Source organism: Pinus tabuliformis, chromosome 7 (genome assembly GCF_031772625.1).
Source record: "Pinus tabuliformis cultivar Carrire ecotype Pingquan chromosome 7, CPIR1, whole genome shotgun sequence".
NCBI lineage: Eukaryota > Viridiplantae > Streptophyta > Pinopsida > Pinales > Pinaceae > Pinus > Pinus tabuliformis.
Window position 1 is genome coordinate 833618645 of NC_142293.1, and position 72089 is coordinate 833690733.

Consider the following 72089-nt stretch of genomic DNA (forward strand, 5'->3'; position numbering starts at 1 on the left):
CACCCTCATGAGATACAATATAACCTAGATATCCCACCTCATGTACTCCAAAGAAAAATTTGGAGGTTTTTGCATATATTTGTTTCTCCTCCAATAGTTTGAAAACCCTATCAACATGTTGAACATGATCCTTCCAATATTTGTTGTAGATTAATATATCATCAAAAAATACTAATACAAATTTTCTAAGGAAGGGTTTGAAAATGGAATTCATCAAACCTTGAAATGTGGAAGGTGCATTGGTAAGGCCGAAAGGCATGACCAAAAATTCATAATGACCCTCATGAGTTCTAAATGTTGTTTTCAGAATGTCTTCAGTCTTCATTCTATTTTGATGATATCCTAAACGAAGATCCAACTTGGTGAAGTAAATTTCTCCATGTAATTCATCCAACAATTAATTAATGACAGGAATGGGAAATCTATCTTTAACAGTGATCTTGTTGAGCTTCTTATAATCTGAACACATGAACCATGATCCATCCTTCTTGTGCACCAATACTACTAAAGAAGAGAAAGAACTTTGACTAGGTTTAATTATACTAGCCTCTAGCATTTCTGCAACCATATGTTCAATTTCACTCTTTTGGGTATAGGGATATCTGTAACGCCTGATGTTTGGAGCAAAAATTCATGGAATCAAATGAATAACATGATCATCATCATGAATAAGTGGAAGGTTTTTGGGAGTCTCAACTACCTTGAATGATTGTCCAATACTTTTTTGGATATTTGGAGAAATAGATGATTTTGATGTTTGAACCTCTAGTGAGAATAATTATGCAATTACGCCCCGTTGTTATTTATTTAGAATATTTTTCATGCCATTAAAGTTGGTTAGCTTTCATGGTTTCCCTATGATACCCCTTAATTAAACTTCCTTTCCTCCCCCCCCCCCAAAAAAAAAAAACAAAAAATCTTCAAAATTAAAAGTTATCATCCCCAAAGATTATAATCTTGAAAATTAAAAGTTATCTTTAATGTTTTTTTTAATGCCTTTGGATGTTTCCCAGATTGTGCGAGTCCAAAATGGTCAATCTCCCTAGATCGATCTAGCAGAGGTTGGCTTCTTTAGCAGCAACAAATGACATTAGGGTCTTGATTTGAATTTAAAGGTGGTTGCGTACTTGAACATTTGTTTTGCAGCAATTGGTGTAAAACAACTTCATCTCTACTATATTTAAAAAGATAAAAGAAAAAGCACAAGATGAGAATCGACCTATTTTTCAAATGCAAGAGGTAACTCAATCGATAAAGATAAAAGAAAAAGGACAAGATGAGAGTCAACCTATTTTTCAAATGCAAGAAGTAACTCAATCGATGATCATTGGATATACGATTCCAATGGGGCTGAAAGAGAAAATAATTTGTAAATTTTTCGATTTTTCATATGGTATTTATAGTATTTTTCTCTAATATGTGGTTTATTCAAAGACTAATAATTAAACTACTCTAGATCCATTTTAATTCTCAATCTATCAAAGAGCCAAGAAATATCAAATATTTTTTCATTGTAAAAGAGGTTTGTACCTTAATAGAGAGATTTGATCTCTCTCTGCACTGTAGATATGGAGTTAAGATGGATCTATGTTGATAGTATTATAATGTCGCAAAGAATGGAGATTATAAGTTCCAAATAATATTTTTTTTAAAGCTTCAAAAAAATGTTAGGTGGAGAAAGAGGTAATAAATAAAGAGAAGGTAAAAAAGAAAAAGAAGGTAAAAAAGAAAAAGAAAGAGAATATGTTTGTTGTTTGAAATGTTATTCCATATAAATTTGTTTAATTTATAATTGAAGTTATGAGGGTAAAAAAATTATCTTGGTTTAATGTCAAAATTTTGATTCCCTTGGTGACTTGTTGGTCCAACATGATAAGAAATTGGTAAAAAGAAAAGAGAAGAGAATGAAATCAAGACTTTGGTCGTGGTCATAGTAAAAGCCAAGGAGGAATAAAAAATAATCAAAGTCAACAATACTTAAGGGATCTCAAGAAAATTTTCAAAAAGGTGAAGAGACGTCTCAAGTCAAGTGAAAAAGATGTCTTTGCATTTGGCATGTGGTGGAAGAGTGTAGAACTCAAAATGAAAATTTGCCCAAGAATAAACAAAATTTCAAACAACATTTTAAATCTAATGCTTCAACTTTAACTCAATATGCAGAAAATCAAGAAGAGGATTATGAATATGTGTTAACAACAAATAAGAAATTTGACTTTGAAAATTTAGTTGCCACCAAAAAAATGATAAGAAAATACTTTATAGATGATTAGATACTTGATACAAGAGTTGTTCAACAAATGTGCTATAGAAAATATTGTTTTTGGACATATCAATATATGATGATCAATAGATGACACAACTCATACTCCGCAAGGAAAAGGATCAGTTCCCTCTTCCTTTCCATGAATTGGAAAAGTATTACTTTCAAATGTATTATATTTCCAACATTCAAGAAAAAATTATTGTTCTTGGTTCTCATCAGACAAGGAGGTCATCGGATTATCATGGAAGATAAATGGATCTGAACCAATTCAATTAAAAAATAGATAAAAAATAATAATGAAGGGCTAGGGAGATGGGAAAATTTTAAGGTTACAAGGAACAATGTTCCTTGCAAACATGATTTGTCTACATCCGTGGATTTATCTCCTATGTATTTAAGGTTATGGAATTGTAAATTTGGCGATTTTGAATTTTGACAACATTAGTAAACTTAAAACATATGAGCTGGCTAAAGGATTGTCCAATAAAAAAATGAATTATTGAGTGTGAAGCTTGTATTATGGGAAAAAAAAAGGGATGCTTTCCCCACAAGTACATGCTGAGAAAATAGATATTTCCAACTAATAAATAGTGACACTTGTGGTCCTATGCAATGGGCCTCTTGGTGGATTTATATTCATTCTTTTCATTGATGACTTTATAAAGATGACTTGTGTATATTTTATAAAGGAAAAAACAGAAGACTTTGACATATTCATTTTCAACACTTAGTTCGACACTCCACCAAACAGATGTGAAAAGTACCTTCCTTAATGGTGATTTGAAGTAAGAAGTTTATATGACTCAGCCCCTAGGATTTGAATTCAAGGTTAGGAAAATAAATTTTGTAAATTCATCAAATCTTTATATAGCTTGAAACATGCACCAAGAGCATGGTATGCCAAAATGGATGAATACTTCATGCATGTTAGTTTTCATCGTAGTGAGTTTGATCATGCTCTATATTTTAGGATGAAAGGTAAAAACTTTGTTATATTTATTCTTTATGTTGATGAATTTAATCATTATAGGAAACCATGAAGATCACATCAAGTAAGTGAAGCAGGAACTTCAAAAGGGATTCAAAATGACAGACTCAAGGCCAGTTTGTACTATCTTGGAGTAGAAGTTTCACAACAAGATAATCAAATATTCCTTTGTAAAACCAAGTATTTTATAGAATTGTTGAAGAAGTTTGGAAAGGACGATATAAGCCCTCTCTTACTCCTATGGATCAAAAATTAAAACTTAAAAATTTGAAGGGGGGATTGGTGAACAATACAAGCTATAGACAGTTAATTTGAATCTTCATTTACTTGACAAAAATCAATAAATATTTTTCATATGTTAATCTGAATTGGATTATTATATTGTGTTTCATCCCTTTCGATGCTTTTAGAGTGGAAAAAGTGGAGTAATAATCTCACAAAACCATTTTTACCAGCAAGGCCCAATTTAGAAAATTTGGGTTGAAACCTTCTACGAGAATTTTGAGGTATAAAACGACATTTTATGGGGTTAATTTTTTTTTGCTTTAGTATTGTACATTTTTTTCATATTCTACACACAAACACCTTTCCAATGGTGCAATAATCACCTCAATTGAAGTTTGTGTGCAAAATTTATGCTACTTGGAAGTTGACCTTCCTATTTTCACCACCGTAGTTTGAGAGGATGCCACATCAACCCCCATTACACAAGGAAAAATGTCTAGTCATGTGATCATGATGAACAAGGCTCTAGAAGAGTTCATATTGTAACTTTGGCTATGAGTTGAGGGGGTCAAACCTAACCATTAGTAGGCCATCGAGATTTGTTGTAACCGGGCCACTAGGATGAAAAGGAGTTCCATTCTTTTCGAGTGCATTTGTTCCATATATGAGAAAAGTGGTTGAGAAGGATAGGGGGCAAAAATAATAATAATAATAATTTGCATCATAGTATCCCACAGGCCACATGCCTTACTTCTTTGTACTCACAATTATTTTCTATTAAGAGAAAGAGAGTAGATCCAACAGGGTTTCCCAGGTTATATCTTGTGTCAGATTGTGGTTTATGAGTTTTTATTATAATATTTTATATTTTCTACATAAATTTTAATTTTCATGCATATACAATAAACAATAATCTACAATCCATAAATTTAAAGAGGAATAAACCATAATAGTGTATATTTTTGGATTTTTAAGTATAGTTTTATCAAATCTGTTGTGATGAACTATCTAGTGGAATATTCACAACTATTTACAAAGCATATTGGTATCAAAGCATGTTTCTTTAGGTATATTGTGGAGATTTGTGAGGAATCTAGATCGGTTAAGCCAAGAGTCATGAAACCCTAGTCATGGTTATTGAATCTATTAATAACCTACATGACTTTAAAGAGAGAATCCATACAGGTGATTCAAATTTAAAAGTTTGTGAAATAACCCATCGCAACAAATAGATTTCTACATAATGGAAATTGACTTCTCCAGAATGAAAACCGGGTTTCATGCACTTGTATCCAAACACCTATAGCTCAGCACACCAGCACGCAAGCAGAGGAAGCTCAGAACAACGCAGATCGATTTCTACAGAATTAAATTCGAGTTCTTCAGAATGAAAATTGGGTTTCATGCACATGTATCCAGACACCAGCACACAGGCAGCAAAGCTCAGAATACCAGCACATAGATCATCAATGCAAATCGAGACTAATCACAATCGGGTTTCTATATAAGCAATGATAACTCAAAACACTGGCACATAGATCAGCAGCATGGTTTCCAGAACTAATCGAGGTACCAGCGAAACATCATTCTAGAACATTTTTTGTGACTGTGTAAATCGAGTGGCATTTACATTATCCAACGAATCTTTGGAACAGAATGGTCTTGTTGATTGTGCAACCCAAAATTCCAACACATACACCCTCTCTCTTGAAAACATCAATTTGGATCACAACGATGCATCTATTCAAAACATCGGTCCCAACCATCGTACCCACGCCCACAAAAATTTGATTTCAAATAGACCTAAAAACCACCCACTAGCCTTCTCTCAAATGGTAGGATTCATTAACCCCACAGTCATCAACCTTTCAAACACAGTTTTGGACCCAGCTTCCCAATCCATTCTTCATAAAGGTCTAAATTTTTCCATCACTCCTAGTAAAATCCCCATTGATGAGATAATCAGTAACATAGAGGTAGTCTTAAAAGATGTTAATCTAATGAAAGCCAAAGAAATTAGACAAGACATTGCTAAAATTCTTAGAAATTCCAAACCTCCATCAAGCAACATAACGAAAGAAGAAAAAACAACCCTAAATAACCTAAAAAAGAACAAAGACATAATTATCTTAAAAGCAGATAAAGGCAATGCAACTGTAATTATGAACAGATCTGATTATGACAGGAAAATGGAAGATCACTTAAATAATAGTGGATGCTACAAAATCTTGGATAAAGACCCTAGTGCTAAAATTCTTAAGGATGTCACCAAGAAAATAAAAGATTCTTCTCTAGACACTATTACAAAGAAGAAAATCACCCCTACTAGCTCCATCACTCCTAGAATATACGGTGCTCCCAAGGTTCATAAAGAAGGCATCCCATTAAGACCCATAGTTAATACCATAGGCTCACCCACCTACCTCCTTGCTCAATTCCTTGCTAGAAAGTTACGTCCCTTAGCTGGTAACACTTCATCATATATTAAAGACTTTGCATCATTCGTTCAATGGACCAAAAACCTAGAAATGAAAGATGAAGATCTCATGGTAAGATTTGACGTTGTTTCCTTGTACACTATGATTCCATTGGATGAAGCCTTAGAGGTTATGCAATCAATCACTGATAATGAAACTGTAGACCTCCTTAAAACTTGCTTGCAATCATCTTATTTTAGCTTTAAAGGTAAAATTTATACCCAAACTCATGGTGTAGCAATGGGCTCACCTCTATCTCCTATAATTGCAAACATATACATGGAACATTTTGAACAAAAAGCCCTCAAATCCTTTCCTTATTCCCCAGAAGAATGGAAAATATTTGTTGATGATGTTTTCGCAAAATGGAGTCATGGTAAGGGCAAGCTTGAAGAATTTTTAACTCACATTAATAGTCTCTCAAATCACATTAAATTCACTATTGAAGTAGAAAAGGATAACCAATTACCCTTTCTTGACGTCCTCTTATCCAAAAAATATGGGAAGCTTAGCTCCAAAGTATACAGGAAGAAAACCCACACGGAAAGATACCTTCATGCGAACTCTCACCACCATCCCAAGCAAAAATATGGAATCATTAAAACCCTTACCACAAGAGCCTCTAGAATTTCTGACCCCGAGAACCTAAAACATGAACTAAAACACCTCCAACAAGTCTTTGAACATAATGGATATAATAAAAACATCATCAACAAAACCATCCATCAAACCCTAAAGAATAATAAGGTAAAGAAAACCTTTGACATTCCTAAAATCTCTTTACCTTACATAAAAGGAACAACTGATAAGATTTCAAGAATCCTAAGCAAACACAACATCAACATTTCTTTCACTCCCCCTAACTCTATTAGAAATATAGTAGACTCTGCTAAAGACCCTATAAACCCTAGACTTCAAAAAGGAGTATACATTGTCTCGTGCTCTTGTGGAAAATAATACATTGGTGAAACAGGGAGATCATTAAACATCAGGCTTAAGGAACATGCAGCTGACATATCTAGGAACAGAACATCTAAATCCGCTCTTGCAGAACATGCCTTCTCCTCCTCACACTACATTTGTATGGAGGAAGCTAAACTTGTCATCAAGGAAGAACATTACCTAAAACATAAAATTAAAGAGGCCATAGAAATTGAAAAAAGAAAGAACAATATAAACCGTGATGAAGGCCTTAGCATTAGTAATGCTTGGAAACCCTTAATAAACCACACCATTCATAATAACTAATCTAAGATGTTTTAACATTAACCTAAATTTTTTTATCATATTCCCTTAAGATTATTCATTCCAACTTAGAGGATTTAACATTATTAATTAAAGATAAAAGTTACTATTAAATAGTCTAAATACATAAAATAATTAAAATAAAACATAATAATTTTAACATAAGAATTCATATATAATTACATAGCAATGTGTAAAATTAATAAATTTAATAAATAATATAATAAAATAAATTTAAAAAATGTTCTTACTCATTTTCATATAATACAATAATTATCCCCTAATTAAATTAAATCCTCTCTAAAATAACCCTAAATACATTAAAACAAGAATATTCATTTACATTAATTCTTTTCACTTAATCTTAAATGCCTACTACTCAATGATTATAAAGTGAATTTAGGGTTCTATTATAATTTAAGATCATTATAAATCATTAATAAATCATTAACTTACACTGAAATATCATGCACATATATAATTAACATAAGACTTATTATAAATTAGCTCTCAATTGAATTATTTTTAATAACCCTAATTAATTGAGTAAGAATCATAATTATATATTCCACCAGCCGAATTCAGGATTTCCCTCGTCTATCATTTTATATATCCTTGTTTTTCCTTGCCCTACTCCACACCAATCTTCTCAAGAATCTAGGCGTCCCCTAAAGATGGACTCACATAAAGTCCAAAATTTTTGGTGTAAAACTCTAAACAAGTTATTCCACAAGCCTACATGATGCTATAGAGGATAGGTTTTCGTGGTTGGAAGCACAAGTTGCAGATATAAGCCATAATGTGAATCTCCTCATGTCGACCGATAGCGGCCACAACCACCACCCTATTAAAACATGCTCTGATAGCAAATTTGAATGGGTCCCCTAGAAGTTTGATCTTTCACTTCTCTGAATGATCTGTTTTTATCTCTGGGATTTTAACTCTATGCCGAGTCAAATCTTCAATTCTTAATGTTCAAGACCCCCCCTTGAATAAATCTTTGCTGCATGGTTCATTCTTGACCCAGCCTAGCCTTTCATTAATTTCCTTCATCATGACTTTTCAATCCCCGTAAACCTTCATGGTGCTCTATGCCCACGCATATAACCAAACCCCACTCTCTATTATGGTTGTATTTGGATTCAACCCACAAAACCTTCTATCGCATCTTTATTCCCATTATAACTCTTTATAATAGGAATGCTTCGCAAAACATGCATAACTTACCCTTTTTCACTTATCACAATCAACATTGACACACAACGTCTACCATGAGGCATCGGACCTGACGGCATTATTAACCATAATATATATATTTCGGGTCCAGAACCCATCGCATATCGCAATCGGCGGAGCCTAGAGCTTGTATATAAGGCACACCAAGATCTGTCGGACCCGCTAGAATCATTAAACATAATATATATATTTCGGGTCCGCTTTCCCCTATCGCAATCGCAATCGGCAGAGTCCATGGCATATACATAAAGCACGATGTGATGTGGCGGACCCGAAGATAACTTTCAACCCTTATGCATAATATTTCAAGTTTGGCCTTATGGTCGGCCGCGGGTTTTCCCGTGTATTCCCATGTATTGCGATAATATGTTGTGGTCGGGGTTTTCAAAGGGAAAGCTTATGTGGTAGATCCGAAGGGATTATGAACCGCATGACATATATATTTCGGGTTTGCTCTTCCCTATCGTTAATCGCAATGACAATTGGCGAAAGTGAAGCCCATGCGATATGCGAAGGGGCGATAAGCGGACCCAGCAATAATTATACGCCCGGGTGCATAATATTTCAAGTCCGGCCTTATGGCCCAGCCGCAGGTTTTCCCGTGTTTTCCCTGTGTTTTCAATAAAGTGTTCTGGTCTGGGTCTTCAAAAGAAAGTCTTATATGGTGGACCCGAGGGGATTATGAACCGCGGCACATATATATTTCGGGTCTGGCCAATCACAAGTCGCAATCGGCAAAGTTCAGCGTTTAAACATAAGGCGCGATGTGATTAAGTGGCCCTGACAATAATTATACACCCGGATATTTATTATTTGAAGTCTAGCCTTATGGGTTGGCCGCGGGTTTTCCCGTGTATTCCCATGTATTTCGATAAAATGTTGGGGCCGGAGTTTTCAAAGGAAAGTCTTATATGGTAGACCTGCCAGTATTATTAACCACGACACATATATTTCAGGTCCAGCCAATCGCAAGTCGCAATTGGCAGAGCCCAAAGCTTAAACACAAGGCGCGATGCGATCGGCGAACCCGACGATGGTTATAGATCTGGGGGTATATTATTTGAAGTTCGGCCTTATGGTCTGGCCACGGGTTTTCCCGTGTTTTCCTGTGTATTTCGATAAAATGTTGTGGTCGGGGTTTTCAAAGGAAAATCCTGTAAAGTGAATGGTCTGCTTGTGAAGCATGGTTAAAGCAATCCTTGAGTAAAAATGAATATTATGGGCAACGCAAATACGTGTCACAGCAGGTTCGGTGGTTTGATAATCATAGTTGCTTTGCGTTGTAAGATTAAATAGAAATTGTGGCTGAATGCAAGGTTTGTTTGTGAGCATGTTTGTCATATTTCTCATAATCATAACTAATATGAATTATTTCTGCAGGCGAGTTCAAGTGGACTCGATAGTAGATAAAGGCGATTTATATCAAGATGACACCTCTGCACCACTGGTGTCGATTTTGCAAAAGCATATTCTGCAGAAATGGATATGAACCACCATAGTGCATAATGAAGGCACACTCCACGTCAAGAGGAATCTCAACGCCGATACATCAAGATGTTATTACCTCCAAACACACTTTTGATCATGCCAGATGTGGGATAATAAGCGCGGTGTCTTCAGTTTCCTTCAGGAAATGATAGGGAGTAACGTCTGCTCAATATAGGTGCGAAGGGATGACACGCAGTCATCCTCTTTTAATCAACATCTATTCACTTCCCCGGGAAATGAAGCACTACAGCAAATATGCCCTCTACATGTCGGTCGTTTCACCGACCAACTCTATGTCTATATATTCTAATGTGTATGGAAAAGAGCAAGAGGAGGAAAAGTCGGGGAGGGAAGACCAAGGGTCATTTTCCTTCGGCATATGTATTACCTCTAGAGAGGAGATAAGAACTTTTTTTTGGCAGGACAGCTTTTGATTTATTATCAATAAAGAAGACTGTTTGGGTCAAGAAGGAGGCTTTTGTTTCTGATATATTTTTCTCTTCTTTCATGTGTTTATAATCAGAGTGTTGTTGCTGACATAAAGACAAATGTGTTTTGCGTTGTGCATATTGATAACATACAGTTCATGGTTATTCCTGGTTATTCGAATATATTTCAATAACATAGTTAACTCATGAAAAGTTGTTGATTCGTAACTTTGTTAAACATTAGTTGTAAGTGTTATTTGTATGGAAAGGAATGTGTATTCCTGTATAAGTAATTGGATTGCAATTAGGATTTAACACAACCTTGTTATTATATGAACCAGTAATTGATTCATTTGGACTTGGAATCTATATATGATGTTTAACCTCTTGTTGTTGTGCTCCTGTGGGATAGATTATGATAGTTAGGACTAGCTTAAGTAATGATAAGTAGTGTAGATAGGATTTGATACACCTAGGTTAGATGTTTCTTTTGTTGATTTAATTGAAGTCTTCCTCCAAGAAGCAATCTTTCAACACCTATAATAGTTTATGGGATCCTTTAAAACCCGTTGGAACTAGCCATCCCAAACGAAAGCATATTTAATTTGGATCTGTGATCGGGTTAGTTCCCCTTGTTGGCATAGCAAAAATTCGCCATGTCAACACGACCCTAAGCAATAAGCTTCAGATATTGAGAGAAGATGGGGGTTCTAACAGAAAGGACCAATCAGAGGGGAGATCAAGAGAATGGGAAGAAACGAAGAAAGAGACAAAGAAATGACCCGAAAGAGATTAACCCAGTTTGAGTGGCATAAACCATTCACAATCCCTATTCAAAATGGAAGCGAAAGTAAATATCAAGCAATACTAAGGTGAGATTGAAACTATAAAGCCAAATCATTGGTTACAACAATTATAATTTTGTTTTAGTGTCTATCATATAGAGGAAGAACAAAATATTTCATTTGTGCGACTAAAATTAGAGGGTCATGCAGGGGCAGAGTGTATAGGAGTACACCACAAAGTTCATAAATATGGACATAATGTTGGGTATAATCTCCCAAAAGAACCCAGATGTACTCCTCAAGTATATAGGGGGTCTACACAACCATTTGTGCCAAAAAATGATGTTGTTTAAGCCCATATTAATGGACTAGGCTTATGTATAGGCATAGTACATGGAGATCATAGGCTATAAGAAAGGGCAATTAAGTGGATCGAAGTAGAAGGAGCACTGGGACGCTTCTAAGGAGGGGAAGAAGAAGTGGAAAGGGGGGAAGATAAAAGATGGTAGCCACATCACACTAGTATAAGGATCCCATCAACTGATGTAAGATTGACGACATATAGAGGAGAAGTGTTGGAAGTTACATCTGGAACTTAACCCAAAGAAAAGAAAAAAAAGATAATAATAAGAAGAATCTCATAGCCACTAATTCGAGCAACTAGATTGAAAGAAACTCGAACATGGATGAGAATATCATATGTACATCAGTGTAGAATAAGGTGGATTTGAGTAGCCTTCAGCAATAGGAAGAGAAAGAAATGACCAAACTCTTCCACATAAATATAGAGGTTAAGAAGACAAACATTGATGCTTTGTTTGATTCAGGATCATAGGAAAATCTCATTGCAAAAGAGCTATTCAACAAATTGGGATTTGATGTTCATTGGGATGGATAAATAAGGATGTGGAGTTAAAGATAATAATAATAAAAAATAGTTCAAAATTAGATTTTCTATTAGTGTTGATTTTATTGATGAAGTAGAACTAGATGTATTCCCCCTTGATGTATATGGAGTGGAATTTGGAAGTTCCTACATGTACATGCCGGATGCAATATTCATCCTCACAAGGCTTGATTTGTCGGCTATAATCCTCCCTTTTGGAGGCTCAGATCACTGGCCTATTCAACTAGAAGCTTCCTTTATAGGCACTCCGAGAAACAGACTGTTCAGGTTTGAAAACATTTGGCTTACTCATCCTGACTTCATCAGCAATATTGAAAAATGGTGGATAGAAGATATGCACGTTCAGGGAACTAAAATGTTCCTTCTGCATCAGAGATTGAAACACATCAAACTCAGGCTGAAAGATTGGAATAAGAATGAGTTTGGCAATATCTTCGAAGCCAAAAAAGTAGTTGAACGGAAACTACAGGGAATTAACCAGGTCCACATCTCAGATGGCTTCACCGAGGAAAGTAAAATACAAGCTGACTCTCTTCAACAGGAATGGGAAGGCTTATGTAAGCAAGAGGAGATCTTCTAGAGACAGAAATCGAGGGTACAATGGATAAAAGAAGGAGAAAGAAATACAAGGTTTTTTCATAAGTCTACCATGGATCATAGGTCTCATAACAGGATTTCAAAACTCAAAGATACTCAAGGAAATCAGCTCAACACCCACAAAGAAATAGAATCTGCTCTGGTTCAACATTTCCAAAGAATAGCAGAGGAGCCTCTCATAGACAGATCACAATTCATCAATGACTTCACAAAGCACATTCCTAAGCTTGTGACAAGAGAAGACAATTATAATCTTAACAGACTAGTGACTGAAGAGGAGGTCAGCGAAGTCATCAAAGAGATGCAAAATGGGAAAGCTCCAGGTCCAGATGGTTTCAATGTCGACTTCTTCAAAGCATGTTGGGAAATAGTCAAGCAAGATATCCTTGATGTGGTGGAGGACTCGAGGAAAAACAAAATTGTTTTGAAGGTGCTCAATACCTCTTTCATATCTTTGATTCCAAAGCAGGAAAATGCTATGACACCAGATAGATTTAGACCCATAGCATTATGCAATGTGGTGTACAAAATTATTTCCAAAATAATTGCAAACAGGGTCAAGCCCCTTCTTCCAACTCTTGTTTCTGAAGAGCAAACTGGATATGTGGAAGGAAGAAAAATTCTAAATAACATCATTCAAGCTCACGAGGTGATTTACTCACTCAAGGGCAATAAGCACACAAATATGATCATACAACTTGACCTAGAAAAGGCTTATGATAAGCTAAGTTGGCATACATCAGGGAAGTTCTAATAACATTTGGCTTTGACCATAATTGGATAAGATGGATAATGGCCCTTGTTACCACCTCAAGTTTTTCAGTTCTCCTAAATGGCTCACCATCCAAAACCTTTAAGCCTTCGAGAGGACTCAGACAAGGATATCCGCTCTCACCCTTCCTCTTTATTCTCATGATGGAAGGTTTAGGCAATGCGATCAAATCTGCCAAAGCAGAAGGCAAAATCCAGGGTCTTAAACTCACCCTGAATGGGGATGCCTTGACTCATCAACAATTTGTGGACGACACCATGCTGCAAGGTACACCCACGGTCAAGGAAGCTCTTACCTTCAAGCAAATCCTGAACAACTTTGCTATGGCTGCGGGTACAGAGGTAAGCTTTTCCAAATCAAAGATTTTCTTTTTTAATACTTACATTGCTATTCAGAGAAACCTCACTAGAATTTTAGGTTTTCAAAGAGATCAGCTACCCTCCAAATATTTGAGAATACCTCTAACAGATAAACCTCTAAGCAAGGCAGTTTGGGAGCCTGTTAATAAACTCCAAGACAAAATCCAGAAATGGACAAACAGGTCTTTGAATTTAGCAAGACGGCTAGTGCTTACAAAAGTTGTCCTACAAACGGTCCCCATCTTCATGTTTTCAGCCCTTCCAGTGCCTAAAGGAGTTATGCAACACATCAAGAACATCCAAAGGGATCTTCTTTGGGGCAAAGGGGAAGAGAAAAAGAAATGGGCTTTGGTAGCTTGGGAAAATATCTGTGAACCTAAGACACATGGAGGTTTGGGACTTGATGACCCTGAAACCTTAAGCAAGGTTTTAGGGGAAAAACTATGGTGGAGATGGCTAAAGGAATCGATTACCCCTTGGGCCAAGGTATGGAAACAGAAATATGAAAATAATTGGCAAGAAAGGGAGCACATTCGAATGTCTGGGCTCATCAAAGGCTCCCACATTTGGAACAAAGCTTGGGAGAATAGAGCCATTGTTCAAAAACACAGTTTCTAGGAAATTAGAGATGGAAACCTAGCTCGGTTTTGGGAGGACAATTGACAACAGGAACCTAACCTGTTAAGAGAAGAATTTGCCAATCTCAAGAATGATACTGACAACAAAGGTTTACTCAGGGTAAAGGACTTCTGGGATCAGGATAGAAGCGATGGAAAATGGAGAATATGGAAGAACCTGGTATACAGTGATGACTCCCCTTTGAAGCCCCAGGCAGAAGCTCTAGCAGTTATCTTGGAACAGAGAAAGATTTTGACATCAACATCTTCAGACCAACTGAGATGGGGAAAAACAATGAAGGCAACTTTAACCTCAGAGAAGCCAAGAGAATAGCCCTAGGGCTTGACTTTCCAAACCCTGATAAGGTATGGAAGGACCTATGGCAAAACCAAAACTGGATGAAAATCAAATTGTTCATGTGGTTGGTACAACATAAAAAAATTCTGACTTGGGAAAACCTTCGGAAAAGAGGTGTAGTCAGTCCATCTAGATGCCAGCTATGTGAATTACAAGAAGAAACAATGGAACACCTACTCAACCTCTACCCATTCACCTCCACCTTATGGAATTGGGTGGCTTCAATCTTCAGACAAATGGACAGGGACATTTGCAGCATCACCAGCACTTTGAGGAATTGGAGGAGAAACTTCTCTAAAAATGAAATAATCAACAAAGCTTGGGCTATGGTTCCAAGCTTTCTAATCTGGAATGTCTGGAAAGAATGCAACAACAAGATCTTCAAGAACAAAATGGGTTCATCCCAGAGCATCATGGCTCAGATCATAAGACAGCTCAAAGAGACTGTAGGAACCTGTCTAAAGAAACCCCCTGAGAACCAACCTCAACACCAGGATGCGCAGATTCTTCTTCATTTGGGCCTACAGGGGCTTTTCCCCCAGGGCACAAACAAGAGTGTAAGTTATATAACAGCTGAAAAGGACTTTTGGCAACCTCCCCCTCTTGGTTTTATGAAATGCAATATAGATGGCGCCTCTAAAGGCAACCCTGGTATGGCTGGATATGGCAGAGTAATAAGAGATGAAAAGGGTTTCATAAAAGCCATCTTTCATAGTCATTTGGGGAAGGCCACTAATAATATGGCAGAGCTCATGGCCCTTGAGCAATGCCTAGAAATCTTGATGGAATCAAATTTACATAATACCATCATAGAAGTTGATTTTGAATTGATAATTAATTCGGTCAAGAAAATATGCAATGGCTCTGCACCAGAGAAAGTGTCGAAACACTGGAGGTTACTGCAGGTCTATCAACGTATTCAATCCCACCTGCGAACCATGAGAACCCTCAGTTTTGTTCATGTGCGCCGAACAGCCAACAGGTTAGCAGATATTTTAGCAAACGAAGGAGTACTCTGCTCCAAAAGCAATAAAAGATATGACTGGATGGGGACTCCCCAAGGATGATTGTGGGAAGATTGTCACAGACAGGCGACATTAGACAGGGAGTACTTTCAGAGCATGAGAAATAAGCAGAGTGAACACTGATAGAAACAAAAGAGTTTCGGTCTACACGGGGAAGTAGCATATGGTTAAGTGCAAACAGGATGTCAGGCGCCTACTAAAGTTTGCCTTTGGTTTTCGGGCAAGAAACTTCATAATCTTAGGGTTTTCAATCGGGATCTCTATAATCCTAGGGTTTTCGGGCGGGAAACTACATACAGGTTAAGTCTAGGTATGGACCCAAATTACATTGAATGTGGCCTATTAATTCTTTGGGCGTTGGCTTAGTTAATGTGTGGGCATGTTGACGGGATCGCAGTCATCCCATGGATTTCGGGCGTTAACTTGCAAGACCGTTAATTTTCCAAACGGACCCGAAATTCATTTAGGCGGTGACTTATTTTTGCTTCGGGTCCGTAAGGGCAGTTAAGGTTCAGGCTAGTTGCAAAGACCTTTTGGGATCTCTTGCATCTGGTGGATTTCGGGCGGATAAACTGCTCGTGGTTTATCTCTCCATCCGGACCCGAAATGGATTAGAGAGTTGGCACATTTTTCTTTTCAGGTCCATTTGATTGGATAAAGGTTTAGCATGTTGGCAACCCGATATCGCCTCTTGGCCGTTGGATCTTTGAAGGCTGATCACACGGTCTTCGGGATTTCATATTCTTCGGAGGTTTAGAGTGGTTACTTGGCATTGTTTTGTGGGCCTTCGGCACAATGGGACTTGTCAACAAAGGTTTTGTGTGGATCGATAGTGTGGATAGACGGTTTCTATTTCACCGTTTGTTCCGCTTGGCGCCTTATGGGCAGTTTGTCCCTTTGTTTTGTTGTTCGCTTGGATAAGCAATAGCGGGCCACAGCTCCTTTGTAGGATGTGCTACCCTTTGTATGTACTTATGTTCGTTAATTCATTATATTTAATTCAAACATTGTTTGAGTGTGCATACAAAATCTTAGTGCAAAGAAAGTTGAAATTTTTAATTTGTAAAAGCATCATATTGCTTTAAGAACATTATCGAGGCAAAACATTATTTCACATTATTTGGTATCAGTGACAAGTGCATTAATAACAGTCAACGGAAAACATTTTTACATTAATTGGTATCAGTGACAAGTGCAGTTCAAGTACCTAGGAGTATCCAATGTCAGCAAAGCCTGATGGATGATGATCCATAATCCGTACAATAAATGCCGTATAAAGTCAGAAGAGTAATTAAATAAATTTATTATAAAGTAAGAAATCAAATAAAGTAATATGGTTCAGAAGGGTCTAAATAAGACCGTGAAATGCTAATTCGTTGATAGAAACTTAGAGAGAAGCTATGTCAAATTGTTAACCAACATGCAACAAATTCTACAAGAAAACCACGCACTCGAATCCTTCTGAAGATGAAAATATGTAACGTATGGAAATAGTAATTGTTATATATCCAAAAATAGCTGGCATTATTTGATGTTCAGATCATTAACGAAGATTGTACAAAGGCCACATGTATTGGAGTCAAGATATTGTAGCATGTTCGAATGAATCAACAGTTAATTTTAAATATTAATTAAAGAAAAAGGCACTTGTAAAGGAGAAGCAGAAATATAAAGTTGTCTACGCTACACTGCAGGAAGTGGTGATGATCAAGTGATCAAGGTGGAAGAGGTGGATCCAACATCAGCCTGTACTGAAGCTTCAGCATCAGGGGTAGAGGTTTCGGTTTCCCATTCCTAAGTCCTGACTCATCAACATTAACGTTTTTCCTTCGTGTGATTGTCCTTGGCGTTTTGTAGTTTGTACATTGCACTCATGATTTCAGATATGTAGTTTGGAATTTATAACAAGATTATATTGATTGTCCTTGGTGTTTTGTAGTTTGTACATTGCACTCATGATTTCAGATATGTAGTTTGGAATTCATAACAAGATTATATTGATAGTTCGCATTGGAGAAACGAAACAATGGAGGTGAAAAAGAAAATATATACATATAGAGAGAGACTCTGAACTCACAGAGTCGTTAACCAACTCTCGTTACTTTGGGTTAATCAAGTGGTAAGATGAGCAATCACCCCTTGACAAAGCTATCCCACCATGGGGGACCTAGATCATGGTTCATTAATGCAAATGAGGGAAATCAAAATTCTAAGCAAAAGTACAATTTTAATTTACATCTTTTTCATTTACTTGATATCCCCGTGGATTGCCCTTGCATAATTCTTCTTTCAACACTAAATACAGAGGAGCTCTTTTATATTTCCAGCGGAAACCCGGGAAGGAAAACAGAGAACTAAATTTCAAAGAAACTTGGGAATGGCTTGAGTTCCTTGCTGAGCTTCTTATGCTGAAAGCTTCGATCTCTCCTCTTGAGAAAAGGATCAAAGGAGACATCTTTTTTTTACCGTTTCAATAAAAGAGAAATGGATGGTTACATGAGTTTGCTTTAAATCAACTTTTTGTTGGGTGTTGGGTGTTGGGTGTTGGGTGTACTTTATCTAGGAGATTGATGGGTGACTTCCACAGAGAAAAAAATTCTGCAGTCAAAAGATTGATTGAAGACCCAAAGATTACAAGAGTCGACTCATCTTTTGTTTTCTTACAGCTCGCAATATTGTTGACCTTTATTTTGAAAATTATAACTGGATACTGAACAGTGGATAAGTGCTTCTAACAGATGCATATATTTGATGCTTACAACAGACTAATTCCAACTCAAACAACGAAGAATATGGTAGCACTTGTTAAAATATAGAAAAAAAAAATGACCCCATACAAAAGGCTACGGTGGCATTTGTTACAAGATGGATTTAACTCAAGATCCCAAATGACTTTAATAAGACAAACTACAATGCCGTGATTTAGAGAACAAAACATAAAATGTGAAAGGAAACACGATATCAAAAAAAAAGAACTCCACCCAACGTTGTAGATGGTCCAGACATCCGCTCCTGTTGTAGCAGAACCTACACAGAAGCTTTTCAGGAGAGTTCTCAAATATCCTACCCAGTAGCAAAAGAATAATCCTCAACCAAAACTCATCTTTGTTCATTATTTTGGACTGTCTATTTTTTAATAATTTGATATTCCATATTTCTTCATACAATTACTATATTTTTGTAGGTAAATGCCAACACAGACACAAGCATTATGACTGCATTTTGAATAAATAATCAAGCCATGGGAAGCAATATGTTTAAATAATAAATAGTAAAAGCAAAATGCACGCTAAGCAGAATGACTTTGACAATCTTATTAGAAGGTTTCTGTTTCAATGGTGTTCCCTTAGAGGTTTATGATCTCACCTTTCGGTTAAAACTTCATAATATGTACCATAAAACAAATAAATTGTATACATCCCAGTTCGTAACAATGCAAGGAACTGTGCCAAACATGCAATCAAGGACTCACTTGACTTCATGTTATCACCTCTAGCGTGTTGTAACAGTTAACATTCCATGTCTCTCCATAACACGCCGTGCAGCAAGAGCTGCTGCCTCACTTGCCCGCAAAGTCCCACTAGTCATAATAATAGCAAATTCACGAGTGATTTCTTCCTGGACTTTTTTCCTAGCATCTTTGAGAGGATCTTCTTGAATTGTTTCATCTTGGTTTCTTTCACTTAATTCAATTTTCTGGAGATCTTTTTGACAGTGATCAATCTCCTTGGTACCCACATTCAGTGAAGCATCAGATGACAGCAACTTCCCAGGACCAACAGCAGGCAGAATTACAGAGCTGTCTTTAGTAGTCACAAGAGAAGGCTTCTCATTGCCACTGTCTGCATCTTCTTGCACTGCCAATTCTTCTTTGCCTCGATTATTTGAAAGACTTGATGTTTCACACTGCTCTACAACAACAGGGGTAGATGAGAAAGATCCTAAACGAGGAGCTTCAGGAACCCCTCCATATCTTAAACTGGTCTCTAATTGTTGTATCATTGGCACTGCTTCACCAGTAAAATCAAGTGAGAAGAAAGGAACCTTGTATCATAAAATCCATTTAGGCCTAATTATCTCATTTGAAAGACAGATATGCTTGGAACTGCTGTGATGAACAGGAAAGTGTACCATTTGTCTACTTACGTACAAAGTTACAAACATCAACTATTCTATGATATGACTTCAGTAAAAGAAAACTTACATAATAAGGCACCCATTGGAGTGTTTATAGCCTCCTCAGGCAGACGAAGAATATATTCTGGGATATTGCAGCCAACCAAAAAACACGCTACCTCATTGCTGAAGTTGTTACAGTTGTGGTGCAGCAAACTATAAGATTCAGCTGTGTAGCGCTGGCTAATATCTTGCAAATATTCTTCAAAAATTTCCTTTGGCAAATGGGTTATACCCAATTCTATAACTTTCAAAGGTTTTCCATAAGGAGTCTTTCCAGCTGGTGTATGCTGAATACCTCCTCCATAATAATATTCATTGCCATAAACCACAATCCCTGTATGCCTGTGAAATAGATGAGAAACAAAACAGTAACAATTCAGTATCGGACAACAATACATAAGGAGCTCAACAATGAGGCATACTCTCAAAATCGAAATCAAGCACATACCAATGTCTAATCCAAAGCACATTAATCCAGTTATATTACTCGCAGACAAACCCACAATGAACTCTAATTCAGGAAAATATTAGTAGCAGGTTGATGTCCAGTTGTTCCAGAAAACCATAAATGAGAACTGCAGAGATCACACCATAGCAGGCAGAGAATCATCACATCCAGCAGAAAACACACAATAGCAGGTAGAGAATCATCACCAACAGAAGGAACATGCCATAGCAGAAAGCGAAAAGTTCCAGCAGAAATTTGCGATAGCAAACAGAGAAACCACACTCGAAGCAAAGATACACCATAACAAGCAGTGAAACATCATGAACAGTAAAGATATGCCACAAGAGGCAAAAAATCAACATGAACCAGCAACATAGATTTGAGACTGCGTGGATATGCTTATGAACAAATAGTTATTACTTTGAACCTACACAAAACAGCAGGCAACCCACCACCCCACAATCTCCTGCCAGTTAACGTTCTCGCCTGGGAATCAAAACAAGATGACATCCCCAGCACATTAGTTCTGGAGTTTTCCTTCTGAAGTCATTATTTGAACCTGTCTGGAAGTTCATATTAGGAGCAGCAATGCCTGTGACCTGCTTACGACCTCACTGATCCAACCACATGCATAACTGATTTCTCTCAATAACACATCTAAGGGTGAACAACAGTGACCATAGATGTAAAAGAACAAGTGATTGGGGGAGCAAACCAGTCCCTATTCTTTCCTGAATTGACTTAGCATTTGTAGTTGAAACGGAAACTGATGCAACATCTACAGTGGGAGCAGTGCTTTATTCTAAGTTCTAACAGAGAAGTTGCCAAAAAGAGAGGCAACTCCAATGTTTTTTTTTTTTTTTTCTCTGTAAGACTAGGCTATTTATATTACAAAAAATTCAAAAATTACAGCAAAAATTACACCAGGGCCGTGGCCCTGCATCTCCATAGAGATTTTTCCCCATAAAAGACCTTTCAGGGCAGCATCATTACAAAATTGGGACATCTGAATCGACATATCCAGCATTTGAATCGACACAATAAACATGTGAACCGCCACGATGGACATATGAACTGACACGATGGACACATAAACCAACACGGTGGACACATAATCTGACACGGTGGACATATAATCCGGCATGGTTGACACATAGACAAACCGACAGAGATGGCAGTAGATCGACAAAGAGCATGAAAGACAAACAGAGAGTTGCTTTCCTGGCAGCGAAAGACAGAGTGATGGAAGTGCTAGTCCTCATCGGTTGTGTGAGGCTCATCCTTCGCTGGTCCTTTGAATTTCTGTGATTCCTCCATGTCCGAGCGCAGCGACCTCTGAACCGGCTCACTGGGGCCAGCATCCGCAGCTTGAGTGGCTTGGGGAGAGTCTGCTCTGGTTGGCCGCCGCATATCAACCGTGGGAACTTGCATGTCAACCACTGGCACATTCAGGTTGTCCAAAGGCCCCCTGAGATTGCTGCAGTGTTCCACCATGACTGAGATAATGAGAGTGTTGTTCTCCAGAGTGCAGGGGATCCGGTAGCGAACAGCCGGATGTTCCACATGACCACAGTCCGGAATTTCTTCCCACCCACGCACATTGCCGCGGCCTACAAGTCTATTCGAGCCTCTGTTATGCTCAGAAGTGAATTCCACCGAGGAGGAAGGCGAATTGACTGGTCGCTGAGTAGCAGAGCGACCCCTGGAACCGCCACGGCGACTGCTCATTCTGGGTCTCTCTCTCTGCATCTTCGAATTACCCTTCAGACAAGAATTCCTCTGAGTAATTTTGCACTGAGCCAGAGAATGTTCCGTCTCGGCCAGCTTCTGCTCGGAACGCTTGCAGGAATGAAGACAGGCGACATGGGGGGCGAAAATATTGAGCGCCATTTGCCTCGATCGCTGCTGCACATTGAATGCCGTCTGAACCAGCAGTAAAACCCAAATAACTATACCTCCCATCGTATTTAATTCACCTGCGTTCTGGTATGTCGTGGCTCGTCCGGGCTTACACCTGCCCATGTGACGAGCCACACCTGACACCTGCCCTTCACGCTGCATAGTCACCCGCATCCGGGAGAGGCAACTCCAATGTTATCTTGCTGCTGAGAGACAGATTTCAACATATCATTTGCCACATAATACTTTCCTAATCCACCATTCACTCCACCCAGAAGCATAAATTTGTCCTGCAGCTTCTTTGAAAAGTTATCATGCTGCTGAGAGACAGATTCCGACATATCGTTGCCACATAATCCTTTACTAACCCCACCATTCACTCCACCGAGAAGCATAAATTTGTCCTGTAGCTACTTTGAATACCGTGTTGGTCCAGTGGCTAATGGTATTTGTTGGCATTTCCATATTTTCCGAACTTAGTTACCTCTTCATACACTTGATTTCTTCTGCTGTCATCCATTCTCCAAGGCTTTGGACCATCAATGGTATAATGTTTGTCTTTGCTTGACAGCAGTTATCTTAGCCCTGACAGGAGCTATTCCATGATTCATGAGCTTACACATGGCTTTTTTGGTTTTTCTTGGGGATCTGGAACATATGGCAAGCAATGTACTGTCTCCATATGATTTTCAAGGAACCTTGAAACATGTCTCCACAGTCATTTCCAGTCCACCAAGGTGAAGATCATGTGACGCTAGTTGACCCTGGGACCAAAGCCCAATATGCTCTTACTGAATTCCCACGGAAACCATTACTTACGTGCATAAGAGGTTTACACCTATAGAAGTTTCCTTGTAACAAGACTGCCTCCATTGAGGAATATGTTAACTGATTCAAACTTTAGAAATGATCATGTTTTTTCTTTGGAAAATGTCATCTGATAAAGACATATAAATAGTACAATGAGAATTTGGAGACTAATTGTTGCCAGGATTAAACTTTTTGCAGGGTTGTTAAGCATTATATTTGCATGCTCTATAATGTTCCCAAAAATTAATCGCTCAAGAGATGAAGTAGTCTATTGATCCCCATAAGGCTATAGTCCTGGATAAAGAGGAAAACCTCAAAATACCCAATGTGTGGGCGAGTTTTGGGGCAGCTGGGCAAAGAAACCCAAAGTTAGGGTTTGGACTCTGGAGCAATTTTTACTCAACTAATTAAGAGGAGAATCCCCTCAAGGAAATCTATAACTACAAGAGGATTAAATTCATTTAGATCATCATGAAATGGATCATTTATCTCTGTTCTTTTCAGCCTGAGGCTCTGAGGTTTTAAGGCCCCTTTTTCCTCTCAATTTCGGTGGTGAAAGATTCCACCCAAGTTGATAATCTCCCTTATCTATTTATTTTTAGAATTTGGAGACTAATTGTTGCCGTGATTAAACTTTTTGCAGGGTTGTTAAACATTATATTTGCATGCTCTATAATGTTCCCAAAAAATTAATCACTCAAGAGACAAAGTAGTCTATTGATCCCCGTAAGGCTATAGTCCTGGATAACGGGGAAAACCTCAAAATACACAATGTGTGGGCGAGTTTTGGGGCAGCTGGACAAAGTAACCCAAAGTTGGGGTTTAGAGCCAATTTTACTCATCTAAATAAGAGTATCCCCTCAAGGAAATCTATAAATACAAGAGGATTAAGTTCATTTAGATCATCATGAAATGGATCATTTCTCTGTTCTTTTGAACCTGAGGCTCTGAGGTTTTAAGACCCCTTTTTTTCCTCTCAATTTCAGTGGTGAAAGATTCCACCCAAGTTGATAATCCCCCCCTTATCTTTTTATTTTTATTGTCCTTGTTCTGGCACAAGAACACTTTTTAAGGAGCAGCAAATTTCCGCTGGATTAATTTCTCTGGTTTTTGGGCACATGAATTTTATTTTGGAAAGCAAGACCTCTCGAAGTCTGTTAAAGGGTTGCGAAGATCTCTTTGAAGGATTGCGAAGATCTCTTTGAAGGATCGCGAAGATCTTTTTGAAGGTAGCGGAGGTCATCTTTCTTCCTGTTAAACACAAGAAAAATATTGGAAGACAACGAAATCACCTTGCATTTTGACTGGCACAGAATTAGAATTTGAAGAGGAGCGAGATTCTCCTAGCACAAGATTCTTATAGAAGTCATGTGCATTTCCGTCAAGGTTTGATCAGTGGCAGGAAGCATCTTAAGAAGTTCGTTTGATAATTAAACCCTGCTCTAGCTCGGGACCTCCAAAGAGGGTTGACGTGAAATTCTTCCTGAGGAATTCCGGCTATGTGGACACTTGAACTGAGCAGGTCCGAAACCTAACCCAGCGATTAGGGTATTTTTTTACAGTAATTCTGGTCCCAGGTTGCGGAATGATCATCCAAAGCTAAGTAACCGAATTCGTCCTATAGGCCCCACGAATCCAAATCCGTCGTGTCCGACACGATTCTCTCGAAATTCGTGTCCAAAATCCATGACACATCGTGTCCTTTTTTGCCACGTCGAATCCGACTGTGTGTCACGATTTTGGCAGCATGTCACGATTTTGGGAATCGTGTCCTGTTTTCCAAGACTCGCTAGGCGGAAAAAGTGACCTGCGCGGGTATGAAAAGGGCGTATTTGCTCATTACAGCCACGCATATTTTCATTTGGCAAGTGTTTTGTGAGCTATTGGCAAGTGGAGAAGGGTTTGCAGCAAGGAGATTCAAGCACCAGGTAAGTGCATTTCACCTCCATTTTTTTGCATTTCTTACAACAGTTTGTATATGATTTTTTGTTTACAAATTTGTACATGCTTTGTTCATTTCTTTTACAGTATTCATGGCTCAATCAAAGGCAGCAGTTAAGGAGGGCAAAAGAAGGGCAAGAATGTCATGGGTGGAGATGCCCCTCCTCCCCCAATATCATCAGAGTCTGCTGCAAGTAATGTTGAGAGAAGAGGAGGACCTAAAGACAATGATAAATATGATAATATCCATTGTGGAAATATGTCACAAGAGAGGATGGGCCAAACACCAAGGGAAAGAGAGGAGGCAATGTGCAATGGAAAGACAACTTTTGTCACATTTCTTTCAAAAGCACATATTACCGTGTGAAATCACATTTGTTGGCTTTACTGGGTTGTGGGATTGGAGCTTGTAAAGCTGTTTCTTTACAAAAGAGAAAAGAATTGGAAAATGAGGCCAATGTTGGTATGGAACATGTGGCTTCAAAATCAAGAAAACCCAAGAATGAAGACCCCCTTCCATTTTTGAGGAAAGTCGCCACCAAATTTCCATTTGAGATTTCTACTTCTACTGGGGGACAAGCATCAAAAAGAAGAGCACTTGGTCCAATGGACAAGATTTTCCAAAAAGAGAGACAGGAAGAGCTTGATCTCACCATTGCCTTCTTCTTCTATCAAAACTTCATATCATTTAATGTTGCATGTTCACCTCTTTTTATTGAGATGTGCCGAGCTCTAACTCAAGGGGCTCCAGCAGGGTATGTGCCTCCTGGGTCAGAGAAGCTGAGAACCACATTGTTGACGAAGGCAAAAAAAGAGGTGCAAAAAATGCTTGAGCCTATTGTAGCATCATGGCCAACATCCGGGGTTAGCATTGTTTCTGATGGATGGACAGATCCAGCACGACACCCAATCATCAACTTCATGGTGTCTTCCTTGAGTGGTCCAGTTTTCATGAAAGCAATGGATACACTTGGCGATTACAAGGATGCACAATTTATTGGTGAGTTATTTATTAAAGTTATTGAAGATGTAGGTGTTGATTCTTGTGTGCAAATCATTACAGATAATGCACTTGTTTGCAAGGCTGCTGGCATGATTGTGGAAGCTAAATATCCACAAGTGTTTTGGACACCTTGCATTGTCCATTCATTGAACTTAGCACTGAAATCCATTGCTTCTGATGTGCTTTGGATTGGAAGCATTATTGAGGATGCAAGACATATCCGTAACTTTGTGCAAAATCATACAAATGCCCTCACTATCTACAAGGAGTACACCAATCTATCATTGTTGAAAATTGTTGATACATGGTTTGCATCTTCATTCATGATGTTGAAGAGGTTGAGGGAGGTCAAGACCGCTCTTGGGTCCATGGTTATTTCTGAGTTTTGGTCATTTTAGAGAAAGACAAATCAGGTAGCCTCTAAAAGAGTGAAGGACACAGTGCTAGATGATGCTTGGTGGGAGAGGGTAGATCTAATTATTCGGATCATGGACCCTATCATTTCTTTGCTTCGATTTGCAGATACAGACAAACCCATCCTAGGAGAGGTTTATGAGGGATGGGATTCCATGATTGAGTCTGTGAGGAGCATTATTCTACAGAGTGAGTGCCCCGAGTATGAGACATCACCAGAGGCCTTCTATGATACCATACATGATATTCTTGTCAGCAGATGGGACAAGAATTGTACGCCTTTACATTGTTTGGCTCACTCACTTCCCACAGATTCCCTCGTCACATGGATGGTGAAATCTCACAGGGGAAGAAAGAGGCATTCAAGTGGATTTATCAGGATAGTGCATTGCTTGCTAAGGTGGAGGATGCCTTTGCAGAGTTTTCCACTGGCAATGGTCGATTTGGAGGTTATGATGTGATTAGAGACAGGGGGGCTAAGAAGCCCTATTCTTGGTGGGCAAATCATGGGGCAACAAGCCCTCCTCTTTAGCAGTTAGCCATGAGGCTCCTCTCTCAGGTGACTTCATCCTCTTGTTGCGAGAGGAATTGGAGCACATATGGGAATTTGTATAGTGTGAAAAAGAGCAGGCTTGAGCAGTACAGGGCAGAGACAATGGTGTATGTGCACACCAACCTTCATCTTATTTAAAGGCAGAGGGAAGAGTGGTTGAGGGGAAAGACAAAGAAGTGGGATGTCTTTCCTGATGATATGGGTCTGGACACCAGTGTTGAGTTGGCATTGGCCAACATGGATCTCAATGATCCAGTGCTAGAGCCTGTTAGATTTGATGACCTAGAGCCTGTTAGATTTGATGACCTAGAGGGGTCAACCTCCACACCAGCAAATGCAGAGGCGACTATGGATACAGGGGAGGAGGAGGATGCAGAGGAGAGCAGTGGGGACCATGATGATGAGGACATTGATGTTGATTCTAATGCTGATTCTGACGCTGATTGATGCCTTGAGGCTTGTATACCTGTAGTTGTTTTATATTTTCTATTTCTATTTGCCATTGGCATTGCACCGGCACTACCTATGTAACACACTTTGATTTGATGACTTAATGAGAAAACTACAGTTGTCAGTGTGTTTATCTTACTATCTTGTAGTTGTAAGTTGTCTTTCAGTTATGAATTATGAATCATGATTTAAATTAATAGATTTATCATTTATGTGACCAGTACCACTGACATGTATTTGAATTTCAAACGTAGATGAAGATCTATGTTTGAAATCAATAAATTTGTATCATTAATTAAAATTTGTGTAAGAAATATCTAATTTTTAATATATATATATATATATATATATATATAAAATAATATATAACGAATCCTACGTGTCCTGTTCCGGGGAGTCAACGTGTCCGAATCCGACACCACGAATCCCGAATCCTACGAATCCCGAATCCCCGTGTCAGGTGACTTAGTTCCAAAGTTTTTTACAAATTGCATGGTGACTGGGTTGTTGGAAGCTCACGGGTTAGCCGCTCTTGAGAAAAGGAAATTACAGTGATTAAGGGTTCCTGTCTGCTGCAGTTTGGAACAGTAAGGGTATTACGGATTATATAGATCTCGAAATCTGTGTGGATTTCAAGCCTGCCAAAGATTTGAATTTTGTGTAATGAGTATTTGAAATCATAAATTGATCGTTGTGAACTCTATTAAATATTATCAATAGTTACGCTGTGGCATAATTTATGAATGGTTATTGTGGACTGGTTTTCTGAACTATCCAAATTTCAGTAAATGCTGTTTAGCATTGTTACCACAGTAGTGCCTTTACAGTTGCATAGAAAATACAGAACTTACAGTATGAATAAACATTGCAGTATTGATTGATATCCTCATTGCATATTTCATTAAAAACCCTATGGTAAGTTAGGGCAAAATTTCACTGCTCTATTACATGCTCTTTGGTTCTAAGGAAGCAGCTGATGAAGTACTCCTAAATCACACGCAGATGAATGCAAAGGCCACAACTTCTGTGCAATCCTGACAATATGACTTTTGCCTCACAGATCAATGCCCCTATTTGGAGTGAATTTCCAAGGCTGCTCAAATATCACCGGGCATGTACTAACAAAATCGTGAAACCCTTGGTTGACTTAGGACTACTGGTTGGGGATAGAAGAAATGCCTGTAACCCTTAGTCAACTACTGCTTGGGGATAGAATAAAGGCCCAATCTACAAGACCTAATGCATGTGTATTATTGAAACTCATATTACACATGACTTAACATTTGAAATTCAGCTACATCTTCCAGGTAGGGTGCATGTTCCGAAAATGATTCATCTTTCCAACACTTAACTTGCCCATTACTTGCATGCCCATCTGAATAAAGATAACCCATTAAACAAACTCGATATGACAACTATGCCATAAGATGTTCCAGATAAAAATGCCCTACCCTGACAGGATGAATTTTTCCTTGCAACATCAATGCCGTCTTTGGAGTGAGTTTCCAAGTCTGCGAGAACATTGTCGAGCATGTATTGGCAAATCATCAAAACCGTTGGTCAACAACTAGATGGGGATAAAAAAGTAGCCCAATCCAATCTATGAGAACTAATGCACAAGTATGTAGTGAAACTAATCTTGCACAACTTCACATCTGAAATTCAACTACATCTGCCTTACCTATTTATTGCCTTCGCATCTGATTAAGGATTACCCATTGAAGGAACTTGATATGACAACTACGCCACAAGATGTTCCTGATAAATTTGACAGAAATACACAACCAGGACGTTCTCTAGTCAACTCCAACCTTAACACTACCAAGAATGGCAATGACAAGTGGACTACAGTTGGAAGGAAGACAAGTAAACAAGGCCAAATCCTGAGGGGAGTCAATGGAATTACTACACCTGATGTCAAATGCTAGCTATTAATACAGAAATCGGTTCAAAGCAACCTAGCATTTCACAAAATAGAACTATTTGTCAACACCCTGATAACAGTAAGCCAACAAGCTCCACTAATCTATCCTCTACTATGGAGCCAAAGTATATGGTTCCAGCAACCTAGAACCAAATACAGGAACTTTGGTAGCAAAGGATATTTTTCAGTTACACACATTTCCTCCCCTAGCAAAAGCTTGTAAGTTTAATGTCATATGCACAGTTAATATTTTTGTAGTTCTTGAGCAAGCATTTGATGAATTAGTGACCAGGAATGGTGGTGACAGGTGGACCATGGTTGGAAGGACGGTAAACATGTCAATCCCCAAGGCAAGTCAATGAAATTACTACCTTTATGTCAAATGCAAGATATTAAAATACAAATTCCAATTCAACCCAAACCTAGCATTCGGAAGAAACAAACAAACAAAAAAAACTAATCTTCCTCCTCATGATCACATTAAATGGACAAGGTGCCCATGAAGTTTGGACTTGCGACATTGAATGTGTATGGAGCTTTAAGCAACACAAAACGTGTGTGGATTTGTGATACATCTCTGATGTTGAGGACTATATACTGTTTTTGCAAGAGGTTAAGGTGACTAGTTATTGCATTCATTTGTTGTTACAAAGTGATTAACAAGGGGAACATCATTGCACACCCCATGAAGAAGAATATGGGGTGGTTTGTGGTCTTGCCTCCTGGATCAAAGTAGTCAGGACTCAGAAATGCCAAAATCAAACTGAAGCCAGTTTTCCTAAAATTACAAACCAAACCCAAACCAGCCAGACGTTTTTTGAGTTAATAAATACATAGAAAGTTAGCATATTACTTGCTACAAAACCTCTTACAAATATGGTTCCAAAAGAGAGCCTATGGAAGAGAATTCACTTAAAAATATATTGCTCCAAGCACATTATTGGATTGGATTAGAAGCGACAGAAAATAGTATTCACAATGTCTCAAATCACTACTATCAGGTCAATGCTAACCTGGGTAGGTGCACTAACAACTATAAAGAATTCATGGCTCCTAAATACTTGATGAAAATAGCAATGCAAAAGTAGCTGCAACAGTTACAGGTATATGGGGATTCACTTATACTATAGTAATCAATTAGATGAAGGAAATACTACATGTTCAAATAGAACGCTACTTACTCGTGCAGGACAACTCAAGGAGAACTCAATTCTCTGCGACAATATTACTTTTACACAAATATGGGGAGCCAAACACCACTGCTGATGCTTTGTCTAAGCAGGCAACTCTGCTTGTGGGTCAAATTTTAGTAGAGGAACATTTGGATTGCACATGCATAGTAACTTGACTAGATCTATAGGTTCAAGAAATGGAAATCAATGGTTAATCTCGGAGATGGCGTTAAGTCATTATGCTTTTTATCTCAAGTATTGAAATACTTAAGAGGGTGCTCTTTATTCTCTACTGAAATAAAGAAAGCATTTTTTTCCTTGGAAGAAAATATTGTAAACACAAAAAAGGTATATAAAATTTTTAAAATACATATTTTTGATATTCTTTTGCACAGAATGTGCTTTTTCTGGGGAAACACGCCTGAACTTTCCTTCAGTCCATGGATGGTAGCCACAGTAAACCAGATTATTTAAAACTCAAGGTCGGGTCAGCGTCTCGATAACAATTGGCTCACCAAGAGCAAGCATATCACATAGTGGGATTTGAACCCAACTTAAGCAGGGGAGGAAACAACATTCCCTCTCAGCCACTCAAACTACACCTAATTGGCAACAAAAAAAAAATCAATTAATTTCAGTTAAGCCGTGAATGAGCAACAAAAATTTTGAAAATTAATTTCAGTTAAGCCGTGAATGAGCACAAAGAATGACCAACTTTAAGTGAATACAGAATGCCAAACGAAATTCGTTTTATTTTCATATCTTAAGAAACCAAAATTGTTGTATAAACTTATGATGCTTGGGATTCGTTTCATTGATGAGGGATCTGTCTCGATCCATACAGTAAACATATACGAAAGATATCTCGGGCAAATCCTAGCGGATCAGGATCCAATCTGGGGATCCGTCGCTTAGGACCGACAGACCCAGTAACACAACTTTAAGAGCTATCCTATTGTTAAGCCAAACCTACAATGACTATAAATGCCACCATAACTATAATATGTTCATGCCCTACAATCTTCAACCATGTAGGAGGCAATGGGAAGGAACTAGGGATGATTATACAATCGAATTGGACAAGGTTGATCCAAGTAATAATTAGATGCTCAACATTAAGGAACCAACCTTCTCAAATGAGGCTAGAGAGATTTGGAATCGAAATTAATGGCACCATCGGAGAAAGATGTGTTGAGATTTTTGTTTATAAGCTCTCAACTCAAAAGTAATTTGCCTATGCTTCATGATTCAAACACTAATGACATAGCCCATGGTCCATCATTCATAGTTTTTGAGATTTGACGAGTTTTACCAAGTTGCCGAGTTGACTATCCATTCACTTTACCCCAACCCGTTTCAACATTTTTGGCCTCCCCTGGGATTTGAACATGGGTTTCATCCATGATAACCCAAGATCTCTACCATTACTCCTAACCCATGTTGAGGGCACTGACATTTCAGCTCACGTACTGGAAAGAATTCAAATTCCACATAAGCTAATTATTCTTTGTTCAAACGTAATTTTTGGTAAATTTTAAGTTCAATAAATGCAAAACAACTTATCTTAGTTTAAAGTTTTTGCAATTTCTCGATCTGGAGCTGGGCTTAATGAATGTTGTTCAATATAACTTTAAACATCTTTGTAAACTAATGCAAAACGTATACCTTAAAAAAGGTGTAGAGAAAAAGAGATTCATTCAGAAAACACATCTTAAACGTAGCATTTTGATATTTACTGTACCAGATTCCTTCAATGGCTCTTCCAAGTAATGAGGAAGCCAATTGTCGCGCAAGTCCCTGGCTTAGATCATACACATTCAACAAAACCTTGTATCCTTCCTGAGACCGAAAATAAAAATTAAATCAATTCCAGTTTTAAACCCCCACAACAAAAACCAGAATCAACGAACATCTCGCAGAGGACACGGATGTAAAAACGTACCTCTTCCATCGCAATTGTCCGAACCCAACTGCACCCTGTTAATATTAATTGCAATGATGAATATTAATTTAGTTCATACCCTAGCAATATTCAAGCAACTTCGTCTACACAGCTAATTAGACATGTGATACAGGGATTCCTCCTGATTTAACCGCGAAACAGCCAAACACAGTAGAATGATCGAGAAGCCTTCTAATGAAAGAGGAAAAATGATAATTTCATACCAAATTACTCAAAGTTAAGTGAAGGGAACGTTTCAAAAAATGGCGAGACAGACTCGAACAGCGGATCTTAAAAAATAGGGTAGAAGCTCGGGCTCTACCGAGTCCAACGGCACCAGATGCCGACTTCGAAGTCGCAAAATTCGTGTGAAGAATTCCAGAACTTCCAATTACGCCCAAAGCAGCTGGGCCGGCCTGGGAAGCTTGCAGCCGTCGAGGGTACAAATACTCGAAGCTATATTAGAAGAAAAAGTCGTTCAGTTTATTTTTATCCCTCCTTCCCTCGCTGCCTTCCTAATTTTATATTAAACAGAAGTCCTAATTTGACTTTGTATTAATTTAAAATTAAAAATAAAATTTATGATGATAATGTATTAATATTAATATGTTATTTAAAATATTATTAAAAATATATATAGATTTCCAAATTAAATTATATACCTCTTTAAGTTAGGTGCAGTGTACTTAACCAGTAAGTCATTAATATGATATTATTCTAATTACCAGTTTTATTAATTATAAATAAAAATAATAATAATAATAAATTATTTATTTTCTGTTTTTTTTATCTTTGAAGATGGTAGAGTGTCTACCTAAAATGTGGGACAGGGAAATAAATTAGTTTTTTTATGGGACAATGGAGTGGTTGGTACAATGGATGTTATCCCTTTCACTTGGTGTCAAATCTCAAGAGGTTATTTTTGACCCATTGTGATAAGGCTCATATGTGCCAACTCCAAGGTGGTGTTTAGAATTTTGTTGCTTATTATAGTGTTGATCAATGTGGACCAATAAATCGTTCAACTAAATTAAGGGCAATGTAACTATAACTTACTCTTAAATCAATCAAAATTGCAATTAATTGATTGAAAATCTTACCTTCAACCGCAATCATGTTTGGAAGATGGGCAATGTAATTATGGCTTGCTCCCAAATCAATTAAAATTGTAGTTGATTGATTGAAAATCTGACTTTCAACCTCAAACATGTTTAGTTTTTTTTCAGAAAATCATGATATTATATTGAGGATATATATACAAGATATTCAGATAGTTCTGTATGAGATTGGAAACTCATGAATACTACCGATAAGCAACATAGCACATCATGTAAAACAAATTACCATCATGCTGTATGTTCATATGATCAAATCCCAAAATCAGAAAGGACAAAAACCATTGCATCATTCAGCTGATTGGAAGATAAAGAGCAAAGATGGAAGAGAGAACATATTTGGCAGAGATAGAAGAATCCTCAAAAAAATTTAGGTTCCTCCACTTCCAAAGAGACCATAAGGTGATGGGAAGAATAGGCCTAAGAGTGTTTTGTCATCCCCACCAGGCAAACGTTGCATCAACAGAGATGAAGTTAAGATGCTGAAAAGAGAAAAATTGTGCAAGTTCATACCAGATTTGTTGTGAGACAGAGCATTTGAAGAAAAGGTGGAAGTTTGTCTCCTCCTCCATTTTGCAGAGAACACATCTACTGGGACCGTGCCATGATCGCCTCCTCAAGGAATCCCAAGTCAAATTTTTGTTGAAAAGCACCAGCCAGGAGAATAAGGTCACTTTGAGGGGACATCCAAGCTTCCACCAGAAGACTGGAAAGCGTTGTCTGTTCGATTTGATTGAATTCGGAATGAGGTCGAAATATATATCTTTTACAATTGCATGAGAGGAAGAGTAGGGAAGGGACCAGATTAGATGATCATCATTTGTAGAGCGCAGGACTCCTCCCAGATGGAGAGAGGAAATAAGATTGGTCCAAAGTGGGAGCAGGTCCCGTGGAAGACCTATGTCATCAGCATCTCGAAGCATGGGTGAAAGTCCACACCATTCCTTTATGATGCGGTCCCATGTGAAGTAGCTAGATCTGCGAAGGAAAAAAAGAAGAGGAGGAGGAACCTGTAGCATGCCCCTGAATCCAGCAAAGGAGTCCAGGCCAATGAGAATCTTTCTGCCTGTGTAGATTTTCCATTTAAGATTCCTGAGAAAGTATCGTTGGACCCTTCTGAAACTGAGCCATATGGCGAAGCCCTGTTGAATGCCAATAGAATCAAATCTGAACCAGAATTCAATGCCTCTTCCTCTTTGATATTTCTGTCGAATGATGTCGCTCCATGGGTTGGAACCAAAAATACCCCTCCAAAGGGATTTACAGACAAGAGCAATCCCAAAAGTCTTAATGTTCAGAAGACCCCAACCATCAAAATTTTTTGGTAATGTGAGAAGGTCCAGCTTTGCAAGATGAATTTTCCTACGATCGACCTTGGCTCCCCAAATAAAGCTGGATATAATCCTGTTGATAGCTTGGATAATACTTGCCGGGAGGAGGAAGAGGTGACCCCAGAAAACTGAGAGCTGGGATAAAACCGATTTGACGAGCACAATCCTGCCACCTAAAGAGAGGGAGCGGAAACTCCAGAGAGCAATCTTATTGAGAAAACGGTCGACAAGCCAACGCCAGTCTGCCAACTTGTAGGAATGAGCTTTTAATCGAAACCCAAGATACTTGATGCCATCCGATAGAGGTTTGGACTGAATTTCGAAGAGCTGGGATATCCAGAGAATCAGGTCCTCATCAGAGCCATTATGGTAGAGAATTGATTTAGCTTTGTTGATGGCAAGCCCAGAAGCTTTGTGAAAACGGTCAAGGATGGATTTTATGCACAGCCATGTAGCCTTTGAAAGCATAGCAAATAAGAGTACATCGTCGACAAAGAGGTTATGCGATATATTGATATTCTTGCAGATCCTTATCGGAAAGTATTCTTTCAGTGCCACAGCACGATTGATATGAAGACTCATGGCATCAATAGCAAGGATAAAGAGAAGGGGAGACAGAGGGCATCCTTGCCGAAGGCCCCTTTCAGCCTGGAAGAAAGGGGAAGGGCGACCATTCACCAATATAGCATAGTTAACATTTTCAATGCAGCCCATAATCCAGCGGATGACTGCAGGAGACAATCCAATTTTGGCAAGGAGGCATTGAAGATACCCCCAGTCAATAACATCGAAAGCCCGCTGCAGGTCAATCTTCAGGATGGCTGCTTTGGAGTTGTTGACAGAAATGGAATGGAGACATTCCTGAGTGGTGGCCACTGCGTCATGGATGTTCCGTCCCTTTAGGAATGCATGCTGGTTTGGAGATAGATAATGGGCCAGAGTTCCCTTTATTCTAAGAGCAATGATTTTTGTGATGATCTTGAAAGAGATGTTGCAGAGCGAGATAGGGCGGAAATCAAGGAAGGATTCAGGCTCATCCTTCTTGGGAATGAGAGCAATGAGAGTGGAGGAGGATAGGCTGTGGATTTGACCAGATAGCCTGGAGGCCTGGACCATGCTTAGCAGATCTCTTTTAAAAAGGTCAAAGAAGTGAGTAAGGAAATCAATAGTCCAACCGTCCGGCCCAGGGGCTTTATCCTTTTTGAAGGATTTCATGGCCTCGAGGAGTTCATTCTCATCAACAGGACGGAAAATATCCTCATTCATATCATGATCAAACATCACTGGCATTTATGATCTCCAAGAATGCATATATCTTTAAGATGTTTTTGCCCACATTTTCCATGGTTGTATAGATGTGCCTTTTAACACAAATTTTATGAAATATAAATAAATTATTTTTATAATAATAATAATAATTTTAATTAATATATTATAAAAATAACAATAAAAAATCTATAATATAGATTGAGTGTGTTTAATGGTTAAAAATATATTTTTCTTTATAAGAGGTCATGGGTTCAAATCTAGAAGGGAGTAGAGTATGTACATCTTTGTAAACTTGTAGTCAAATCTCTAAATAAAAATAGATTTCTTGTCCTACAAACAATGGAGTCTCATACATCAAATTCCCACAACCAATCAAATCTTATACACCCATCAAAATTTGATAATAAATTAAAAATTATAAAAATAAAATATAAAACTTGTAAAACAAATAATTAAAAAAAATTGTTATTATAAAATCTTTAATATAATTATATATTAATAGCGATAAATTCACTTTTGCAATTAAAATTGACATATTCAAACATTTATTATTATGTTTGTGGTCTATGGCCCTATCCAAGCTTGATTTGCATAAAAATCCCCTTCTTAAAGAAATTTAATCATGATTTATGTCCTAGTAGCTCTACACACTTCATATATGATATAAGCTAAAGGGGAATGTGACTCACTATTTCATTTTCTAGTTTTGTTGTTTATGGCTATACTTATTACCTATATCTTAATATACCTTACTAGGTGAGCTATCCCCGTTATCCAAATTTAACAATCTTACATTAATTGATTTTAGATGGCTTGGCTTCCTAACATAACTTTTACATAGCTTACTTCTTTATAATGTTAATTAAGTAAAAGTTGTTATGGAAACTAGTGCTCAATATAATTAAAATTTGTTATAAAAATTAGTGTTCACTATGTATATAAATTGGTGGTATAAAATTTGTTACAGAAATTAGTGTTCATTATGTATATAAATTGGTGGTATAATTGTATTTTTTGTATCTTTAAAAGGGAACTTGGGGTGTTTCCTTTCATCATGTGTTTGTCTTTGGATTTTGAGACTACAAGCATCTATACAAAAGAGCCATGATTTTGAGCACCTCCCATTTAGGTAATGGTATGCTTATTCTAGTAAATGACTTGTATTGTGTGTCGACAAAGTGTCCGAGGCAAGTTTTACACAGAAATAATCCTAGTCGCTTGGTCTTTTTTGCATTTCTTAATGAGGGGGCTCGACGGATGGAACCCTAGCCGTCGTAGCCCCCTCTTCCTTTCTACTCTTTGTTGCTCTAGTCCGTCGATGCCATTGATGTGGTGTTTGTTTTTGTTTGCCTGATGTCGCCTTCGAATGGGATAGTCTCTGCATTTTTCCATTTTGTTGTCGCTTGGAGTGTTGCTTGAGGTTCATCTCTCAAGGTTTTCATGGCTCGTCAACTTGTTGCATGTGTTTCATTCTCCTATGGTTGCGTGGGGAGTTGAGGGAGTGGATTTGTTGGTAGATTTCACTGCTATGAACCTAGTTTGTACCTCCTACAAGTTGGGGAATGTAGATGTAGATGGGGGGGTTTAGTCATTTTTTGCCTAAACTGTCATTATCGACAAAGTTCCTTCGGTGTCATTTTGTCTAGGTTTTGTTGTAGTTTTTGTGGAGCCTCTGCTCACTCATTGTTATGAAGGAGGGATCTAGGCATATTATTTGGGGCTATCTAGGCGACTTATGCCTAGTTTGTTTTGGCCTATTTTTATCTCGTTTGCTAAGTTTTATGGCTTTTCTTTTTGCACCCTTTGGGGATTTTTTTAGCGGGGTTGCATGCCCTTTTTTCTTGCCACTAAAAAAAAAAAAAAAAACTAAAAAACTTGTGGGATTTATTAATAATATATATATTTTTTTGGATATGTGATATGAGTTGCACAACGAACGAAATTATCAGGTATGTGTTATATTATTTTCACAGTTATTGCTTTGCGTTGAGCATAGCAGGGGGTTATATGGGGGTCACAGGAACCCCCTACTTTAGGGTTTGTAGGAGGGTGGAAGCCCCCTTGGGCGGCGGTTCTCGGGCAACTCTCAAAAAAAATATTTTGGGTAGTCTTTTGTGTCCATTTTTGGCAGTTTTCACCTTTAGCAGTTTTCTAATGTACGGTGGTTTAGCCTATGGTTTTGTAGTTTTAGTTGAGGAACTATAGTTATATTATTATCTAGGGTAAATGAATTGCTAGTTTATTGATGTTGCGAAGAAAATATATATATATATATATATATATATATATATATATATATACTATGATTTGGGTTTTCAGGGTGATCTCCATGTTAATGTGTGTATTTGTCATTGTATCTTTTTTGTTTCATTAAGAGTTTGTTTATAGCAATTAAGTGTACAAGGTTAAAGGAATGAAAGGAAACGGGTCTATCTCTCACACACATATAGTAGAGAACATTGTGATATAGTGAAAACACAACTTGTATTAATGAAAAAAGTAGTAGGATACTATAAAACACAATTAGCTAGAATGGTGGTAGCTTATCTCTTAAGAGAGAGATGGTTGCTACACTCATTTGCAAAAACTATTACAAGGGGTTAAAAGGGTGGCCTTTTAACGTAAATAAATAACCCTAACTGTCCAAAACCCTAAGCCAATAAAATGAAGCACCAAAAGGTTTATGGGCCTTGAGGTGGTTGGTTGATACATCAACTTCGTGGGGCACAACTTTTGCACACAATCCATGTTTAAAGCACACAATAGCTTATTGGAATGAACTATTCAAGGATTGCACATTTTGGATGGGACCAAGGAATGTTATGACAAACCCTGGCCCATCTAATGGCCAAAAAGACCATTTAAGGCTTCAAAATGACCCCAAAAGTTTGGGACCTGAAAAACCATAGAAAAACTCCAAGAAGATAGAGAAACATTGTGTTAATAGAAGAGGTAGGTGGCCATTAGTATTCGCCCGGATTAGTTCTCCCACCTTAGAAAGAAATGGTATCTATTGCATCAAGTTCCCTTATTAGATGAGGAAACTTTTGCTAAATTTGACTCTTGGTGAGCTACTTACCTTTGTGTAGAAGTTGCCCTACTTTGACAACCTAATAGAGTTATATGTTATGTTGCCAAGTATACTTTGACTTGGTGTCTATGATCTAATTCATCATAGGTTAATGCAATGATAACTGAGTTATGTAGGGGGAAACTACTCAACCACCTTTGAGATGTCCAATAGAGGTGGATGTTGAGAAATCTAGGGGCAGCAAGTGCAGGTGATTTCTCTTACTTGATAATTGTTTGTGATGCATTTTTACTTTACTTTATTAACTTCTTCTTTTACTTGATTTTTATTAGTGTTCTTCTTCATCAAGCAACTACCAATCCATAAAGAACAATAATACAAAGGACACAAGATATAGTCGATCAACCATGGCCAAAACCACTCCAAACTCTTAGAGGAAAACCCACACAAATTCTTATTTTTCTAGAATCTTCAATTGACGAATTCCAAGACCTAGACCCTTGATAATGAAACTCTATAAGAACAAGTCAAACTTGCCTCAAGTCAAAGATAACTTCTTCTTTATTCAACTGCAATCTCTTCTTCAGCTTCAGTCTTCAACCTTACAATACTTGTCTGAAATTCTCGGCCTCCTTGACTGTAAATCTCGACCTCCTTGACTGTAACTCTCAACCTCCTTGACTGTAACTCTCAGCCTCTTGTAATAGACTATAATTTTCGCACGTGTGACAGATTGAGGATGTTAAAGACTTCTTTTTTCCTTCACTTGGGCATGCTTCTTTTCTTTGATTATTCAACTTGGTATTTCAAACTTCTTTCACCCTTGATTCATCTATTTGGACTGACTGTAATTTATTCTTTTTGTGGTTGAGAATGCGCCTTAGTTACAGTCCACACGTGTGAGGAAATGAGCCCAAAAAAGATCTGAATGACAACAATTTTATCGCTACTTTAATCCTCTTCTTCTTCGCTTGATGTGAGACCCTTTCTTGCCTTGATTATCAAACTTTTGTGATGTTCATTGATGATCCCAGAATGAGGTTGAGTCCTCCTATATATAGACTTAAGCATCGATGATTTTAGGCTGACTTGAAGTTGTCTCTAGGTCGACTTGATGTTTGAGAAGGTCGACTTGTACTTTGCATTTATGACTTGGTCTTGGAGAGTTATTTGAGTACACTTTGACTCAAATAAATTCTTCTTACAATATGTAACATGACCAAATGGGGATTTTATACATGACAATGACTCCCTAGACTTGTAGACTTAATGACAAGGCCTAGAAGCTCATAATGGGAGCTTAATCTATAAAAATAAGTTTTCTTGAGCATGAAACCCATGCCTCAAGATTGATAATAATAATTTATTTGTCTCATTACATCAAATATACGAAATCATGATTATATATGGAATTATGAAGATCGAGCCTAGTCACATATTTCAACACTCCCTCTTAACTAGGGAGGTATTCATAATTCATACACTGTACTTGGACATTCTCAATCTAAAGAATTCTCATAATAAGAGTCAGATTGGTAACCCATCTGTATAGAACCATATCAGTCAACATTGTCACATAGCAAGGCCTTCACTAACAACATTATCTCTCCACAAGATTGGAACATACCCTACTTGGGTGTTCACAGAGTATGTCCTCCCAGGACTATTCTTATCTTGGATTCCCAGTCCTCAAATAATATCGTTCATTTACGACTACTCTTATCTTGGATTCCCTACCACATTCGCAAAGAGTATCAGATGCCAGATGCTTACCCAATCCTCCATTCTTTCTTCCCAAGTGAAGACAAGAATAATGTGTCTATATATCCCTCTCAACTTAGGGATGATATACCCATTCCTATGAAGGAATGTACCCAAGGTCCCTCTCAACCAGGGACTTGTCTAATCTCCCTCTTAGCTAGGGACTTGCTTCCAAGTTTCTTAATCAGAAACTTGCTTTCAGGCTCCCTCTTAACTAGGGACTTGTTTTCTGTAGCAGTTATTTCTTTTTTGGTGGAGATCATGGGACCTTTAGCTGCTTGTAGAGCTCTTCCATTTGACATCATGAATTTCATTTTCAATATTATGGAGCCTTCATCTTTTGGGACTTCTTCATAGGGCATCATTCATCCATCACTTTCCTTCTCAAATTATGTCAGTCGTGTCATCCTTCCTTTCATCAAAAAAATGATCCATTAGACCATATCTAGATTTTCCTCATACAACTACCTTTTCTAAATCATGTATCCTTCAGGATCATCCATCCTTCCACGTGAATACCAATTGTAGATGACATCCACACCTCTCTTTTGGTAGCCCCGTATTAGCCCATCCAGATATTGTTTAAAAAATCGGAAATGAACATCAAATCAAAAATTACCTTTTGTGATGGTCCTTCATCATGTCATCTTCTTGTTGCCACATCAACATCTTGCATACATATTGACACATCTCCAAGGTATTCAATGTCAAGGGTATTCTTTCTTTACCAAGGTCTTCATACCTTTCCATGGAGATATCATGGCCAATTCTTCTAGTTATTAGATGTTTATTTTCTTTTCTAAGTGACCATAGTTTCATATCCCATAATCTCTTCTTTCTTTCTTCACATATTGCTCTTTAGGAACTTCTATCCATAGTTCCTGCATCCTTGTCAACCACCTCATATTCCATATGAGGATATATTATGTTGATTTCAACTAGTCAATATGAGAACAATGCCTTCATGCATCCTTACAAAGGAAGAGATACATGTACTTTGACCATGCTCATGGGGTGGAGAACTTACCCATGATATCAACAACTATATGATGACATGACTTAATTTTATCAATCATATGCATGCATACCTCTTTTCTTCTTTTGGTCATCTAGGTTTCCTTTAGCAGCTTATGGTCCTTACTTGAGAGTACTTCATGTTGAAAAGTGTGCAACAAGAAATTCTTGTTGAGATTGCAACAAGATGATGGAGCTTAGTGAAAAGAGTCGCCTTCACTAAGTGGGCCCGCAGGCTATTTTTGGCGCAAGTCTATTTTTAGACTATGTCTATTTTTAGACATATGGATCATGTCTATGGATGATTGATCAAGTTGGGAAAAATAGATGGACTTCTATTTTTGATGAAAGTGTGAGTGATCACAGTGTGAGTGATTACAGTGTGAGTGATCACAGTGTGAGTGATCAAAGTCAAAAATAGAAAAGTCAAATATTATTATCTCACAATAATATTTGGACTATAAACTTAATCTTATTCTCTTGGAGCACTTCAGTTTGAGCTACGGAAGTGGCACATGCAGCTGTCAGAAGGAAATTCGTTTTTCTTATGAGTCAGTTGAGTTGTTGCATGCATGACTTCAATTAGAACTCAAGTGAGTTGAGTTTAGTGGACTGGAGGTACAGTTGATGGAGTTGTGTTCAGTTTAGCTTTGTTAAACTGGTTGTATTTAGTCTAACTGATCAATAGACTAAAGATGAGTTGGGTGAATTAGTTATTGATTAATTCACAAGTTATTAACTCATAATGCAACTATAGAATACATCAGTTAACTCAGTTGCATGTTAGTGCATGTTCAGTTCAGCAGGGACAGGTGTTAGAGGATCAGATTGCTATCAGTTGTGACTATAGCTGTGCATGATGATTTGCACAATCAAAGGATTGAGTATGCCAATGAGTTTGCTCACGTATCTTCATGATATTATAGCTGTTTCTCACGTCCAACATAGTGTGGGTGACTATTTTGCAGTGTAAAATCGAGTTTGGGAAGCAATTCTCATCAGTTCTCGAGCAGGTTTGAGCAGTGGAGGCAGGCAAGCAGCGGGAGAGATTTGGAGATCAAATATGAGCTGTATTGTGTGTAACAGGTGGAGATACTTGTGAGAAGTATTATGCTTTGTATTGTTACATGATTCAATCAATATAATATACAGATAGTGTGGGGTTTTTAGCGAGATGCTTTCCCCGGATACATACTGTGTTCATGAGTTTGATTGATGCTTCTATGCGTGCCTGTGGATGTTTCTGCTTCTGTAATTTGATGATCAACGTAGAGGAGATTATGTATTATACATGTTCCGCTTAAATTGTATGATCAGGATAATCTCTGTTGAATATGTGTCATATTATTCAAAATTTCTACATGGTATCGGAGCTAGATAATTGTAGAAAAAGTTTCTACATGGTATCGGAGCAGCTTGATTTGTAGAAGAGATTTTTACAGGATATCAAGCGAGGATTGATCATCAGATCTACTATTCAGGAAGTGGTTACATTCTATTTCTTCAGGCAGAGTCTGTAATCGGGCCAGGTAGCCTCTGGATTCATCCTTCCTTTGGAAGGTGAAATATCCGGTAAAAGCCCATACAGTCAATCTCTGTACAAGAAATAATTTGTTCTCACGAATTCTAGATCGGAAGCAGTTGAGTTTTGTGCTGGTGGAATTCGAATTTAATTCCAAAGCAAGAGATAAAACTCAGAAACATTCAGTTCGAGAATGGAGATAGTATGCCCCAGTATCTCACGAGGTTCACTCAGTGTCGAGATGAGCTGGGAAGTGTGGGGGTTACTGTTGATGATGAGGATGGTGAGTCTAGGACTCCTTGACCTTCCTAAGAGTTGGCATAGCTACCAGGACTCGGTGAATGGAAGGGAGAAACTGCCAAATTGGGAACGACCATGGTCGGATTTGATGCAGGAGGAGATTAGACGGAGCACCAGAGACGGTTCTTCATCCATGCAGGATGAGGAGAACTGTGCCTTAGCGAGTAAGGCGAAGAAGGGGAAGGAGAAGGTTTCTCTTTTCGAATCTTGTTCTTCCAGTGATGGGAAGAATGTTGACAAATCGAAGGTGAGATGCTTTCATTGTCATGAGATTGGTTCACGGGTCAGGAACCTGTATGCTCTTGAGATTCAAGATGCATGCAAAGCCTTGAGCAGCGAGGCAACTGATGGAGACTTGGTGGTTGAGAGGGAGTGTATATTACCTCTCAACATGCAGAGCCAGAAGAAGTCTCAGACGATTGTGGAGGAGCCACGATTGGTGCAGCAACTTCAGGAGGTTGTGGAGGAGCCACAACAGGGGAAGCTGAGAGGAGATAGAGTAGAGACATCTACTCATCCAGAGACCTCCAGTAGGGGGAAACTTCAAGCCAGGTGGGCTGAGGGATCACATGCAGCCATACCTCCAGGTAGGAGGTGGGGTGATGTGGATTGATCATCCCAAGGAGTAGGGGCAAGATCCTTGAGGTACCCAACCTCTTGGATGAGACCTTGCTACGGGAGCCCCGATGTGTAGTAGCAGGAACTGACTGATTGGGTAGAGACAGATGCGGATGGAGCGGCAGAGAGAGCGACAGTGCAGGGAATCCCAGGACAGCGCATAGCTAGCAGGCTGTAGCAATGCGAGAGGCACAAGTGTTTTGCACAGTGCTAGGTGGCACAGAGAGGTGTGCAATGGTGCGAGATGCATGGAGATGTTGCAGTAGCGCAGATGTCAGAGAGGGAGCACTTGTCAGCAGCATGTAGAGCTTCAGCATCAGAGGATGTTTCTATCCCAACAGGGAGGTCAGTTGGGAGGTGCAGTGCGGATGCAATGCTGGGAGATAGAACCAGCAGCAGCACAGATGCAGTCAGAGATCAAAGTGACAGAGGCTAGAGCAGTCAGATACTGAAGAGCACAGAGATGCAGAGTTTCAGTCGACAGAGGCAATAGCAGTCAGAGACTTTGATGACAGAGCAAGTGGACCAGCCAGATGTGTTGCATGGAGAACATTCCAGAGTTACAGGATCGGGTTTGAGAGGAAGCCTTTCTTGTTGAGAGGGAGTGTTGAAAAGTGTGCAACAAGAAATTCTTGTTGAGATTGCAACAAGATGATGGAGCTTAGTGAAAAGAGTCGCCTTCACTAAGTGGGCCCGCAGGCTATTTTTGGCGCAAGTCTATTTTTAGACTATGTCTATTTTTAGACATATGGATCATGTCTATGGATGATTGATCAAGTTGGGAAAAATAGATGGACTTCTATTTTTGATGAAAGTGTGAGTGATCACAGTGTGAGTGATTACAGTGTGAGTGATCACAGTGTGAGTGATCAAAGTCAAAAATAGAAAAGTCAAATATTATTATCTCACAATAATATTTGGACTATAAACTTAATCTTATTCTCTTGGAGCACTTCAGTTTGAGCTACGGAAGTGGCACATGCAGCTGTCAGAAGGAAATTCATTTTTCTTATGAGTCAGTTGAGTTGTTGCATGCATGACTTCAGTTAGAACTCAAGTGAGTTGAGTTTAGTGGACTGGAGGTACAGTTGATGGAGTTGTGTTCAGTTTAGCTTTGTTAAACTGGTTGTATTTAGTCTAACTGATCAATAGACTAAAGATGAGTTGGGTGAATTAGTTATTAATTAATTCACAAGTTATTAACTCATAATGCAACTATAGAATACATCAGTTAACTCAGTTGCATGTCAGTGCATGTTCAGTTCAGCAGGGACAGGTGTTAGAGGATCAGATTGCTATCAGTTGTGACTATAGCTGTGCATGATGATTTGCACAATCAAAGGATTGAGTATGCCAATGAGTTTGCTCACGTATCTTCATGATATTATAGCTGTTGCTCACGTCCAACATAGTGTGGGTGACTATTTTGCAGTGTAAAATCGAGTTTGGGAAGCAATTCTCATCAGTTCTCGAGCAGGTTTGAGCAGTGGAGGCAGGCAAGCAGCGGGAGAGATTTGGAGATCAAATCTGAGCTGTATTGTGTGTAACAGGTGGAGATACTTGTGAGAAGTATTATGCTTTGTATTGTTACATGATTCAATCAATATAATATACAGATAGTGTGGGGTTTTTAGCGAGATGCTTTCCCCGGGATACATACTGTGTTCATGAGTTTGATTGATGCTTCTATGCGTGCCTGTGGATGTTTCTGCTTCTGTAATTTGATGATCAACGTAGAGGAGATTATGTATTATACATGTTCCGCTTAAATTGTATGATCAGGATAATCTCTGTTGAATATGTGTCATATTATTCAAAATTTCTACACTTCAACCTTCCTGACATGTTGCATTCCTTTGTTATCATACCATCATTAAACAATGAATCCCATCCAAGGTGAAATTCTCAGTGAGACACTTGTTTCTTCTAATAGGTGAACCTTCTAATGAATATTCTAACAGAGGATCTCGATTATCCTCATCCTTCAATGCTTCTTCCTAATGATGTATGATGAGATCTTCACTAGATGATTTTCTTCTACCCATAAGTACTACTTATGGTTTCAATGAGGTTTACAGGAGCTACTTTCTTCTAATGATGATTGTCATAGACTTTTACTTCGACTATCTTTTAAGCTTCTTATGTTGATGCCATACTCTCTTGCTTCAATGGTATGCAATAATGATGTCATCTCCTAAACATTGCATCCAGTCATAATGTTTGGCTGCCATGGTGGAGGCATTTTTCACCCTTGTTGTAACGACCTTGGGTTAAATGTTCATGTAATAAAGTTAATAAAGGAAAAGTAAGACCAAGGTCATGGGACACGTATTCCAAGCCTAATGTTGGGGAAAGCATCCTAGTGGGCATCACTTCTTGTTTATTATGGCTAAGGCGAAATTGACAAAGGCATTGAAAATGAAAAAAGGCATTATTGGCACTTTATTTATGACAATAATGGAAAATAGGAGAAGAGGAAATTGAAAGGTCACACGTTGCATATGAGGAGGAAATTAAAGGAAAATAGAGGGAAAATGAAGAAATTAGAGGCATCAATAATAAAAAGGATTCAAAGCCTCAACTTGGAGCCTTTTGTCAATTGAGTTTTGGAACTGGCTTCAAAGAAGAGAAGAGCACCAAGAGGAGAAGGAAACAAAGGAAACAAAGGGAGGATAAGGAAATCAAAGGAAAGCAAGGATAAAGCAAGGAAAGGTTGGATCAAGTGGCTTCAATGGGAAAAATTGCAGGTAATAGGTTGCATGTATGATTTCCTAGCTGGTTTTGGCATGCATGGTATATGCATGTGTGTATTTGGTTCATTTGTTGTCATTGGCATGGGTTTTGTCAGGTTTCAACAGTGGTTTTAGCCTTGCCTTTCCATTTCTGGATAGCCATGGTGTGATGGGATTCATTCTTGGTTGAGCTTTGGATTGCCAAAAGGTTTTGGATCCGGGTGAGGTGGTATCAGGAAAATCCCAAGGGTTGGGGGTGGAGATGGTTTTCTCTGGGAAGCCCTCAACAGGTGGGTGGAGACAGGAAAATTCCTCAAGGTATGGTGAAGGAATTTTGAGGCATCCAAGCTCAGTTTGGTTTTGTGATCTCACCGGTTTAGGTGAGATCACAATAGTGTGAGGGTGGAGGTGGTTTAACTTTTGGATTCCCTTGGTTGTTTATGGATTGGTTTATCCCATGAGATCCCACATTCATGCTTGGAATATGGCACGGGGTGATTGGCTGAAAGAAAGATTTGGTTCAACCCAATCTATGGTCGGGTGGTATGTGGAAGTCCCTAACTTGGTTGGCTTTTGCATATGTCAATAAGAGCTAAGTTCCTCATTGTATCTTATGAGTAGATGTACTTGTTATTATGTGGCTTTAATGGTTGTTCTATCATTTTTATTTATTTGGTTATATGCTGGTTATAAGCATGGTTTTATGACAGATCCAAGTTAAGGATCTTATCATGTTTGATTGATAAATGAATGGTTAATGAATGCATGACATAATAGATGTTATTGCAACTATTGTGAGAGGGCATCAATCCTTCTTGGTAAACCTCAAATAAGTTTCGGATCTCTATGTTTAGATATGCATTCATGACATGTAGATATTGTGTTCTCAATGTGTTTGACGAAATGACTTCCATGGCTATGTTGAAAATGTAACTAGTGTTGGTCTTCATAATTTTACTTGAGTCATGATGTAATGTATTTATCAAAAGAAAGAAAAATATTTTTTATTATTAAATAAATTGACTTATTATAACATGGGTTTCATGCTTGGGTCAATTGTTTATAGGTCAAATCCTCCATTTCAGGCCTTAAGGGTTTATGTCAAATGTCCTTGTCCATGTCATAATGTAAATAACCCTTCTTGGGATTTATTCATCAAGAAAGAAAAAAAAATCAAGTAAATTAGGTCTTTTAGGCTTCCTCCACCAAGTCGGCCTCAAACTGAACAAGTCGACCTAATTGAGGGTCAGAAACTACTATATAAAGGCAACAACTTGACCTCATTTGGAGCTCTCACTCACCAAGTTCGATATGCAATTGTTGGGGTAGTAAAAAGTGTAAAATTTAAGGAATAAGGTGAAAAAGACTAGCGAAGGAGAAGCAGGTTCATCTCAAGCATAAGAAGTCAAAATTCTCTCTCACACACACATGTGAAGCTGCTAAGTTGCTGGAAGGGTCGAAACTTATGTTTTGTTGCTGGGCCGAAATTCAGCTACTGGGGGTCGAAGTTCTGAAGCTAGGAAGTTGAATTTCTGGATTGTTGTTGGGTTGGAGTTGTTGGACAAGAAGAGCTTATTGAAGGTTGCTAAATCATTTTGTAAGGTTGGCTTGGTGGATGGGAAGGTTTATTGGTCTAAGGTCTTGGTCCATCTCATTTGGAGATACTAAAGGAAGATTTCTTTGACTGCGTTTCCCCCTATATAGGGGTTTTATCCCTATCTGAGTGCCTACATCTAGTGTCCCTAATCTTTGTGTTTTGGTTTTGATAATTGCTTGATGAACAAAGATAAAAAGGAACATAGAAAGTTAATAAGAATATAAATATATCACAAGTAATTATCAACATAAAGAAAATATTTTTGCCTTTCTGATTTTCTAACATGGTATCAAAGCTATGGTGAAGAAGAAGGAAAAAGGCAGGCTAAAGATCTATTGAAAAGAGAGATATAAGAAAAGGAGATAAGAAGGAAGATTATTAAGGAACAATTATCATATAAGTCGATCATCTACAACAACTATGTCAAACTCAATGAAAGGAGAAAACAAAGGAGAAAACAAACTAGAAGGAGCCTCCAACTATAGGGCATGGAAACAGATGATTGATCTCATCCTCGAAAAGAACAAAGTTTTGGATCTTGTTATAGAAAAAGTCAAGAAGCCTACAAATGAAGCAGAGAAAGCAAAATTCAGAGGAACTAAAATCTTAGCCATGAACCTAATAGTGGGTGGAGTGAAGGAAAACCTCATCCCATACATATCCAACATAGATTTTGCTCAGGAAATGTACGAGGCTCTCTCCAAACTATTCACCATCAAGAACATTGGTCAAATAGCAAGCCTCAAGAATGAGTTGAGAACTATTAAGATGACAAAAGATGATACTGTTTCATCCTACTTTATAAGGATATTTAGAATCAGAGGTAAACTCCAAGCAATAGATGAAATTATCCTAGAAAAAGAGCTTGTAAATACTGCTCTTCTAGGACTACCAAAATCTTAGAGTGTTTTTGCTTCAGGACTTAAAATTTGGAAGGATACTCCAACATCTGAACTAATATGGAATGCATGCAGTCAAGAAGAAGCTTGAGTATCGTTAATAAACAACAAGAAGGAGAAAGAAGAAGAAAACATCTCTAATTCCTATGATGCTCATTACAAGAAGGAGGGAACCTTCAAGAAGTTCAAAGGACCGAAGAAAAAATTTGACCTATCCAAGATTGAATATTACAATTGTCATAAGATGGGTCACTACAAAAGTCATTGTCCCAAAGATCCAAGGAATAAGAAGAGAGAAAGAGAATATGTGTATATTGTTGATGAAGCTCCACCTAGGAGAAACTGAAGAATTTGAAATCAAAGGTTTATTTGCCAACGACTCTTAGGGAATATTATCCCTCACATATCCTTCTATCTTAAGTTTTTCATTATTATTCTTTATGTTTTGATTTCCAGAATTTGCAGTTCTAACATGTCTTGTTAGAACAATTTGAATTTTTGATAAGTTGTAGGTATCCCTGAAAGATTGGATTAAGAGGGAGCCTCCACCATTCTACCAAAATATAAGTATCCTATTCTTTGTTTCATCTTTTCATGTTGGGTTTCATCCTCATGTCAAGACTTGTTTGTATTGTATGCTAATAACCTTTCTCCTTACATTTTCCTTAATTAGGAAAGATTGTTGAATACTCAAAGGTTATGGAGGAGACTTCAAAGGATAGACTTGAAGCATGGAAGAAATTCTATTACAAAGGAAGCCCTTCTAGAATTGATGTCTGACAAGGTTTGTTAAGGAACAACTCAAAGGTATGTCTTAGAATATAAGATTTGTAATAAAGTTCTCTTCATGTAAAAGGTACGATCATTCTTCTTTTGAAATTTGCTTTACATTATTGACATTGTTATGTCTAGGATTTTGAATCTTAAAGATTATTGTTTAGGGTGATTAATATCTAGATTGAATCTACCCTCGTTATATAATAATTTGATCATTCTTGTGTAACCCTAACCTTTAGAGTTCACTACAAAATGCCAGCCTCTTGTGTAGAAATTCTCACTGTAGATCACCTGATAATGCAATGTAACTAAAGCAAAATACTTGATCTACTTCTATTATCAAACTTTGCGAAAGCTTAATCGATTTGAGCAATATCAAATAGAACACATATAACAGAGAAGAAGAATCAATCACACATGAAACACAGAAGAATACTCTGGGGAAAGCCTCAGCTAAAAACCCCGCTATCTATATTATCATACAAGGTGGAAATACATCAAGATTACACAAAGCTTTAGCTCTCACAGCTAGCTAGATCTCAGTACAATCATCCTGGATGCTCACAAGAAAACAAGACTTCTCACAAACCTTCTCCTCTGCCCTCCAAGCCTCCTATTTCCTTGCGTTGTTTCTCCTGGGTGATCCTACTGTTACCAAGTGTAACACTGATCACTCACACTGATCCTACACCCTATCAGAACTGAGCAATCCTCAAGGAATCTTGTTCCTTTTGCATGGATGAGTTTCCTTTATAGGAAAATTCCTCCAACTAATAGTACAATGTCCCTGTCTTTAATCTCAGCTGGGTTTTTGTCTGAACTGACATGCATGAGTTATTTATGAGAGAATCTTCAGTTATCTGGAGTACACTAGTTGGATGCATGCATGCATTAACTCACTGAACTCACAATTTGTTTCTCAAACTGTCTGGAACTAATTTAACTGGACTTAACTCAGTTAACTGAGCTAATTAATTACAACTCAAATACAACTCATCTTTATCTCCTTAATTAAGGGATAACTTCCTTAATTTAAGGGATAATTGTTGCATGACTTCACAGAGACTTCTAACTTGAATTTCTCAAACTAATTAACTCAAGATGAATTAATTAATTATTTTTCAAGCAGCTGGTGAGACTAAATTCGAATTTTAATTCACAATTCTAATTCAAGGACAAATCAAAATTGGAATATTCTGAATGTTATTTTTAGCATTTCTTGTTTCTATTTTCAACACTCCCTCTCAACAGGAAAGGAATTCAGCTCGATCTCGATCCTGAACCTTTGGAATGTTCTGCATGCAACACTTCTCCCTAGTGTTGTTGCTCCAACAACTCCAGAAACAAAAAACATCCAATCAATATGATGCATCTGCCATCAAAGTCTTTGATTGCTATTGCCTCTGTCAACTGAAAACTTTGCGCTTTTTCGAACTCAGCCTTTCTGCACTATTGTCAATCCTTCTCTGCGCTCTTTAGTATCTGACTGCTTTAGCCTCTGTCACTTTGATCTTTGACTGCATCAATCCCACTGATTCCTCCCGCTACTATGTACTTTGGGCTCCCGTAGCAAGGTATGATCCATGAGATAAAACCTCTCAATGGACCCTACCCAATTCAGCCTTCTTGGGACTATCACTTCACATCGCCCCACCTCACACCTGGAGGTATGGTTGCATGTGATCCCTCTGCCCACATGGCTCGAAATTTCCCCCTACTGGAGGTCTCTGCATGAGTAGATGCCTCGACTCGGTCTCTTCTCAGCATCTCCAATTGTGGCTTCTCCACAATTGTCTGAGACTTCTTCTGGGATTGCATGTTGAGCGGTAATTTACTCTCCCTCTCAACCACCAAGTATCTAACCTTTGCCTTGCTCCTCAAGGCTTTGCATGCATCTTGTATCTCAAGTGCATACAGGTTATTGGCTAGCACACCAATCTGTTTCATCTTTCTTGCCGTCACGAAATTTTCTGGAAAAAGAGCTGATTTGAAATCAACGATATCTTCCTCATTCGAACTCCGATTCAACCGATTTTTTTTTTTGAGTTTGGGTATTTTTTTGCAAGGAATCTAGATCTGCTATTTGTTTCTGAAATTTTTTCACAAAATTTTCATATCTGCTCTGCAAACTCGCGGGCCATTTTTTTTTTTAACTTCGTATACTGTTCACTGCTCCGATAAACTTGGCTCTGATACCATGTAAAAATTCTCACTGCAGATCACCTGATAATGCAATGTAACTAAAGCAAAATACTTGATCTACTTCTACTATCAAACTTTGCAGAAGCTTAATCGATTTGAGCAAGATCAAACAGAACACATATAACAAAGAAGAAGAATCAATCACACATGAAACACAGAAGAATACTCTGGGGAAAGCCTTAGCTAAAAACCCTGTTATCTGTATTATCATACAAGGTGGAAATACATCAAGATTACACAAAGATTTAGCTCTCACAGCTAGCCAGCTCTCAGTACAATCCTCCTGGATGCTCACAGGCAAACAAGGCTTCTCACAAACCTTCTCCTCTGCCCTCCAAGCCTCCCATTTCCTTGTATTGTTTCTCCTCGGTCATCCTATTGTTACCAAGTGTAACACTGATCACTCACACTGATCCTACACCCTGTCAGAACTGTGCAATCCTCAAGGAACCTTGTTCCTTCTACATGGATGAGTTTCCTTTATAAAAAAATTCCTCCAACTGATAGTATAATGTCCCTGTCTTAATCTCAACTGGGTCTTTGTCTGAACTGACATGCATGAGTTATTTATGAGAGAATCCTCAGTAATTTGGAGTACACTAGTTGGATGCATGCATGCATTAACTGACTGAACTCACAATTTGTTCCTCAAACTATTTGGAACTAATTTAACTAGACTTAACTCAGTTAACTGAGCTAACTACTTACAACTCAAATACAACTCATCCTTATCTCTTTAATTAAGGGATAATTGTTGCATGACTTCACAAAGACTTCTAACTTGAATTTCTCCAACTAATTAACTCAAGATGAATTAATTAATTATTTTTCAAGCAGCTGGTGAGACTAAATTCGAATTTTAATTCACAATTCTAATTCAAGGACAAATCGAAATTGGAATATTCTGAATGCTATTTTTAGCATTTCTTGTTGCTATTTTCAACATCTTGTTGCTAAGGGTATGTCAAATTTGATTAGGAAACCCTAGTCTGCGTAGGGTTGTTGATGAAATCTAGAATTCCTATTCTTTTGATGTTTAGTTTTTGGTATTGTTATAGAAACCCTAATTCTTCAAGGTTTGTTGTTAATATCTAATTGAAACCCTAGATATTTAAAGGGGTTTGGTAAATTATGGTTTATAAGCTAAAAACCTTGTGATATTTGTTGACACCTAATCCTCAACGGATGGGTGAACTGGACAGTCATCAAGAAGATGAACTGATCCGTCATATTTATGTATATAAATGATAGTTAGCTAATGAATAATGCAATCAGTTTTTTCTTCCGCTCATTCATTCTGGAGTTACCCTGGCCTGACATGGTATCAGAGCACAGGTCCCAGAAATAGTTGTAACTCCTGCTGTCCTGAGAGCTGCTCAGTCCTGAGCGCTACTCTGACATTGATTCCCTGGCTCTGCCTCTGCCTGGCCTGACTGCACTATAAGCGTTTTCATTCAAGGCGGTATTGCGCTCTCTGACTGCCAGAGACTGCGCCCTCTGTCCTGAGACTGAGCGCCTCTGTCCTGAAGACTGCGCACTATCCATAATTATGCGTTGCTAAATGTGCGTTGTTCTCAGAGCATGAGCCATTGATATTGAATGCGCATAAGCGTTGATGCGTTTCTGATTTTGAATTCATAAGCGTTGATGCGTTTCTGATTTTGAAGCATAAGCGTTGATGCGTTTCTGATTTTGAATTGATATTGAATGCACCTGAGCGTTGAATAATCTGCCCTGATGCCGATTTGCAGCACGTTGCTCTTAGAAACATTCAGGTACATTCATATCTTCTTTCCTTTATAGTAAAGAACCTCCCAAATGTTGGCTCACTAAATTGTTGGATCTGCATTTGCGTATCCATGGAATTATCGGTGCCCTGAAAAACCACGGTACATGCAAACGAGAGAATAGAGAGTTTGGATTTAGTCAACCGTAACCCGACATGTTGGGAATGGTTGAAGCAGATTTTGTTGCAGAAAACGCATTGTTGTAAACGAGGATATAGACTTGTTGTAAACGCATTGTTATTGTTGTTATATTCATCAAGATTGCACTCGGAAACGCTAGTGGGGCAGAGTAGGTACTTTGGGGTTCAGCGAAGCCTGTTTGTTGTGAACTACTGCCCTTATGCATTGTAGAATTGCAGACATGACGCCGTTGCCGATGAAGATTAAAGAAAGCAGAACACGATGTGTTACGTGGGTCAAGTAAGCAAGTTGTGCTTGTTCATCATTGTGCTTGTAGTTGTGGGAAGTTTTTGGGTTCGTCTGGCTCGGCCATGAGCATCATGTCAGGAGTATGGTGGCGATCATCACAATCCACAAGTGCTATGCGTAAATCGAGGGCAACGAAATAGTAATATCGGTTTGATTGTATTGCTCAGTCTTGTTTTTGTGGAGGTGAATAGTAATATTGCACAATTCTTTATCATTTGAATGATAATGTTGTAGTATTGGGCCATCTATATAAACAGTTTTTCAAAGCATTGCGCTGTTTTTTTTCAAAGTGTTCATACATATCATTCAAGGCAGTTTTCAAAGCATTCAAGTTATATCAGTCAGGGTGTTTTATATATCAAAACATTTGTAGTGTTGCATAATATATGGATTATTGAAGTGATATATTGATGAAGTGAAGTGATCCCTTGCGCATTTGCATAATATATTGAGATATTGAAATGATATATTATAGAATGAAGTGATATATTGAAGTGATCCATTGCGCATTTTCCAAAACATAGTAGTATTGCAGTGATATGTACAATGAAACGCTGATGCTTTTAGCAAAAATCAGAAGGATTTGAAGGTTGTAACGTAAAGTTTTTTTTTATCAGCAGAATTATTTTTTTACAGAATGCATTCAATCATCTCTATGGTCGGAATAGTTCTCACTGGCAAGGAGAACTATTCTGAATGGTTTCGGATGGTAAAACACACCCTCATCTACAATGAGTTGTGGAAAGGAGTGTGTGTCGGAGAAGAAGACAAAGACCCTGTGCAGCCTACATCAGATAAAGAACTTGTCATTTGGGAAAACAAGAACAGCAAAGCCTATGCATTGATCGCAGCATCTGTAAATGAAGAAGTAAGTCGTCATATTTCATCCTATTCCACTGCCTTTGAAGCTTTACAAAAGCTGAAAGAACTCTATGATTCACATTCTGCACTTGAAGTTGTTCAACTCATGATTAAACTCTTCACTCTTGAACTGAAAAATAATGATCCCCTTGCTCTTGCATCTGAAATAAAGTCTATAATGCATGATATTAAATCCACTAAGGTTGAGCTGGATATCTCTCTTATTGCCTTTCTCAAAGCACTCTATCCTACCTACTCCAATTATCTTGAGTCTTTACAAGCAAATGGAAATCTTAAAGACATAACCTTTGAGTCTCTTGTGAAAAAGTTTGCTGAAAGAGAGAAAGCCTTTGGAAAGAAAACAGTCCCTGAATCTTCTGAAGAGACTGTTTGCGTTGCTCATAAAGAAAAGCATCCTGCTCAAGATTCTACAAGAGGAAGAGGTGGACGAAGAGGAAGAGGAAGATACTTCAGAGGCAGGGGGGGCAGACATTCTCAAGCAGAAAAGGCAGATCTGCATTGCATTCGCTGCAAACGAAATGGATCACATGATGCTTCTACGTGCAAGCTACCATGGGACAAAATTGAGCAGAGAAGAAATCAGCAGAAAGGTAAAACTGATGACACAGACAAAGGTAAAGCACCTGAATCCGCTCACTATATTGAGGCACAATGTAACATTGGAGTAAATGAAGATTTGTTTAATGCTTCACTTGCTTCTTCGAAAAATGACTGGTTGCTTGATTCAGGAGCAACCTGTCATATGACTCATAGGAAAGATTTTTTTGAAGATTTCACTAACAATGTTGATGGAGCAGTATACTTTGCAGATCAGTCAAAAATCAAGCCATCAGGGCTTGGCACAATCAGGCTTAAACTGCCTGGTCTTCCAGACTTTCTTCTGGATCATGTTCTATATCTCCCACAGCTCAAGAGAAACTTGTTGTCCTTGGTCCACATCCGCCAGCAAGGTCACTCCATTCACATGTTTGATGGCAAGCTTGAGGTAAGAAAGGCATCTGACCACTCACTTGTCATGAGGGGTATAGAAGAAGAAAGACTTCTTAAACTGCAAGGAACTTCTGCTCATGCACAACATTTCTCATATATTTCTCATCATGAAGAAGGTACACTTCCGTCAAGTTTATTATGGCATGCTAGATTTGGACATTTAAACTATGATAGTCTTCGCTTGTTGAAGAAAAACGGTGTTGCTGGTTTGCCTACCATTCCTAGAAAACATAAGCAATGTGATGCTTGCATTCTAGGAAAGCATAGCAAACAGTCTTTTCATGATTCACATTCAAGAGCACATAGGAAGCTTGAACTCATTCATTCAGATTTATGTGGTCCAATGCCTGTTTCTTCTGCAAATGGAAATAAATATATCATGACATTTATTGATGATTACACCAGAATGTGTTGGGTTTATTTATTGAAGAACAAATCTGATGCTTTTCAAACATTCAAGAATTTTCATAAGTGGATTGAAAATGATGCACAATCTCATATTGGGTCTATTCGCACTGATAATGGAAAAGAATATACATCAAATGAATTTGAACACTATCTTCGCCAACATGGGATTAAACATCAAACAACTGTGCCTTATAATCCTCAACAGAATGGTGTAGCTGAAAGAATGAACATAACAATTTTGAATATGGTACGATCCATGCTTTTCTTCAAAAATGTAAAGACAATGTTTTGGGCTGATGCTGTTCTATGTGCTGCATATATAAAGAATAGATGTCCATCTAGTGCTATAAGAAACAAGACTCCTTATGAATTGTGGTATGGACATGTTCCTTCGGTAAAACATCTCAGGATCTTTGGTTCCACCTATTATGCTTTAATACCAAAAGTACATAGAAACAAACTTGGTGCTAGAAGTCATAAGTGTATCTTCCTGGGGTATTCAAACACATCTAAAGCATACCGCCTCTATGATGAAGTAAATAAAAAGTTTGTTTTATCTAGAGATGTCATTTTTCTTGAATCATCCAAATCTGACAGTGTTGTTGAGCGGCAACTTGATCGCTTGGATAGATTCACAAAACCGAAATCATTTCAAGAGTTTGATAATCAGATTCCACATCTTGAAGGGGGGATTCCTATACTAGATCAACATGTGGAATCTTCTTCTGAAGAACAATCTCCCCTGCATGACACTCCAACAACGGATGATGCTTTAAGTGATGTAATTGATAGAATTGGGAGACTCAATCTTGATTCAGACCCAACTCAATCAACAGAGCAGCCTGGACCATCTCAGAAAGGTCCCCCAAAGTGGCTGACAAAGACACTTGAAAGTGTTCATCCTGATGAAATTGGAAAAACAGGAACCAGAAATACAAACCGACAAGATGGAGGTGATGTAGATAACTCTAATTCACCTGTTAATATGGATGTTACTTATGATTGTGAATTGAACTTGTCTACAGATTTTGAACCAACTTCCTTCAAAGAAGCTGCTTCTCATGATGAATGGAAAGAAGCGATGCAGAAGGAGTATGATGCCCTCATAAAGAATGGCACTTGGAAGCTGGTTGATCCTCCATTTGGAACCAAACCAATTGGCTGCAAGTGGGTCTACAAGAACAAATACAAAGCTGATGGCTCACTTGACAAGCACAAAGCTAGGCTTGTGGCAAAAGGTTTTGCACAGAAGGAAGGGGTCGATTATGAGGAAACTTTTGCCCCCACAACAAAATGGGCCACCATCCGGACACTCTTTGCACTAGCTGCTCAGAACGGTTGGAAAGTCCATCAAATGGATGTAAAAACTGCATTCATGAATGGAGATCTAAAAGAGAATGTTTTTATGTCCCAGCCTGAAGGATTTGCTGTGAAAGGACATGAACATAAAGTATGCAAACTTGTGAAGTCCTTGTATGGCCTCAAACAAGCACCACGAGCCTGGTATGAAAAACTAACTGAGCATCTTCTGAAACTCAACTTCAATCATTTTGATCTTGATGATGCAACTTTATTTGTCAAGAAAGTTGGCAAAACAGTTGTATATCTTGTGGTATATGTAGATGATCTTTTAATGACAGGGAACAATGAAAGCTATATTGCATCCATAAAGAAAGAATTAGGAAAAATTTTTGAAATGACTGATTTGGGCTATGTTCATTACTATCTTGGCATTGAAGTAACCCAACATCCAAAGTCCATATTTCTTTCTCAAAAGAAATACATTGGAGATTTGTTAAACAGATTTGGCATGACAGAGTGTAATCCTCTTTCTACTCCAATGGAACAAAACTTGAAGCTCACATCTATTGAAGGAAAGGAATTTGAGGATGCAACACAGTATAGACAACTTGTAGGAAGTCTCATCTACCTCACTACTACCAGACCAGACATTTCATTTGCTGTTGGAATCCTCTCCAGGTTTATGCAAAAGCCTTGTGAAGGACATTGGTCTGCTGCAAAAAGAGTTCTAAGGTACTTGAAGGGAACTCAAGACCTTGGAATCAAGTATACACAGGTGGACGACTTCAACCTGATTGGATACTCTGATTCAGACTTCGATGGAGACAAAGAAATTGGGGTATCTACTTCAGGATATGCTATGAGTCTTGGATCAGGAGTTGTCTCCTGGAGATCACGCAAACAAACAGTACCAGCAGATTCCACAACAAAAGCAGAATATGTGGCAGCAGCTGAAGCAACGAAAGAAATTGTGTGGCTCAGGAAAATTCTTGAAGATTTGCAGGTAAAACAAATACAATCAACTCCACTCATGATTGATAACACCTCTGCAATAAAGTTGGCCAAGAACCCAAAGTTCCATGATCGTACTAAGCACATCAATACTAAATATCATCTGATCCGACATCATGTTGAGGCCAAAACAATCCATCTCCGTCATTGTTCCACAAACGAGCAAATTGCAGACATCTTCACTAAAGCGCTTGGAAGAGAAAAGCTTGAAAGATTCAGAACGATGCTTGGACTCACCAACATCCCTTCAGATTAAGGGGGGGAATGTTGACACCTAATCCTCAACGGATGGGTGAACTGGACAGTCATCAAGAAGATGAACTGATCCGTCATATTTATGTATATAAATGATAGTTAGCTAATGAATAATGCAATCAGTTTTTTCTTCCGCTCATTCACTCTGGAGTTACCCTGGCCTGACAATATTTGTAGTAAGATCCTAGGAATGAAACCCTAGGTGTACGTTCATCTATGTTATCAAAACCCTAGTTTGGTAAAAAAATGTTGTATATCTAACTTTAATGTATTGATGTTTGTGTCTTGGGTTTACTTAGTAGATATTATTATGATATGCTAGTGCATGATTATGAAATCCTAGTTATGTATATGCGAGTACGCTTATTGATACTCATGTTTTAGTTTGTGAATTCTAGGGTTTGTAACAAAACCCTATTAGAAATTGATATTCTAGGACTTGATGATTTTATTGATATGTTTTAGTTTTGATGACAAAAATCTAGGGTTCGGAACAAACCTAGTAGAGTTTGTCATAGAATATATTATTGAAATTGTGATTGTATTATTATTTTATTTGTTATCTAAGGCCTTGTGTCTCGAAATAGAATTTAGGGTTTATGATAAAACCCTAGTAAGAAGTTGAATTCTAGTATGCAAATAGAGGTGGCTCTTATCAATTATGAACCTAACTAGGTTTAGGTATTTGAGTCTAAAGTTTGAATGCTTTGATGCTTCCATTATAAGAATTTGACATAACCTCATGCTTCTATATGTATTTGGTTGTACTTGCTATTAAATTTTTGTAGGTACATAATCTTCAAGATGTTGGAGATATTCATAATTGAAAAATAATGATGAGCATGATGAAGGAAGCTATAAGGATGATGATAATCAAGATGACCTTGATGAATTCATGAAAGGTTGAAGCTTCTCTGATGTTGTAGAAGAAGAAAATTGTTGATATACCTAAGTTAAGAGGGAGCATGGTTAGAAGAAAAGAGTACATCTCCCAGTTGAGAGGTAGGGCATATTATGATAATCATGATGATACCTTGTAGAAGAAATCAAAGAATGAATAGATCTGCAATGTATTGAGGATGTCATGGTGCTACTAAAGAAATGAAAGAAGAAGAGATTTTGAATATTTGAATACGAATAACTAAGTGGCATCAAGATGATTAAGAACCCCGAAGGTTTGTGTTTACTTGTTTATGTATATTTGAAAGTGTATGTTGATTGAGGTTTGTGTTTGAACAATTAAATCTCTCCATAAATAAGGATGAACACTTGGGAAGCATGCTTGGACAAATGGATATATCTAGTTTATGAGGGAGAGATGAAACATCTAATGGTGAATGCTTGGGAGGACATTTGGATGACCTATGTGTTGATGTCTAGATCCCGAAGAGGGAGGGTGGTGTTGGTCACGGAGCTCTAATCTTGGATACTCGCTTAGATCCCTGGGTTGATGGTTAGCAAGTAAGCCTGATGGTACATAGATTGGCTGAAAGCTTAAGTCCATCTTAGTCCCACCCATATAGAATACCCTAGTTAGGTTTCTAGTCCGCAACACTAAGTGTGCTAGAACTCTTTGTAGCTTATTTTGGAGATCTTCCATGTACCTCTATATATTTGAAATTATGAATACCTCTGTAGTTAAGAGGAAGTGTTGAAAAATGTAACTAGTGTTGGTGTTCATAATTGTACTTGAGTCATGATGTAATGTATTTATCAAAAGAAAGAAAAAGAATTTTTGTTATTAAAGAAATTGACTTATTAAAGCATGGGTTTTATGCTTGGGTCAATTGTTTGTAGGTCAAAGCCTCCATTGTAGGCCTTTAGGGTTTATCAATTGTCCTTGTCCATGTCGTAATGTAAAGAACCCTTCTTGGGATTTATTGGTCAAGAAAGAAATTTATTTTCAAGCAAATTAGGTCTTCTAGGCCTCCTCCACCAAGTCAGCCTCAAACTTGACAAGTCGGCCTAATTGAGGGTCATAAACTACTATATAAAGGCAGCAAGTCAACCTCTTTTGGAGCTCTCACACCAAGTTCGATCTACAATTGTTGGGGCAGCAAAAAGTGTGAAATTCAAGGAAGAAGGTGAAAAGGGCTAGAGAAGGAGAAGGAGGTTCATCTCAAGCATAAGAAGTCAAAATTATCTCTCTCTCTCTCTCTCTCACACACACACATGTGTGAAATTGCTGGAAGGGTCGAAACTTATGTTCTGTTGCTGGGCCAAAATTATGTTATTGTAGTCGAAGTTCTGAAGCTGAGAAGTCGAATTTATGGATTGTTATTGGGTTGAAGCTATTGGAAAAGAAGAGGTTATTGAAATTTGTTGAATCATTTTGGAAGGATGACTTGGTGGACGAGAAAGGTCTATTGGTTTGAGGTCTTGGTCCATCTCATTTGAATTACTGAAGGAAGAGTTCTTTGACTGGGTTTTCCCCTATATAGGGGTTTCAGCCTTGGCTAAGTCCCTACATTTGGTGTCCCTGTTATTTGTGTTTTGGTTTTTGTAATTGCTTGATGAACAAAGATAAAGAGAACATAAGAAAGTTAATAAGAATAAAAAGCCATCACAAGTTATTATCAACATAAAGAAAATATTTATGCCTTTTCGATTTTCTAACAGGTTAGACTGGGATAGGTCAAGTCCTTGATTAAGATTTATGTTAGAGGTTTTGTCTCTATGTTATTTATCATTTCTAGGTGTTTCATTAAGTTATGGGTGGAGATCTAGATCCTAGCCTTGAAAAAGTGGCTCAGATATCGAGGTTGCTGGCACAAAACTCAATGAAAAAGACTGCAATCGCTGGGAAGAAGGCATGTGGGAGCGACTGGAGGGTTCCAGTCGCATGGAGGCCTTATCATAGGAGCGATTGAGGCTTCAGGTCAGTGAAAAAACAAGTTAACTTAGGGGATGGGCACCTGGAGTGATTGGTTAGCTCCTTGGGGTCTTGTACCACCTGAGGGAAGTCTGTAAGGTTTTGTTTTGCCAGCTCCATTTCCTTAAGGTTATCTAGGAGGTTGAGTCATGCCACAGTAACCCTCAACTCATGTTTGCCCCGAGCAAGCCGGTGAAACTGGGAAGATATGAGTGGTGGCATTACAGAGTGGTATCAGAACATGGTTCAAACACTTCGACTGAATGGGTTAGATGCATGCATTGTCATGGTTATGGTCGTCACGCATGAGGTCATGGTATGTAGTTGTTATTGTCATGCATGATGTTGGAATATTGATATGATTATGATTATACATGTATCGTGCTTACGTGGACTAATTTTGCAGATGAGATAAGCCTTCCCTGAATGTCATTGAGGTATGATTTTGGTTATGGTATCTATTTGGTTTATCTGACATGGTATACTTGCAGGAAGAAGAGAATAAAAGATGACAAGCAAAATGGTAGACTACATTTCACATTACTCTTCCTATAGATCAGTTGGGAAGCAAGGAGATGGGTATTCTCCTGATATAACAGACACATTAAGGAGTTTGATGGCAGAGATCAGAAGTTACAAAGCAGACAATGACAGGTTGGTTGAGGCTCAGGAAAGACTTGCAAGGGCTTAGGAAAATCAAGCATAGGTCAATGCAATCATCCTTCAGAGTTTGTCAGACTTGTAGAGACAGGGACAGTTGAGGATTAGTCAAGAACAAGAAGAGAAGACTAATCGAGACTATGGTAGCAGGTCTCAGTCAGGATACATGTTGGATAGAGGGACATAGTCAGAGGTGGAATATCATTGGATACACATGACAGGAGGACTGGTATGTATGTGTATCACTCTAGTTCCTCATCCAAGAGACATCATCACAATTGTCACTGCCATCGTCATTATAGGAGGAGTGATTACTTGCTCGAGGAGTTCAATAAAGTTAATCCACTTACATTTGATGGAGAGATGAAGAAGTTAGAAGATGCAGAGGCATAGTTGCTCGGGATGAAGAAATTCTTCGGATTGCATATTTATTCAGAGAACATGAAATCCAAAATAATCACCTTTAGTCTGAAAGGCAAAGCAAATATCTAGTGGGAAGATGTGAAGAATGTCAATGACATTCGAGAACAAGAGTTGATTTGGGATGAGTTCGAGAGACTCTTCAAGAAGAAGTACATGTCTAAGAGGTATTATGATAACAAAGCAAAGGAGTTTTATGAGCTCCAAATGGGTTCTATGATAGATCATGAGTATACTAGCAAGTTCATGGAGTTGTTGAGGTATATGCGTTACCTCAAGGATGAGAAAGAAAAGATTCAAAGGTTAATTAGTGGGTTTCCAACAACATATAGAGAACAAATTGATTTTGATGAGCCACGGTTGCTAAAGGAAGCCATCAAGAAACTAAAGCATTATTATGAGCAGTTAAAGTGTAAAGTTGAGCCTAAGAATGATTTGAATGGGAATGAGAAAGTTAAAGGGAAGTGGCCATCGAAGCGAAGAAAATGTCAAAATGCATGTGAGAAAGAGAATGTGGTTCCTTACAGGAAGTTTAATGTAGTTGAGAAGGGACATGGGTCGCAACCTGGAGAGCAAAAAAATAAATGTGATGGTAGGGGACCATTGCAAAGATCATTGCAAGAAATATTATCCATTGTACCAGGGTGGCAGGCCTCAAATCTACAATGCTCAAGAGGCACAGACGGTTGGGGATGTGGGCCATAACATTCCTCGGATTTATGTAGTTGTGGATAACAAGTAAGAAGATTGCAAGGCATCCATTATTGATATGGAAGGTAAGGTTCATGGTCAAGTTGTTTATATTTTAATTGACCCTAGGTCTAATTATAGTTATGTTAATCCTAACATGGTGGATAAGTGTGGATTGAGGAAAGAAGTGCATGCAAAGTCTTGGTTGGTGCAGTTGGCTACAAGAACTAAGAAGAGAGTTCATCACTGGGTAAGAGATTGTGCATTTGAGTTGAATGGTATGCCTACAACAACACATCTAAATGTGCTTCCATTGGGGTCATACAATATGATTTTGGGTATGGAATGGTTATATCTACATAAGACCAAAGTATATGACAAGGCTTTTGAGTGACTAGATGACAATAGGGAAAAGAGAATCTTGTAGGGAAAGAAGAAGCCTACATTAGTGAGGATGATTACAAATATGCAAGCCAAGCGCAGTCACAAAAAGGGGTATGCATGATTTGCAGTCCATATTTCCAGTGACAAGGGTAAGGATGTTGAGGATGAAGAAATCTTCGAGAGGCAACCTATATTACAATAGTTTCAAGATGTGTTTCTAATAGATATTTCAGAGTTGCCTCCTCAAAGGGAAGTGGGCATTTCTATTGAGTTGGTACTAGGGGAAACACCAACAATGAAGGCACCTTACAGGATGAAGGAAATGCTTGACAAAGGGTACATTAAGCTGAGTATATGGCCTTGGGGTGCACCAATATTATTTGTGAAGAAGAAGGATGGTACTCTCAGGTTGTGGATCGATTATAGGCAATTGAACAAGGTCGCCATCAAGAACATGCATCCATTCCCGACGATCGATGACTTGTTTTACCAATTTAAAGGAGCGACAGTGTTATCAAAGATTGATTTGAGATCAGGATACAATCAAGTACACATTAAATAAGAGGACATCTACAAGACTGCTTTCCAGACCAGGTATGGGCATTATGAGTTTATTGTAGTTCCTTGATGAATAGTGTGTTGTGTCCTTATCTGGACAAGTTTCTTATTGTATTCAATGATGATATATTGATATATTCTAAGAATGAGGAAGAGCATGTCGAACATTTAGCAACATTATTGAGATTGCTAAGAGAGCATCAATTGTGTGCCAAGCTTAGAAAATGCAGTTTCTTTCAGACAAAGGTACATTACTTAGGGCATGTGGTTTCTAAGGAAGGCATAACAGTAGATCCAGGAAAGATAAGAGCTATCATGGAAAGGGCAGGTCCAAGAAATATGGATGAGGTCAAATCATTAATGGGGCTGGCAGGTTATTATAGGAGGTTCATCAAGAACTTGTCACATATCACATATCTTATTACATCCTTGCAGAGGAAAGGAAAGAAATTTGAATGTACAGAGGAATGTGCAACAAGTTTTGAGTAGTTGAACAAGTTGTTGACAAACACTGCACTATTAAAGATTGCAAATCCAGATAAAGAGTTTGTGGTGTGCACAAATGCTTGCAAGAGAGGACTTGGTAGAGTCCTGATGCAGGAGGGATAGGTGGTGTGTTATGAGTCAAGGAAACTAAATGAGCACGAACAAAATTATGTGACTCATGACCTTGAGTTGGAAGAGATCATTCATGCATTGAAGATGTGGAGGCACTATCTTCTTGGCAGTATGTTTGTATTGATGAATGATCACATTGGGTTGAGGTACCTATTTGACCAACCGAATTTGAATGCCAAGTAAGCTAGATGGTGTAGAAATTTTGCATAATAAACACTTATTCACAAAGATTATCCCGATTATACACTATTGCGGAATACATGCATAATACATAACCTCCTCTACGTTGATTATCAATTTTGCAGTATTCAAAAACAATCGCATGCGCACATTGAAGCATCAATCGCACATATCAACACAATATGTACCCGGGGAAAGCATACAGTTGAAAACCCCACACTATCTGTATATTATAATGATTGAGAACATGTAACAATACATAGTACAATACTCCTCACAAGTACTCAGTACTATCTCCACCTGTTACACACAAAACTAGCTCAGATCTGATCAATCACAGCTCAAATCTCCTCCACTGCTTTGCATGCCTCCACTTGATCCAGATTTAAGCAGCAACGCAACAAATTACAGAGATAACCATATACACAAAGATGCAGTGGAAATAATACTTCATTTCATCAATGGAAAATACTAACATATGCTTACAAACAGAAATGGCAATAAACTAGCTAGGGCGATGGTAGCTTATCTCTGAGAAGAGATGTGATGGCTACATGCCTCTGAACTGTTCTGAACTGTATTACAATGAGGCTCGAAGGCCTATTTATTGTTGAGAAACAATGGAAAACCCTTCACATACCGAAACCTAACCCTAGAAGATGAAACGCCAAATTGTGGGCCCCGTTTGGGTAAATTGGTACATCAATTTCCCGGGGTCGTAACTTTGGCATACGATCTCCGTTTGACGCGTACGATAGCTCGTTAGAAAGATCTATCCGAGTACTACCACTTTGGGACAAGATGTCATCCATTAGCCTCATAAAGGTTGCAGGAGCATTCGTCAATCCGAAAGGCATGACCAACCATTCGAAGAGGCCCTCCTTGGATTTGAAGGCAGTCTTCCACACATCTGAGGGTTCAATTGGTACCTGGTGATATCCTGACTTCAGATCGATCTTGCTGAAATATTTCGCCCCCTTTAGTTGGTCTAGGAGGTCATCAATCCGCGGGATCGGGTACCTATTACGGACAGTGATCTTGTTCAGCGCTCGATAGTCAATACAGAGTCTCCACGTCCCATCCTTCTTCTGTACCAACACTATCGGGCTCCCACAGGGCGAAGAACTCGGACGGATGTGACCTTTCTGTAGGAGCTCCTGAATCTGCCTTTTGATTTCATTGTTCTCCAGAACGGAGCGCTGATAAATTGTTCCATTGGGTAGCGGCGCACCTGGGGTCAGATCAATGGAGTGCTTGACTTGACAGTGCAGAGGAACCCCTGCCGGGGAGGTGAAGATGTCTTTGTACTCCTCCACAATCTTGTCCATTTGTAGCTGCCGTGCAGAGGGACCTCGTTTGGAGGCCACGGCCACTGTCTTCTTCTTCCCTTGAGGGCGTATCATCAGGAAAACAAATTTCCTGGTTTTGGAAATGATCTTACTGCATTGTTTTGCAGTAATCAAAGAGATGACGGCAGGTGGTGGTACCTCTGGTATCCTGAACAACTTATTTCCCAATGTAATAATAACAGCACGGGGCCTTGATTCATACACAGCATGTCGCTTCCACAAGTATGGTTGTCCTAGTAATACATCACAAACTTCAAGGGGAGCAATGTCACACAATACCTCATCCGTGAAGGGCTTGATGTTGTATGGAAGGCGACACTGCTGGCTCACGCGAAGATCTCGCCCTTGGTAAAGCCACCCAATGGTGTATGGTTGTGGATGTGCTGTGGTCGGTAAGCCCAACCGCTTCACGACCTCTGCCGAAATGAGGTTCTTTTGACTCCCGCTATCAACAATGAACTGTATCGGGGAGCCCTTGACCCACATCTGGGAGTGGAAGAGACACTCCTCCTCCTCTGGATCTTCGGGTTCATTTTTCTGGATCTTTGCGGTAGCAACAATGGCGCTGGGACCCGCATCAATGATCTGCTTCCCTTTTTCATACCCCTTATCGGGTTATGACTCAGAGTCGGAACATGCATCTGATTCTGAAACCTTTAGCTCAGCCACCAGTGACTGTTTGGCCCGACACTCACTTGTGTTGTGAGTGGAGCTCTTATGGAACTCGCACCATTTTCCAGTGTCCTTTCTCGGCTTCGCGGCGTTGCTCTTTGCTTGCAGCTTCAGCTGGTTGTCTTGGGCTGTCCCGCCTTGGCTTTGTCATTTGTTCTGTGGTTTAGGGGCACCTTTCCCCTGCTTTGGATTCGCAGATCCAAAGTCTCGCTTCCTTTGTTTAAACTTCTGCTCGACTTTGATGGCATACCGGTATGCTGCGCCGAGCGAGGGGATGTTTAGGAACTGTATTTCTTCCTGGATGTACTTGTGCAGGCAGCCACGGTATTTGAGTATCAAATGTTGCTCCGAATCCTTGATACCCAACTTTGTGCGAAGGGTATGGAAAAGATTGGTGAACTCCGGCACATCTTGGTCCCTTCCCTGCCGCAGCGTGGTCCACTTTATGTATTCATCCTCATAGCTTCCGACAGGGTAGTACTGCTCCTTGATGGCATCCCGGAACGAATCCCAGGTGGGTGCGGCTGAAAATAGTGAGCCAGTACTTTCATCCTTCTGCTCGCAGTAGGTTTCCCACCAGTCCTTGACGTGGGGGGCTGCTTTGAGAAGAGCAAAAACAATCTTTTCCCGACTCGAAAATTCATGAACAGAAAAATAACCCTCTAGCAGATTTAACCATTTATCTACGGCATCGGCGTCTATCTGACCCTCGAATATGGGGATTTCAAAATTAACTTGTACCTTAAAGGGTGTGGCGTTTCCAGAGGAGCTGCTGGAAGCCGATGCGCCGCTTCTGGGTAGCCGCTGAAGGATCTGCGCAAAGCTGTCCATCATCGCGTTCCGTTGTCGCTCGAGCGCTTCTTCGAGCAAGATTTTGATGGGATCTCCTGCCCCCTCGTCTTTCTTCTCGTCCGCCATGGGAGGCCGTCGGGATTTGCGAGGCTGGTCTTGCAAAGGTTCAACCAGTTCAAGCCCTAACTCCTTATATCCCGACCTTGTTGGGGACATGCAAAGAAAAACAGAGAAAAAGCAGACCGCTCTGATACCACTGATCCAGATTTAAGCAGGAACGCAACAAATTACAGAGATAACCATATACACAAAGATGCAGCGGAAATAATACTTCATTTCATTAATGGAAAATACTGACATATGCTTACAAACAGAAATGGCAATAAACTAGCTAGGGCGATGGTAGCTTATCTCTGAGAAGAGATGTGATGGCTACATGCCTCTGAACTGTATTACAATGAGGCTCGAAGGCCTATTTATTGTTGAGAAACAATGGAAAACCCTTCACATACCGAAACCTAACCCTAGAAGATGAAACGCCAAATTGTGGGCCCCGTTTGGGTAAATTGGTACATCAATTTCCCGGGGTCGTAACTTTGGCATACGATCTCCGTTTGACGCGTACGATAGCTCGTTAGAAAGATCTATCCAAGTACTACCACTTTGGGACAAGATGTCATCCATTAGCCTCATAAAGGTTGCAAGAGCATTCGTCAATCCGAAAGGCATGACCAACCATTCGAAGAGGCCCTCCTTAGATTTGAAGGCAGTCTTCCACACATCTGAGGGTTCAATTGGTACCTGGTGATATCCTGACTTCAGATCGATCTTGCTGAAATATTTCGCCCCCTTTAGTTGGTCTAGGAGGTCATCAATCCGCGGGATCGGGTACCTATTACGGACAGTGATCTTGTTCAGCGCCTGATAGTCAATACAGAGTCTCCACGTCCCATCCTTCTTCTGTACCAACACTATCGGGCTCCCACAGGGCGAAGAACTTGGACGGATGTGACCTTTCTGTAGGAGCTCCTGAATCTGCCTCTTGATTTCATTGTTCTCCAGAACGGAGCGCCGATAAATTGGTCCATTGGGTAGCGGCGCACCTGGGGTCAGATCAATGGAGTGATTGACTTGACAGTGCAGAGGAACCCCTGCCGGGGAGGTGAAGATGTCTTTGTACTCCTCCACAATCTTGTCCATTTGTAGCTGCCGTGCAGAGGGACCTCGTTTGGAGGCCACGGCCACTGTCTTCTTCTTCCCTTGAGGGCGTATCATCAGGAAAACAAATTTCCTGGTTTTGGAAATGATCTTATTGCATTGTTTTGCAGTAATCAAAGAGATGGCGGCAGGTGGTGGTACCTCTGGTATCCTGAACAATTTATTTCCCAATGTAATAATAACAGCACGGGGCCTTGATTCATACACAGCATGTCGCTTCCACAAGTATGGTTGTCCTAGTAATACATCACAAACTTCAAGGGGAGCAATGTCACACAATACCTCATCCGTGAAGGGCTTGATGTTGTATGGAAGGCGACACTGCTGGCTCACGCGAAGATCTCGCCCTTGGTAAAGCCACCCAATGGTGTATGGTTGTGGATGTGCTGTGGTCGGTAAGCCCAACCGCTTCACGACCTCTGCCGAAATGAGGTTCTTTTGACTCCCGCTATCAACAACGAACTGTATCGGGGAGCCCTTGACCCACATCTGGGAGTGGAAGAGACGCTCCTCCTCCTCTGGATCTTCGGGTTCATTTTTCTGGATCTTTGCGGTAGCAACAGTGGCGCTGGGACCCGCATCAATGATCTGCTTCCCTTTTTCATACCCCTTATCGGGTTCTGACTCAGAGTCGGAACATGCATCTGATTCTGAAACCTTTAGCTCAGCCACCAGTGACTGTTTGGCCCGACACTCACTTGTGTTGTGAGTGGAGCTCTTATGGAACTCGCACCATTTTCCAGTGTCCTTTCTCGGCTTCGCAGCGTTGCTCTTTGCTTGCAGCTTCAGCTGGTTGTCTTGGGCTGTCCCGCCTTGGCTTTGTCCTTTGTTCTGTGGTTTAGGGGCACCTTTCCCCTGCTTTGGATTCGCAGATCCAAAGTCTCGCTTCCTTTGTTTAAACTTCTGCTCGACTTTGACGGCATACCGATATGCTGCGCCGAGCGAGGGGATGTTTAGGAACTGTATTTCTTCCTGGATGTACTTGTGCAGGCAGCCACGGTATTTGAGTATCAAATGTTGCTCCGAATCCTTGATACCCAACTTTGTGCGAAGGGTATGGAAAAGATTGGTGAACTCCGGCACATCTTGGTCCCTTCCCTGCCGCAGCGTGGTCCACTTTATGTATTCATCCTCATAGCTTCCGACAGGGTAGTACTGCTCCTTGATGGCATCCCGGAACGAATCCCAGGTGGGTGCGGCTGAAAATAGTGAGCCAGTACTTTCATCCTTCTGCTCGCAGTAGGTTTCCCACCAGTCCTTGACGTGGGGGGCTGCTTTGAGAAGAGCAAAAACAATCTTTTCCCGACTCGAAAATTCATGAACAGAAAAATAACCCTCTAGCAGATTTAACCATTTATCTACGGCATCGGCGTCTATCTGACCCTCGAATATGGGGATTTCAAAATTAACTTGTACCTTAAAGGGTGTGGCGTTTCCAGAGGAGCTGCTGGAAGCCGATGCGCCGCTTCTGGGTAGCCGCTGAAGGATCTGCGCAAAGCTGTCCATCATCGCGTTCCGTTGTCGCTCGAGCGCTTCTTCGAGCAAGATTTTGATGGGATCTCCTGCCCCCTCGTCTTTCTTCTCGTCCGCCATGGGAGGCCGTCGGGATTTGCGAGGCTGGTCTTGCAAAGGTTCAACCAGTTCAAGCCCTAACTCCTTATATCCCGACCTTGTTGGGGACATGCAAAGAAAAACAGAGAAAAAGCAGACCGCTCTGATACCACTGATCCAGATTTAAGCAGGAACGCAACAAATTACAGAGATAACCATATACACAAAGATGCAGCGGAAATAATACTTCATTTCATTAATGGAAAATACTGACATATGCTTACAAACATAAATGGCAATAAACTAGCTAGGGCGATGGTAGCTTATCTCTGAGAAGAGATGTGATGGCTACATGCCTCTGAACTGTTCTGAACTGTATTACAATGAG

At 38.9% G+C, this 72089-nt stretch overlaps 1 protein-coding gene across 2 annotated transcripts; it reads right to left on the bottom strand.

The window, feature by feature from the left end:
• Positions 1 to 19060: 19060 nt before the first annotated feature.
• LOC149250200 (uncharacterized) lies at positions 19061 to 33004 on the bottom strand. 2 transcript variants are annotated; one of them, XM_089458946.1, is made up of 5 exons: positions 32828 to 33004; positions 32506 to 32540; positions 32305 to 32402; positions 19975 to 20291; positions 19061 to 19777 (listed from the first exon to the last, which is right to left on the bottom strand). In XM_089458946.1, the coding sequence occupies exons 2-5, from the start codon at positions 32512 to 32514 to the stop codon at positions 19263 to 19265; spliced, it is 939 nt and encodes a 312-aa protein (XP_089315072.1). In that variant the 5' UTR covers positions 32515 to 32540; positions 32828 to 33004; the 3' UTR covers positions 19061 to 19262. The 2 variants fall into 2 exon arrangements, with proteins under 2 accessions (XP_089315072.1, XP_089315073.1); XM_089458947.1 differs by having other exon boundaries at positions 32730 to 33004.
• Positions 33005 to 72089: the final 39085 nt, after the last annotated feature.

What these genes read in the sequence shown, in the direction of transcription:
- LOC149250200 (XM_089458946.1), bottom strand. An exon ending in AGAGCCATTGAAGGAATCTG is followed by an intron (nt 20,292 to 32,304) that starts GTACAGTAAATA and finishes TCTATTTCACAG; the next exon opens with GCATACAGGGATTGTGGTTT. An exon ending in TCCAATGGGTGCCTTATTAT is followed by an intron (nt 19,778 to 19,974) that starts GTAAGTTTTCTT and finishes CTGGTGAAGCAG; the next exon opens with TGCCAATGATACAACAATTA.